Source organism: Pinus tabuliformis, chromosome 3_1, assembly GCF_031772625.1.
Source record: "Pinus tabuliformis cultivar Carrire ecotype Pingquan chromosome 3_1, CPIR1, whole genome shotgun sequence".
NCBI classification, from domain to species: Eukaryota; Viridiplantae; Streptophyta; class Pinopsida; order Pinales; family Pinaceae; genus Pinus; species Pinus tabuliformis.
In genome coordinates, this window is record NC_142301.1 from 501,492,921 (window position 1) to 501,565,009 (window position 72,089).

General features: G+C 38.1%; 1 protein-coding gene across 1 annotated transcript; it reads right to left on the minus strand.

The window, feature by feature from the left end:
* Nucleotides 1–20,604: 20,604 nt before the first annotated feature.
* Nucleotides 20,605–49,844, minus strand: LOC149188001 (protein TIC 20-I, chloroplastic-like). Its single transcript, XM_089411535.1, has 3 exons — nt 49,508–49,844; nt 22,109–22,353; nt 20,605–21,597 (listed from the first exon to the last, which is right to left on the minus strand). The coding sequence occupies exons 2-3, from the start codon at nt 22,305–22,307 to the stop codon at nt 20,948–20,950; spliced, it is 849 nt and encodes a 282-aa protein (XP_089267661.1). The 5' UTR covers nt 22,308–22,353; nt 49,508–49,844; the 3' UTR covers nt 20,605–20,947.
* Nucleotides 49,845–72,089: the final 22,245 nt, after the last annotated feature.

The window sequence follows — 72,089 nt, forward strand, 5'->3', positions numbered from 1 at the left end:
CCATACTAGTAATGCTGAAGACTCAATCAGAGTTTGGATAGGAGCACTATGGCAAATGCAAATAACAGCTAAACTGGATAATAGTGCTATATTCGGCTTAGCAAAGAAAAGAATGACTAGAATGGTTTATGACTGGTGGATATCTCCACCACAAATAGAAAGGGAGGAAGTAGTTAAAGTAGGACTAGCAGTTTTTGAACCACTGTTAAGAACATAGTTCTGCATTGAGCCAGAGGATACAAAGAAAGCAGCGATGGTTGACCTGGCTAGAATGCAACTAACAGATGCTAAACAACTAGAAGAATTTTCTAGAGAATATTTCAAATTAGTAATCAAAACAGAATTATCCAATGATATTATGACTAAGGTTACTTTTCTATCCAAATTACCTCATAACATAGGAGACCTAGTTATGAAAGATCTGGAAGAAAAAGGAAAAAATCTAGAAGCTATATATTGGATAGATCTGATACACCATTGCAACCAGAAATTGAAATATTTGTGTTGGCACAAAAATGCTCAAGAAAATACTACTAAACCTTCTCAAGAATGTTGCAAAGAAGTACTTCCATGGATGCCATTAAAGGAAAGAAATAGAAAGAAAAGGTACGGGAAGTATAAAATCAAAAGAGTGTCAAATCCAAAAAGACCATTTCAAAAATACAAATACCTAAAGAAAAGAAATGGTCCAGTTAAAAAAGGATGTTGTTTTATTTGTAAAAAAAAGGACATTTTGCTGCTAAATGTCTTAAAAACACATCTTCTAAACTGAAAAAAAAAATAATAATAATAATAATAATATATATAAAAAAATAAAATAAAATAAATAAATAAAATAATAAAATAAAATAAAATAAATAAATAAATAAAATAATCATGGAAATGGATGATTTTATTGAAGATTGGTCTATTGTAGATAGTGATGAAGAATGTTCAGAAGCATATATTCTGTCAGAAGATGATCTAGATGAAAATGAAATTGAAGTCTGCCAGAAAATGAATAGATTTGAATCATATTGTTCTGACTGCGATATAGAGGTAGAGTCAGAAAGTTTCAGTGATTTTCCAACAAAATAAGATGAATCAGAAGAAGTAACAGAGGAGGAATCGGAGCAATATTCAGAACAATAGATAGATCCAAAAGGCAAAAAGAAAGAAATAGATATATATTCTAAAGCTCCTAGGTTCTACACAATCCCAAAAAATATTGGTAGTTCTACTTATATAAAAAATCCTCAATATGATGCAGCAGCAGAAGCAAATCTAATGAAGAAAATCATTAGGTCACATGAACTATTGTATATTCCAGTAGAAATACAGGTAGGAAAAGTTTGGATGGAAGTTGATGCTTTTATAGATTCGGGTGGTTCAAATAATCTGGCTAGACCAAGTTTGTTTAAAAACAGTTGGAAACTACTTCAGAATATTATCCATTCTAAAACTATAGGAGGAAATGTACAGCTAACTCATTATGTAGATGATGTTCCAATGAAAGTGGGGGGGGAGTATTATTAAAATATCAGCGATTCAATATCATGATCCTTCTAGGAGTCTGATACTAGAGATGCCTTTCATAAAGTCAGTATTCCCAATGACTATAGCTGAAGACAAGATAATCTGCAATATCAAGAAAAAAGAAATATGTGAAAATAGGCTCTCTTTAGCAGATTGGAATGTGAAAAACAAAAAACAGAAAATGCAAAAACCAAAAAATGATAGCAACAATTGGCAACAGGTACTTAAAGCTTATGATGAAAAAGAAAAACTACAACATCTGAATAAAGCAGCAAGAAAATAAAACTGGTCCGCGAAACATAAGGAGATTCAAGAAAAATTACTTAAGCTTTGCTCAAGTAATCCTCAAGAGTTCTGGGATAAGTCCAATCTAGTAGAGGAAATAGAAACACTCCATGGGCAGATTAATTCCCTGTACACCTCAAGATGAACAAGAGATAAAGGCATAGGTAAAGGAAATTCTAAATCTAGATTTAATTGAAAAATCAAAATCTCAATATTCTTGTTCAGCTTTTATTTTAAGAAATCATGCAGAGGTGGTAAGAGGCAAAGCAAGGATGGTCATCAATTACACGCCGCTAAATGCAATCACTAAAGATTTCAAATATCTGTTACCAAGACAAGAAGTCATCAAGCAAAAACTCCAGAAGTCAAAGATCTTCTCAAAATTTGACATGAAGAGCGAGTATTATCAAGTACAAATCAAACCAGAGGATAGGCATAAAACAACATTTACATGCCCAGCTGGATTCTATCAACGGAAGGTTGTATCATTTGGGTTAAAAAATGCACCTGCATTCTTTCAAAGAAGAATGGACAGTATATTTGGTAGGTATGATTTTATTATTGTTTATATAGATGACATATTAATACATAGCGAGAATATAGAAGAACACATAATGTAGTATATATTTATCAAAGAATTAGAAGCACATGGAATAGTTCTATCTGACAAAAAGATAGAAATGTTTAAAGAAAGCATAGAATTTCTAGGAATCATAGTTGAGGATGGACAAATCCAGATGCAGCCACACATTTTTCAGAAAATAACAGAATTTCCAGATGAGCTACAAGATAAAAATCAAATTCAAAGGTTCTTGGGAATCCTGAATTATGTACACAAATATATTCCTAAGCTATCTCTAAAAACAGAACCAATAAGAAAACATCTGAATGGGGGATGGAGTAGTTCAGCCACTGTGACAGTGAAAAATCTAAAGGAAGAAGCACAACATTTGCCAAAGTTAAAACCACCAGGAGATGGACAGTTAATACTACAAACAGACGCTTAAGATGAATTTTGGGGAGCTGCTCTTCTAGAAAAAGATGCTAAAGGAGAAGAACAACTTTGTGCATACAAGTCAGGTGAATTCTCTCCTCACCAGAAAAACTATTTTATAGCTGAAAAGGAAACATTGGCCATATTCAATGGCATTCAAAAATTTGAATTATATTTGGCGCCTGTAAAGTTTTAATTAGAACAGACTGTAAAAATTTCCAGCTTTTCTTAAATGCTAAGATTGGTAGACAAATGGCTCGAGGAAGGTTACTTTCCTGGCAAATTTGGTTTCAGCAATATGAATTTGAAATACATTGGATACCAGGAAATTCAAATTGGTTAGCAAATGTGCTAACAAGGGAAATCAAAATGTTCAAATTTCAGTCAACACCATTTGTATTAGCTATACCAGGAAGAAAAGACAGCAAGCAAACACTAGCACAAAGACTTCATCAACTAGAATATCAAGTTCCAGAAATAGCAGAAGAAATAAAAAAATTGGTATCATTCCGACTTAAAAGAAATGAATGGATAAACAAAATCAGAGGGTATAAAACCAAGAACATCAGTGTTATACTAGGTTTAAATGAAGAACTTTGCAAAGTTTACCCTTGTGAAGGAATGAAGGTCAAAATTCTATTTAGAGCATTAACTGATTTATGGTCTGTTACATGGACATATGATATGATCAAAGTATTGAAGACTTTAAATTTTTATCAGCTGGTGGGATGCATAGATTTTGGGATAGGAATATTTAATATAGCAAAATTCTGCAACATGGATCATATCCCTATTCAAGTCGATATACCCGGATGGATTAGGTCTATGAGAATACCACACATATGGGAAGAACTTAATAGAGCCTTCTCACAAAATCATGATAGCAATTATGATGCAAATGATTTCCAATGAATAATATTATTGAATCGCATGCAGATTGGATAATTAAAGATGGGGTATGTCAAAAGAAAAGAGAAATCAGAATATCTCAAAGTATTGAAAGATCTTTAAAATACTTGAGATTAGAATCCACACCATGGGAAACGATTGTTCCAACAGAAGATTTAATGTTTAACCCTTTTGATCAGATGTGGGAGAAAGCAGGGAATACTGCAACCATCTTCAAATTAGTCCAAAACAAAAATTGATACAAGAGTTTTTAGAATGGTTTAAATATTTTCCAGAAAAATATGTGGTCCACAAAAAGGCCATAATCTATGAAGCAAAGAAGATCATTGTAAAAGATAGAGTCGTTAGATTGATTATTAATGTAAGGTCTCTTATTACTTTAGTTATCTGTTTAGGAAACTGGACAGAGGATGTATTGTGTATAGTAACATTAATTTTAGCATCAAGATCGTGCAGCAATGTCCAGTTCGATTTCCAATGGCTTCAAGATGAAGAAATCAACATTCTTTGTATGCAATGAATACAAAATTCCAGACAAAGAAATTGATTTTTACGATCTAATAGGAATAGAACTTGCAGTTAATCATGTCAGACATCCAGCAGTAGATAAAAGTTGGATACAAACGTATGAAGTTGACAGTTTGGCACATGCAAATGCACTCTATAAAGGAGAAAGATATAAAAGGATTGCCGAATCTAAACAATGGGAGGAAGGATAAACTTCAAGATCTGCAAAATCAGAATCTAAAGAAAACGTTGATAATAATTGGTATGAAGATGCTCAGCCAGACCCGGTACTAGGACCAATAACTGAAGAGGCACAGATATTACTCAGGCAATTCGGATACGACCCCAATAACATAGAAGCTATTGAAGAAGCTTTAGAACTACAAAAGGCTATGGATGAACACATGACTTGTACCCACTGTAATATGGACCCATGTGTTTGCGATGACAGAGAATAAAAGTATTGTCTTTAATAAAAGTAAAAGATTGAGTACACACTGCCAAGATATGATTCCCGGTAAGACCCCCAATTATTGTACAAATAAATATTCCTTCTGTAAAAGAAAGATTGAGTAGACACTGCCAGGATATGATTCCCGGTAATACCCTCAATTATTGTACAAATAAATATTCCTTCTGTAAAAGAAAGATTGAGTAGACACTACTCGGGTACGATTCCCGGCAAGACCCTCAATCATTCTTAGATATTTTAGATTCTTAGGTTTAGTTTGAAATCCGAAGAGGCATAGAAAGCCTATAAATAATTGTAATTCAGAGGAGCAATACTAAATTAGAATCCAAAAGATAAATAGCATGCATTGTGAACCTCAGAAATCTACATATCTTGCATGAATAGAGTCGGTTATGAACCTTGGGAATCAATATATTCTCTACCAAAGCATTGATACATCTAGAATTGTGTGTATCAGCATTAGCATACTTATCGTTGGTCACTACGGAATTCCGCTAATCCTTATTATCATCTTAATGTCTGTTAATTCTATAGTTTGGCAAGTTGTATATACGTTTGAGGTCAAGTTTAAAATTTTCAAGGTCTGGTTTCCTATTGGTTTACATATTTTTAAATCATATATTGTTAATTTTTGGTATGTCCTTAAGAGCAATTTACTTCAATTTCTTTATTAGCCCAATATCAATATCCAGTTTAGCAATCACATCAGCATGATAGTAAAATGCAGATAGAACACAAACATAAACAGTAGAAGACAAGCCAAGACAAGAGGACACAATATGTGGCACCAGTCAGGGACAAACCCCAATGCGGGGAAAACCTTGATGAATTCTTCATATATTCTTCAATAGTTCAGCAAAGAGATGGTACAAATTTACAAATCTAATCATTTATGACAGCAGCAGAAAATCCCTAAACGGAAAAGTCAACATTGGTCAAACAGGGAAGAATTCTTCCTCTAAGCAGCTTGGTCAAACCCAGTCAACTTCGGCCTCCAACCACAAACCCAAACAGTGCAAAACAGTCTAAAAACCTCAGTCAAAGTCTGGTCAACTGAAGTCAAAGTGCAGCCAGCAACTAGGGCAGTCAACGTTGGTCAAACTAGAGGTCATATAACCTCGGTTTCTGTGCCGAAATCTGCACCCTGCCAAGGAGAAGAAGCCTCACCCAAAGCGCAGTCAAAGGGAGGTCAACACAGCCCAAAAAACAGCCTTCTGAAATTCGGTCAACACAGGTCAACGCAATCAAACAGCGAAACAGAAAATGTCCTTATTCCTTTGCACGTGTGAGATATTGTTGCCCAGATTAGCGTACCCAAGCAAGTGAGGAGACAGAGATGTGATGAGATGAGATGATGAAATAATGCCTTGAGGTCTCCTCTTTTTATATGTGACGTTGATGATGAACTAGGGGTAAAAATGTATGTTTTGTTTGCTAGCCGACCTTGACAATTTGTCAATAATACAAATAAATTCATATCTTCATTTTTACGTCAAAAACGGATGATCTTTAGATCAATCCTACACCTCTCGGAGAGAGGAATCCAAGAAAAATATCACCTGTCATAAATAAGGTGACCCATATGGAGTTTGGCCCTAGTTGCCAATTTTAACACTCCCTCTCAACTAGGAAGAACTCCCATCTACGGAACGGTACTATCTCTGCCATCAATGCACTGCTTTGTTGAGCTATGAAGAAGAAGAAGTGATCGAGAATGTATCATACCATTCTCTACTGACCTGAAATCAATCCCAGATAAAAGAGAGGGTCTCATGCCACTCTCATTGACCCGAAGTCAGTTCCAATTGATCCCAGATCAATATCGATCATCCTAGCATGGGGAGTACGATAGTACACGATGCGTCCATCGATAGTACTATGGTCCCTATCCTCATTTCCCTACTCATTGGCCAAATGAGAGGTACTTCCCATGAGTCCTAGACTACATGGGTAGGATGTCTCAGTAGGAGAAGGATGAACCACTCATCCTGCCTACATGTCGTCATGGGGTATCACAGGGGAAGGCTGAACCACTCACCCTATGGTTGCTCATCGCTCCAAGAAGTACGCCAAGCCCCCGGAGCTCCCAGAGCTCAATGTCCATATCATACAAAACCCTCATAAGATGGTCTCATCACGACTCCTAGTCATTCTCGAAAAGTCAAGAATTTGACCTTTCCCAGGGGTTTTGTCAAAATACCTGCTCATCAGTCCCAATGTGATGGAGCCTTATTGCTCCTTGTTGTACCATATCCCAAATAAAGTGGTGCCTGATATCAATGTGCTTGGAGGGATCATGAAATACGGGATTCTCTGATAATCGAATCCCACTCTGGTTGTCTCAGAGGATCACGGTGGTATCCAGCACATGTCCAAACAACACACTGAAGAGCTTCCTCAACCAAACAACTTCACAGGGGGCCATACTCGCAGCTATGTATTCGACCTCAGCAGTGCTCAAGGCAATCGACTTTTGCTTCTTGCTCATCTAAGATATCGAAGCAGAACCCAAAGAGAAGCAACACCTAGAAGTGCTCTTGCGATCCACCATACTGTTAGCCCAATCAGCATCAGAATAACCATGCAGCCTCACATCTCAGGCAGTGTATCTCAGTCAATGAGTGATTGTGCCCCGAAGATATCTCAGAAGATTCTTGGCACCAATCCAATGTATGTGATGAGGCTCAACCATGTATTGGCTCAACGTATTAACTACAAAACATATATCCGGACAGGAATTCACCAAGAACATCATCGCTCCTATGAGTTGACGATACTCAGAAGCATTTCCCAATTCAAATCCGGCAGCACTACCACCTAACTTCTTGAAGTTAAGTTCCATCGGGGTAGTCCCAGGCTTGCAGTCCACCATCCCAAATATTTCCAATATCTTCACAACATATTTTCCTTGAGATAGGAAAATTTCTCCTGGCTTTTGCCAGACCTCCAACCCTAGGACATAGTGCATTAGTCCTAGGTCCTTCATCTAAAATTCAAAAGCCAACTCCCTCTTACATATGTGAATGAGAGGGTTTGCACTTGTCAAAAAGATGTCGTCCCTCAAGTTGTTCCACATAGACTTCCTCTTTGATCGAACCATGCAAGAAATTAGTCTTGACATCCATCTAATGTAGGTTCCATCCTTGCAAGGCAGCAAGGGCTATCATCAAGCAGATGGTGGTGTATCATGCAACAGGTGAAAATATCTCATCGTAATCTACGCCTTGCTTTTGAGAGAAGCCTCGAGCAAGAAAGCGAGCCTTGAACATTTATGCACTTCCATCAGCTCCATGCTTAATTTTGTAGAGCCACTTAGAGGTGACAACTGATTTGTCCTGGGGTCTAAGGACCACATCCCAGACATCATTCTTCATAATAGATTCAGACTCTTCATTCATAGCATCCTTCCATACTTGTTGCTTCACGCCTTCTTCAAATGATGAAGGTTCACTTTGAATGATAGTGTTGATGATGGTCAAGTATCCTTGATACTTGTTTGGCTTCTTACTCTCAAGGAAAGTCCCCCTTGGTGCAATACGTCTCTCAGCGTCTTCGAGAGTCTCACTAAGCCATGAGGGTCTCCTCTTGGAGGAGGAGGGCTCTTGGGGAGGAGGATCAATAGGATCCATAAGTTCATCAACATCCGGCATCGTCTCGTCCTCTTTTTCACCCTATTTTCCGGTGTCAGCTTCTTTGTCCTTCCTTGGGATAGGAAGGTTGTTGATCTTGTTGAGGGCCATATCTTCCTCAAAGGTGACATCGTGACTTATCTCAAATTCCCTTTGACTAGCCACATAAATTATATAGCCCTTACAATTTTCACTATAGCCCACAAAGATTCCTTTCTTCCCAGATGCACCCAATTTGCTTCTTTTCTCTTTCGGCACAGGAAAATATATAGGACTTCCAAAAATTCTAAATTGAGAGACATCGGGTTTCTTACCAGTGAACATTTCTTTGGGAATCTTGGAGTCCAACGCTTGATGAGGGCATCAGTTTTGAACATACACAACGATATTCGCAGCTTCAACCCATAGAAACTTCAGAAGCCCTTGATCATGAAGCATGGCACGAACAACTTCCACAATAGTACGATTCTTCCTTTCAGCCACACCATTCTGCTCGGGAGTGTATGGTGTTGTGGTCTCCCTCTTAATGTCAGCTTCTCTACAATAATCATGGAATTCATTTGATTCGTACTCAGTCCCATTATCAGTCCTCAATATCTTGATTCTCTTCTCGGATTGGTTTTCGATCATGGCTTTGAAGTGACGGAACCAGGTGAAGACTTCATCCTTCTTTTTCAAGAAGTAGATCCAAGTCTTGCGAGAATAATCATTTGTAAAGGTGAGATAATATAAGTATCCTCCCAAAGAGTTTACGAGCATCATACTAGATATGTCGAAGTGGATCAACTACGATATATCTGTGGTCTTGCTATTACTAGAGGGGAATGGTCCCCTTGTAAGTTTTCCTTTGGCACATCCCGGACATAAACCTTCATGCTCTACTTTGAACTTGGGCATACCTGTCACCATCTATCTCACATCGGGTAGAGCATTATAATGAAGGTGGGAAAACCGTCGGTCACTAAGTGGAAGGATTTCAAAACTCCCATAACATCCCATTCTACCCTATCAAGTATGTGGAAGCCCAACGGATCCAATGGCATTACTTCAGGCAAAAGCATGGGCAAAGTGTACAAGAGTACACTGCCAAATTTAGGAAGATGGAAATTATGCTAGGTATCTCCCCAAAGAACTCAGATGTACTCCTCAAGTATCTGGGGGGTCTACACAACCATCTGTTGAAGCAAGTGATGTTATTCAAACCCAAAACAATAGATGAGGCCTCTTTGTAGGCACAATACTTGAAGAACATCACCCTAAAGAAAGGGAAATCAAGTGGGTCAAAGCAGAAGGACCACTAGGAGGCTTACAAGGAAGGGAAGAAGATGTGGAAAGGGAGGGGGAAGACAAAAAGACAGCAGCCACAACACACCAATGCAAAGATCCCAACAACCATTGCAATCACTGTAACATTAATGGTCAGACTGAGGAGAAGCCTTGGAAGTTGCATCATAAGCTCAACCCGAAAAACCAAAAGAAAGATGCTAAGAAAAATCTCATCGCCACAAAGTAGACTAATCGGGTGGAAAGCAACTCGGACGTGGATGAGAAGATTGTTTGTACATAAATGCAGCAGGGGGTGAATCTGAGTAACCTTTAGCAACATGAAGAGAACGAAATGACCAAACTACTCCATATAAAGATACAAGTCAAGAAGACAAAAATTGATGCTCTATTCGACTCATGATCACAAAGACAAAGCTTTCTATAGAAGTGTAGTTCTATGCAAAATGAAATGGACTTGTCCAACAAATCATGGTAAGAGGCCTTTCTACAATCCTAGATTAAGTTTTTGCAAGGTGGCCAAGAATAGGCTATGAGAGAGAAGATGAGATGATTGGTATCTACAAGCCTCATGCCACAGGGTTACAAAAGACAATGGGAAGCAACAACCAAGGCATAGGTTGCATTAGACAATAGCTTATTGGAATTGGAATATCAATTAACAAAAGGATGGAGTTGAAAACACAAGGAAAAATATTAGTCCAGAGGAACGATTGAGTTCCTATAGTTCAAGGAGAAACTAGTCAACAAAAGACACTTTATATGCAAAGGACAACAACCAAGGGAGTTGTCCATGTTAATAATGTCAATTCACCTCCACCAAAGAGAAAGAATTAATCATGTGGAAGCTATGACTAAATTAAACCCATTGTGAGAGATGGGATGTTGCACCCTCTTATAGCCACATAGTATGCTAGGTGGAAAAACAACGCAATATCTATTTGTCAACGAACCACGGTGAAGCAAGTGGAAGACAAACATCTTTATGGAGAACTCTTGAACCCAAGGAAGCAATGCAGATAGCTTGGAGCTTGAATGGTAGAGAATGTATTCCAAGAACGCAACTCTTTATCTCTATGAAGAATTTAGGCATGCCATTTGGCACAAATTATTTGTAGTAAGCAATCCAGAGAGAAAAAAAGCCTTGTTCAAAAAGGGAAGAAAACATATCTTGAGTACCTTCAAAATGTGTGTTTTTCTAATCGCAAAATAATTTACGGTCTGTTTCAGTAGCCATATAGTGTTTGGCCATGGGCCCTTTCCATCAATGTTCCATGAGGACACACCCCCTACATTTCCAATGCTTCATGGGTGAGAGGCACCTAGAGAAACATTTCACCATGTCCCCCTTTGGAGGAAACTCGAGGCAATGCATGGGTAAACATTTCCCAAAATGCAAGTGTTTCCCAAAATGAGGGGGCTCTAGGCACACAACCCCTCCCCCTGCAGCCAACAAAGTGGGGGGCGGGGGGGGCGCGCACGCCCTCCCACCAGATTTTTTGTCCAACCACCCTTTAAGATAGAACAAGAATAGGGGATAGAGAATTGAGGAGTTTGTGTATTGTATCAAGATGTTTGTGAGTGGTTTCAAGTGCTTTGGACTTCATAAGGAGTAGTGTGATTAGAACCGGACCGGACCAGACTTAACTGGCCAATCCGACCATTTTTTATGGAGAATCAGTCTGAATCGTGTCATAGACGAGAAAAGGTTGGTTTGGTACCGAATTGGCCAATTCTCGTATGAAATTGGACAATTTGATACCGAATCTACATTTTTTCACCAAACCAACTGGTTTCAAACAATGCAACCAAGGACTCTTTGAATGCAATTTAATAATAATCAATAAAGAACAATAATTTATGAGTGGGGAAGCCTACTATTTGACCATATTTCCCTACTAATGATATGGAATTAATGATACTTCTACTTAAATTTTTAACATTGCCATTAATTGACTCAAGATGTTTGAGAGTGGTTCCAACCTCACTGGATTTCATATGGAGAAGGTAGAATTTTATATCCCACTCAAAAATCAACAGACTTTGTAGAAAGTCCACGAAAATTCTAATATGCTTGAATGAACAAATCTAAAACTAACTTGTAACCCAAGACATGGAATTTTCTCTACTTAATTTGCAATGGAATAGGAAGTCCATCTTAAAGAATGTAACTAGGTTCGGTCTTCATAATTGTACTTGAGTCATAATGAACTATATTTATCAAAAGAAAGAAAAAGGAAATTTTATTATTAAATAAATTGACTTATTAAAGCATGGTTTTCATACTCGGGTCAATTATTTTTAGGTCAAGGTCTCCATTGTAGACCTCTAGGGTTTATGTCAAGTGTCTGTGTCCATGTCATATTGTAAAGAACCCTTCTTGGGATTATTTGTAAAAGAAGAAAAATATTTTATTGTAAATTAAGTCAATTAGGCCTCCTCCACCAAGTCGACCTCAAAGAAGAACAAGTCAGCCTCAAACAAGGTAATTCGACCTCACAAGAAACCTATATATTGGAGCAACTCGACCTCATTTGTCTCACACTCTCATCAAGTTCGATTTGCAGTATACCGATTGCAGAAAAGAGTGTGAAGTTGCAGGAGAAGGAGGAGAGAAGCTAGAAGAAGAAAATCAAGTTTTTGGGCTACCTTTCTCTCACATGTGCGAAGATATTGAGTTAAAGCTAGGACCAAAATTTTGTCTCTATTGCAAGATCGAAGTTCTGCAGCAGGGGGTCGAAATTTCTGCCGCAGTTGCAGTACCTGGGATTGAAGTTTCTAAAATGTTGTTGGGCTAAAGTTGTTGAACAAGAAGAGAAGATTGAAGATTGTTGCATTATATTATAAGGATGACTTAGTGGAGGAGAAAAGTTTGTTGGTCTAGGGTCTTGGTCCATCTCCATTTGAATTATTGAAGGAAGAGTTCTTAACTGGGTTTTCCCCTATATAGGGTTTTTCCCTGGTTGTCCGCCTACATCTGGTGTCCTTGATCTTCATATTTTGGTTTTGATGAAACAAAGATAAAATAAGAACACGAGAAATTTAATAAGAAGATAAGAATATCACAAGTAATTATCAACGTAAGAAAATCTTTCTACCTTTCTAATTTTCTAACATGGTTCAAAGCCAGGGTGAAGGAGGAGAAAAAAGGCAGCCTGAAGATCTAAGGAGAATGAGTCTTAAGAAGTTGAATAAAGATCATCAAGAAAAGGGATCAAATAAAAGGGATAATCCTACTATCTACAAGAACCATGTCTAACTCATTGAAGGGAGAAAACAAACTAGAAGGAGCCTCCAACTACAAGGCATGGAAAAAGAGGATAGATCTCATCCTCGAGAAGAATAAAGTTTTGGATCTAATCAAAGGAAAAGTAAAGAAGCCTACAAATGAATCAAGTGAAGCAAAGAGAGCAAAGTTTAGAGAAACATAAATATTAGTCATGAGCCTAATAGTGGATGGAATAAAGGACAACCTCATTCCATATATATCTGACATAGATTTCGCTCAGTAAGTGTATGAAGCCCTACCCAAATTATTCACAATCAAGAATGTTGGTCAAATTGCAAGCCTCGAGAATGAATTAAGAACTATGAAGATGAAAAAATATGATCTTGTGGCATCCTTCTTTGTAAAGATAGCTAGAATCATAGATGAACTCTAGGCTATAGATGAAATAGTACTAGAAAAGGAGCATGTGATCACTGACCTTCTAGAACTACCAACATCATGGAGTGCCTTTGCATCAAGAATCAACAGTTGGAAGGATACTCCTACATTAGAACAATTATGGAATGCATGTAGTCAAGACGAAGCCAAAATATCGTTAATAAGCAACAAGGAGAATGAAGAGAACATCTCAAATGCCTATTCCGCTCATCACAAGAATAAAGGAACCTTCAAGAAGTTCAAAGGGCCCAGGAAGAAAATAGACCTATCCAAGATTGAATGTTACAATTGTCACAAAATGGGTCATTATAGAAACAATTGTCCTAAGAATCCAAGGAATAAAAGGAGAGATAGGGATCAAGCAAATATTGTCGACGAAGAATCACCCAAGAAGAAAAAGACTGAAGAATCGAAAATCAAGGATTTACACTACTAAGTCCTCTCTCTCTCTCTTATCTCTCTTAGTCTTCTATTCTAAATTGCTTTCCTTTATGTTTTGATTTCTAGTACTTGTAGGTATAACATAGTTTGGTAGAACATTTTTGAATTGTTTTGGTAAAATTATAGGTATCCCTCAAGATTGGATTAAGAGGGAGCCCTCACCATTTTCCTAAATATAAGTATCTTACTACTTGTATTATCTTTTTATGTTTGATTTCCCTCTCTTATCAAAATATGTTTGTATTATATGCTAATAACCTTTCTTTTTATAATTTCCTTGATTAGGAAAGCTTATTGCTTGCTCCATGGTTATGGAGGAGACCTCACAAGATAAAGCATGGTTGAAGTTATGTTGCAAAAGAATCTCTTCGAGAATTGATGTCCTACAAGGTTTGTTAAGAAACAACTCAAAGGCAAGTATTAGACCATAAGCTTTGTTCTAAAGGTATATTCATTTCTTTTAAAATCTACTTTACATTTCCAGCATCATTATGTCTAGGGTTTTGAATCACAAAGATTCTTGTTAGGGTTATTAATAATTATTATCTTTTTGTGTTTGGTTTCCCTCTCTTTTCAAAATATCTCTGTATTATACGCTAATAACATTTCTTTTTATATTTTCCTTGTTCAGGAAAGCTTGTTGAATGCTCAAGGGTTATGGAGGAGACCTCACAAGTTAAAGCGTGGGTTATGGAGGAGACCTCACAAGATAAAGCATGGTTGAAGTTATGTTGCAAAAGAAGCTCTTCAAGAATTGATGTCCTACAAGGTTTGTTAAGAAACAACTTAAAGGTATGTCTTAGACCATAAGCCTTGTTCTAAAGGTATATTCATTTCTTTTAAAATCTACTTCATATTTCTAGCATCGTTATGTCTAGGGTTTTGAATCACAAAGATTCTTGTTAGGGTGATTAATCATTAATTTAAATCTACCCTCAATAAATCATCATTATGGAACCCTAAAAGGTTCACCGTAAAACCCTAACCTAAGGGTATGTCGATATGGAAACCCTAGTCTACTTAGGGTTATTGATGCAATCTTGAAAATACTATTCTTTTGATGTTTAGGGTTTTAGTACTATTATAGAAACCCTAGTCCTTTAGGGTTTGATGTGTCATGCATTGAAATCCTATACCTTAAGGGTTTTGGTAAATTATAGTTTATGAGAAAAACCCTTATAATATCTATCGTAAGCTCCTAGGAATGAAATCCTAGGTGTATATTTGTATGTCTAATCAAAACCCTAGCCTGATCAAAATTGTTGTATATCTAAATTTAATATTTGTGTTGGGTTTGCCTAGTAAATATTGATATACTTGTGCATGATTATGAAATCCTAGATATGTTAACCTAATTGTTGATTCTCATAGTTTGTAAATTCTAGGGTTTGTAACAAAGCCCTAGTAGAAGTTGGGTTTGCCTAGTAAACATTGATATACTTGTGCATGATTATGAAATCCTAGATTGCTAACCTAATTGTTGATTCTCATAGTTTGTAACTTCTAGGGTTTGTAAAAAATCCCTAGTAGCAGTTTGATATTCTAGGATATGATGATATTGTTTCCAATATTTGATAAAGTCTAGGGTTTACAACAAACCCTAGTAGGAGTCAATCATATTGTTGAAACCTTAGATTGTGCTATGATTGGTTTTGATTATTGATAGCTAAGGCTTGGTATCTCAAAGACGGATTCTAGGGTTTGCAATATATCATAGTAGAGTCTATCATATCTCGGAAAGTAATCTTGAGACCCTAGATATAATGAGATTGATATCTTGATTGAATAACTTTAAGTTTTAATGATGTGATCTAGGGTTTGTAACAAAACCCTAGCAAGAAGTTGAAGTATAGGAGTGTATCTGTTGTTGATTATGAACCTAATTAAGTTTAGGTATTTGATGTTTAAAGTCTAATGTTTCCATTATTGTACGATTATGATATACTATTTGGTTATACTTGCTATTAAAGTTTTGCAAGTACACAATCTTCAAGATAATGAAGATGTGCGTATAAGCATGATGAGAAAGTTATAAGGATGATAATGAAGATGACCTTGATGAAAGGTTGAAGCTTCTCCGATATTATAGAAGAGGAAAATAGTTGATCTCCCTATGTTAAGAGGGAGCTTGGATAAAAGAAAGGACATATCTTCCCAGTTGAGAGAGAGGGCATATCATGACAATCATGGTGGACACCTTGAAGTAGAAATCAAAGAATGAATGCACTATAAAGTATTGAGGATGTCTTGGTATTGCTGAAGAAATTAAAGAAGAAAAGCTTCTGACTAGTTGCATATGAATAACTTGATATAAGTGGCATCAAGATTATTGAAGACCCCAAATGCTTGTGTTTACTTATGTGTATGTTTGAAAGTTTTTCACTGATTGGGGTTGTGTCTGTACTGGTAAATCTCTCCTCAAAAAAGGTCGAAGTTTTGTAAGCATGTTTGGACTAGTAATTTAGTCTATCTATAAACATATTTGATGTTCATGATCTAATTGATCGAGAGAGATTTGATGTTACCAATTTAAATAATCGGGAGTGTTGAGGCATCTTGTGTAATACAAAATGCCTAGGAGGACATTTGCATGTGTCTGATGTCTAGATCCTGAAATAGGGAGGGTGTCGTTGGTCATAGAGCTCTGACCTTGGATACACTCCTAGATCCCTAGGTTCATGGTTAGTAAGTAATCCTAATGATACCTATAATGGTTGAAACCTTCAGTCCATCTTAGTCCCACCCGGATAGATTACCCTAGTCAAGAATCTAGTCTGTGGCACTGAGTGTGCCAGAACTCTTCGAAGTTCATTTTGAGATCTTCCATGTACCTCTATAGATATACATAATTATGAATACCTCCCTAGTTAAGAGGGAGTGTTGAAGAATGTAACTAGGTTCAGTCTTCATAATTGTACTTGAGTCATCATGAAATATATTTATCAAAAGAAAGAAAAATGAAATTTTATTATTAAACAAATTGACTTATTAAAGCATGGGTTTCATGGTTGGGTCAATTGTTTTAGGTCAAGGTCTTCATTGGAGACCTCTAGGGTTTATTTCAAGTGTCCTTGTTCCTGTCATATTGTAAAGAACCCTTCTTGGGAATTATTTGTCAAAGAAGAAAAATTATTTATTGTAAATTAGGTCAATTAGGCCTCATCCACCAAGTTGGCCTCAAACTGGGTAATTCGACCTCACAAGAAGCCTATATATTGGAGCAACTCAACCTCATTTGTCTCACACTCTCATCAAGTTTGATTTGCAGTAAATTGCAGTAAACTGGTTGCAGAAAGACTGTAAAGTTGCAGGAGAAGGAGAGAAGATGGAAAAGGAAAATCGAGTTTTTGGGCTACCTTTCTCTCACACGTGCGAAGATATTGAGCTAAAGCTAGGACCAAAATTCTATCTCTATTGTAGGATCGAAGTTCTGAAGCTGGGGATCGAAATTTTTGTAGTAGTTGCAGCAACTAGGATCGAAGTTTCTGAAATGTTGTTGCGCTGAAGCTGTTGAACGAGAAGAGAAGATTGAAGATTGTTGCATCATATTAGAAGGTTGACTTGGTGGAGGAGGAAAGTATGTTGGTCTAGGGTCTTGGTCCATCTCAATTTGAATTACTGAAGGAAGAGTTCTTGACTGGGTTTTCCCCTCTATAGGGTTTTTCCTTGGTTGTCCGCCTACCTCTAGTGACCCTAATTTTCATGTTTTGGTTTTGATACTTTCTTGATGAAGCACAGATAAAAGAACACAAGAAAGTTAATAAGAAGATAAGAATATCACAAATAATTATCAACATAAGAAAATATTTTGCCTTTCTGATTTTCCAACAGTCCATAGTTTTAAAACCAGGTCGGTCTGAATCGGATTCGTCCTGATCGACTGAGCCAAACACCTACCCAGGCCGGCTCGGTAGAAAAAACGGTCTGACGACCAATCCGTTACCGAACCAAACACCAACTCGACTGAGCCCGTATAAAACCAGTCGAGCAAGTCCACGGCGGAAAAACACGGCAACTCAGACTTGAAACTAAAAAAAAACAAAGCATCTACCCCTTTCCCAAGCCCATAAAAGTGACCCAACCCCCTCACATTTCCTCACAGCTATCTCATTGCATTCATTTCGTTTGTGTGAGCATTTGTGAGGATTTTGTGAAGAATGGAGTTTGTTTTTGGAGCAGCAATGAAGAGGTTCTTGGGCAATCATTGGAGCAACATTTTGGAGCAGCATTGAGGAGTTGGTTTTTGGAGCAGCATTGAAGAAGTTAGATGTATTTGTTTTTCACTTCTCAAATTTGCCCTTGCCTTTTTTTTTTTTGCAAATCTAGAAATTGAAAAGTAATTTTTCTAAAAGAAATGAACATTGAAAAGTTGTTTTTTTTTCTTTTCATTTTCAGACTTTTGTCCTTTCATTTCCAATTCCAAATATCAGAAAATGGTTACTAGAATGAAAGATGTTGCTTGGGCATATGCTGAGATGATTGATAATCAAATGCATTGCAAATTTTGTCATAAAATAATTGTGGTGGAGGGGGCATTCAAAGGTTGAAACAACACTTGGCTGCTATTAGAGGATGTGTAGCACTAGCAAAACAGATTGGGGAAATTAGGAAGGAGTTGCTAGAAAATTTTGAATCAATTAAAACATAAACAAAAAAATAAGAAAGAAATTACTAAAAAAAAAACAACAACAACAACCAACCAACAAAATCTCAACTACAGTAACTTCAATTCAGAAAAATATTATTGACATTCATCCGAAAACATCAACATCTTTTTCTGTGACCGTACTAATTATGGTCATGAAGAGATCATCAATGCTTCTTCCCCAGTCAAACAAGATCTTCTTCAACTCCTCCCAAGTTTGACTTCTACCAACATTTGTTACCACAACAGAAGAATGCGTTGATATTGGACAATATGCATTCTTGTCGGCTTGGAAAAGAACAGTAAGTGAAATGAGACTACATTTCTTACCACAACAGAAGAATGTGTTGATATTGGACAATATGCATTCTTGTCGGCTTGGAAAAGAACAGTAAGTGAAATGAGACTATAGACTGGCAGGCCTGTAATTTTCCAAATGTTTTTGCTCCAGATTGAGCCACAAACTTTAAAACCTACTTTAAAAAGAACAAAAAAATCTGATATTTTTGGCTGAAACAGATCGAAATCTGGGCCTTCATTTTGCTTCTGAACATCAGAGTTACAACAACAAAAAAATCGTAAATGGAAATGGAATCATGTTGGTTTATAGCTTGAGTAGTGCTAGATGAGCGGCATTGTAAAGTTGTCGCAAAAACATTAGGAAATATTATACTTATGAATATTATAGAAACATTTATATTCAATCAAATGCCCAGAATCCATGGTCACTGAGACAAAGTTATAGAGATTTTTACATTTAAGGAGTGCTCTGTGAGCTAACTAAATGCCAAATATACAGAAAGGCATGTCATCTCTCAGAGCATCACCCTGAAGTACAGCTTAGTCATAAGAGACTTCAAATACAAATAATATTATATATCAGACTGAAGAACAAGCACACGGATTGCATTCCCTGGATAATAGATATTTATTGTATGCTGGGTTGAGCTTGGGTTGCAGAACAAAAAAAAATGGGAATTCATCACAACTAGCTCCTTATCAAGCATTCCATATGACTATATCTAATAATAATCCCTAAAGGGACTAGACAGGAGATTAGCCCCACTCTGGCCATGGGGAGTTTATGTAAAAAGAAAACACAAAAATATACATTCATTCTACGATTTGTGGACCAGAAGATTCTGATATATCTAGCTTCCTGCGTAGATCTTCCATGACAACATCCAAAGGCTCCGAGGATCTGTTCTGAATCATCTGGATCAAACGCTCAAATACTTCAGCATCACACATAACAAAGATACGTCCCTCAGGATGCTTGTACCCAGATTCATGGTGGGTTTTTTTCCAGAAGGAAACAGAAAAGGTATCTCCATCAGAAAAGGTTTCCGATTTTCTGTGTTGATTTGACACAGCATGAATATTTCTTCTTTGGAAGTCACTTCAAGGTGTAGAATATGTACACTTCTATATAATAATCATTCAAATTGCTACATAGACATAATCCTACATACAATAGAGTAAAGGTAGAGTGAGTAAAGGTAGAGTATGTACACTTCCATATAATAATCATTCAAATTGCTACATAGACATAATCCATTGTACCACAAACAAACAGGTCTCAGGTTTCATACAGGTCAGACCTTACATTAAATTATTATTTTTATTATTACTATTATTATAGATAGCTGCAGGTGCATATTCTTTTTATCAGGTCTCAGGTTTCATACAGGTCAACTATGACCTTACATTAAATTATTTTTTTATTATTACTATTATTATAGATCATTGCAGGTGCATATTCTTTTTATCATATTGATGCTGATTTTTTTGTTCTATTTCCATACAAGACAGAAATTCAGAACTTCAAACGAGGATCGATGTGAATGCAACGGGCTTCCTCTTATCTCTCTCTGGTTTTTCAAAAGTCTCCTGCGTAGTAAAGGGAACAATAATGAATCTACTGGCTGAGCATCAGCAAAATGTTGGAATCAAAGGGATGTCCCATAACCTACATTAGCCAAAGTTACTGAATTTTACAATTCTATTGCTCATAACCATATTCCGTGCCCATAGTTAATAAGTCACAATCATTTCAATTTCTATTCAAAATATAACGTATATTAATAACATCAATCAACTTGGGCACTGTACTTAAAAAATAGAGTCCAAAAAAAGGGAAACAAATTGAAGCAACCCAATCATTGTTGTCTGCACGGCACCAAAAGGCTGCTTAATTGTCCCACCAAACCTTAACCATGTTTTCCAACTTACATTGACTAACACCACTGCACCGAGTTAAGTAACTCATTTAAGAATCAATTTTTTGATAAAGCATACATCATTACTTTACTGCAAGTTGAGCCAAAGGCAACAGGAGTGAACCTCCCGCAACAGTCATAATAAACTGATCATGGGCCAACCCAATTAAAAAACATAAGCATCCTGGAATGTAAATAAACAACATCTCTGACTTGCTCACCTAGATTACAACATAAAACATAAACATTTAACTGTTTCGATGCTTCTGATCTTAAAAGTTTCACTGGTATCTCTACATGCAACGCTTGATAATCCTGTGGCATTTCTGATGCCTTTGCATAAAGGCTTGCGAATGACTTCTTGTCATCAGAGACTTAAATCAGTAAGGAATTTGCATGTAAGATGCATCTGCTATGAATGGCACATCAGCATACATACCTTTCAAAGCACACCGCATGCATTCTATAACAGTGAAGAGAAATGCAAAGGCAACAAAAAGCCAATAATGCATTCCGATCTTTCCCCAAAAAATTCCTTTCGGCAAAAATTTAACAAAAATTGTTCCATTTATTGACAAAGTGATTTCTAACAACATCGCAGTGATGGTGTGAAATCTGAAAAAATGAGGCCATTTATTATTCCTCACAATTCCTAGGTATGCTACGAAAAAGTAGGCATAAAAGAACCACTGAGGCAGTTTGAAAAGGGCCCGAAAAAAAGGATACGTCAAATTTTCAAATTCCTCCAAAAATGGATGAATATTATATACTGTTTCTGCGTTAAGCCAAGTCTCATGCAAAGGCATGAGATAAGGGAGACATGCCAGAGTTCTCCACCACCATTTTGGTTTCTTCGTCATTGGAGGGTATCCTTTGTATTCAGGCACATCATCAGCAGCTGCTCTTGGACTCACTGTTCTTCCATTACGTCTCCCATTATGTGTCACAATAGTAGGTAAATGAATTCTAAAACTTCCATAGTCTCCTGTGAAGAAGGGTGTAGAAGCAGATGAGCATGCACGTTCACACCCTGAAGAATTAAGGCCATCCAAAACAAAATAAGCTTCCTGAAGTCCAGCCAGAACTAAGCATAATGACATAACCAGCAAAACACCCACTTGGAGAACTCAATGAAACATCCCAAAACGGTACTTTTGAAATTTAGGGGGGGCAATTGACATTATATTATAGCCATTATCTAGGTAACATGTATTCTGAGATTTATTCACTTCAAAGTGTGAACTAAGCACATGGTCAGAACTCTCTTCTTTCCGCCCAGGAAAAGACGGTAGAGCTTTTGGTACACCATTCATCTAACTTGACAAAGATGTTATTCTGATTGACCTGTATCCTGGACTATATTTGGACAACAGCATGTTTATACATATTGAGGTGAGGATCGATGAAAAAAATTATGACATGAACCATTAACCTTAAATCAGCCATTCAAGAAAGTGGTAAATCAAGACTCGAATAATGAACACTACAAATATTTTTTGAATACCAAACAATAAGACCTTCCATTCAAACATATTCCTCACCTTTGGTAGTACAAGGCCCAACTTGTAATATTTCACTCGCTTTGTACATATTCCTCTTTGAAGGGTATGAGCATGCCAAAGGCGTACAGTGAACAAATCGAAATGGGACTGCCCTTGCTTTTCGTGCATCATGTTCATAAATCCTCGGTCTAGGGTGTCCACTATATATGGACAAACCATGCAGTCCACTTTCTGCCATTATCAAGTAGCTTTCCAATATTGGGAGAACAAAATCTCTAAGAAACCTGATTTTTCAAAGCAAGACGTGGAAATGTAAGAAAGCAAGACAAAGAAAATTACTAAAACAATTTGCAAAGGCATCATCATTCAATCATGAACTAGAATTTCCAAAAATAAGCTAGGGAAACAGTGGTTCATGGAAAACTTGACAAGTAAAAAGATCAAGATATTGAGATTTGACAATGGAGGAGAATACACCTCAAAGGAGCTTGTTGCTTTCTGGAAGAAGGCTGGGGTTAAGGGGGAGCTAATCATTCCCTATAATCCACAACCAAATGGTGTAGCAGAACGAATGAACAAATCCATTGAAGAATCTATCAAGGCCATGATGCAAGATTTGGACTTGTCCTTGTTCTTATGGGGCAAAGCATCACAGACAGTTGTGTACATTCAAAATCAAAGTCTTCAATGAGTTTTGGAAACCTTCTCCAAAAGGAAGCCATAGGTTGGGCACATGAGAATATTTGGTTGTCCTGTATATATTCATGTTCCTAAGGATAAGAGGAACAAGCTTGAGCCTTTAGGAAGGAAAGGCATATTTGTTGGATACAGTGAATCTTCAAAAGCCTACAAAATTTACATTCTAGAATAGCGACAAATTGAGGTTAGTCGAGATGTCACCTTCGATGAGAAAGTGAATCTTCAAAAGCCTACAAAATTTACATTCCAAAATAGCGTCAAATTGAGATTAGTCGAGATATCACCTTCGTTGAGAAAGTGGCATATTGGAGGTCTAAGGAAGTCTCCATAGATTCCTTGGAAAAAGTAAAACATGAAGCCTCAAGGGAGGAGCACTTGAGTTCTATAGAATGTACCGGAAGGCCAGAAGGGCCTCAAGGTCCAACAGAACCAGTCATAATTCCAAAGATCAAGAAGAGACCAGCATGGCTTAGGTCCACATTAGAAGAGGCGGAAAGACATGCAGCTCCTAATGGCACATCTAGAAGTTCTCCAGCTATGTAGCTCTCATGACAAAACTTATTGATGAAGAACCTTCCACATACGAAGAAGCAGCTAGCCAACAAATGTGGAAGGAAGCGATGAATGAAAAGTACCAACCGATCTTGAAGAATGATGTCTGGGAAATTCTGCCAAGGCTTGAAGGGAAGTCAATGGCGACTTCCAAGTGGATCTACAAGATAAAGCACGATGTAGATGGTGGTATTGACAAATACAAGGCGAGTACCAATCGATCATGAAGAATGATGTCTGGGAAATTCTGCCAAGGGCTGAAGGGAAGTCAGTGGCAACTTCCAAGTGGATCTACAAGATAAAGCACGATGTAGATGGTGGTATTGACAAATACAAGGCGAGTTCGTGGCTAGAGGATTCTCCCAAGACAAGGGAGAAGACTATGATGAGACTTTTGCTCCAGTTGCCAAGTACACCTCCATTAGATCAATCCTTTCACTTAATGCTTCCATGGGATGAGAATTACACTAGATGGATGTGAAGACCGCTTTCCTCAATGGTGTGATTGAGCAAGAGGTGTACATAGAGCAACCTCAAGGATTTGAATTATATGGAAAAGAGTCTCATGTTTGCAGGTTGAAAAGGGCCTTGTATGGACTCAAGCAAGCTCCAAGAGCTTGGTATGCTCATATCGACAATTATCTGATGAAACTGGTGTTGATTTTTGGTAGCATCGGATGTGCTCCAGCCATGAAAATTGGTGTAGAGGCTAAGGTACATAAGATCTCCAAGACCCAAAAATCGTTTGAGGAAATTCCACCCGAATCGAGAGATATTAAAATAATTAATATCTTTAATGGGGTTCCTAAGTCTAAACTTCGTAAAATTAAAATATTAATGTGTATTAATATAAAATGGGTGAGAAAGTTTTAAATGACAAGGATCGAGCCAAATCTAATCTTAGCCGTTGATTAGGGACTTAATCTCGGCCGTTGTATCGTCAACAAAAAAAGTATAAGAAGAGGCTTGAGGGTCAGTTGAAAATACACCAAGTTGATCAAAAATTCGATTTTTCTAGGGCAGGGTTTGCTAAGAAATCGAGTTAGTGATCTGTTGCAACGAGGGGCAGTTCGGCAAAAGACCGAGTGCATATCAAAGAGGCAGAGAAAGTGTCAGAGAGACAGGGCAGAGCGAAGGAAGGTTGACGCAAAGGCAGCCAGGACGGACGCAGACGCTGAGGAGGACAGCGCAAAAGACACAAAGGGCCAATAGGCTGACACAGAGGCAACAGAGGCTAGCAAAGTTAGCGCTTAGCTGAAGAGCAACGTTGAGGATCTTTCATGGGGAAAAATGAGAGTTGAGAGGTTGACGCAGAACAGAAGAGGGTGGCGTAATCCCTTGAGGGTGACGCAGTTCCAAAGAGAAGCTTGGAGTAGCTTTCATTGTCTAGCTACGGAACTGTCGAAGTCGCTGTGGGATCAATCATCCGGTTGCTGATCAACAGAATATCTGTCTCCGAGTAGAGGTACTTCTGCCAAGGAAAATCTCTGAAGGGTGAGCCATTTCTGGCACCCTAGTTGTATTCAGGAAAGTGCATAATAATAATAAAACCCTCATATCTATTGCACCAGTTTTCCCACATTGGGTTTTTCAGGGGACGATTGTCCAAAAATAACGGTGTCCCTTGTGTGAGTGTCTCCGTTATTTCAGTCGTTGATCTGCATATGTGTTAAGGTTGCATTTGTGTGTATTTCGGTATTTATATTTATAAATAACTTGTTAATGGAAAGAACAAGTAGGAGATAATAAACCCAATGTGGAAAAAGTCGAAGTCGGGATTAATTCGGCAAGGGTCCAAAAGTTGAAAAACTCGTCAAAGTCGGGAGTTTTTTGAAAAAGTCGGCAAAGTTAAAAAAACACAAAATTATTCATTTTTTTTATTTTTTTTAACATCTAGAGTATCCACAACATCAAATAAATGCATTTCTACGTAAACATGTAAAGTAAGCTAATATATAATATGTAAATGAAGTCTAGTGCTACATCACATATCAAAATAGTGAATCAACTCTTGAATTTTGAGCCCTGTCTGAGTCTCAACTCTCAAGAGTCAAAATATCAACAAAAAATATAATAAATGTATATCATGAGTCATCTAAAAGTCATCAATTAATCAGTCACTGAGATCCTCTTCCCCTTTTAATTTTTGTTTCCGCTAATTGTATTAAGAAATAAGTCATGCATTTATTTAGTAGATTGTAATCTGCTTGGGTAATAAGGTGTCACGTGGTAGGTCCAATGAAAATTAACAGTGAGTATCACAGTAGATGTGAAAATTAATGCTTGGTGACTCCAAGCTGCTTATTTTCTGAGAAAACAATAGATGTGAGATTACTAACCTAGCCTTGGCATCTATTATTCAAAAATTCTTGGAGGTAAAATCCATTTCTGATACATAACCTTTCCCCACATTTACAAGGAGTTCACCACTAAAGAAGATTCCCTTTCAAAACATGCTCTCATTGCAGGAAGGATCTTTGCTGTCACAAGATTTCACAAGTACTTTGTTCTTGTCTGAAAAATGGGTTCTTTTTTGAGGCACTGGTTTTGTTTTTTTGGACAGGTTGTTGTTATTTGACCTTCATGACCTCCTCTTTGTTGTTTTTTCTGGAAGCATTCAACAACTGTAACAATGTTTTTGATGGTGTGGGGTTCTTTCTACGGAAGACTGTTGTATGCCTATCCTTTTGGTACTTTTGTAATCTTTTGAAGGGGCAGTGGTTGTTAGAGTCTGGATCACTGAAACCCTGGAGGCTTAGCCAATGTATACTTTGCTTTCTAACTAGAAATATGAAGTATAAAGATTTGTTTTTCTTTGAAAAACAAAAACATATCTTAACCTCAAAACAAATAGATTACAAATGAGACTACTATGCTCACAAGAAGTATGACAAACAATACAATGCAATAACTTGAAAATGCATGGATGGAAGCTTCAATTTACAGTTTTTTCACCTTTGCGGCCTCTTTATCCGCGGCCTGGGAAGGGAGGCAGACTTTTTGGTTTAATCAGGAGTATAAGGAAAAAATCGCAATTTTTTCCTTTGTGAAAAAGTCGCCAAAAAGTCAAGGGATTAAATCGTTTAGTTCAAAAAATCGCGTTTTTAGGATTAAATCCGGATTTTTTGCAGACTTTTTCCACACTGAATAAACCAGATAATGTAATAGGAATCTCTGATGTGTCAGACTTAGAAATTTCAACATGGTATTAGAGCATTGCAGATCACAGGAGGACTGAAGGCACCAGGTGAAATCTAAAATTTGTAGTAGCAGTTGTCCCAAGAGACAGCGTTGTTCCAGAGCAGAAGCAACAAGAGAAGAAGTGACGTAGAGCCTGCGTCATCATTTCGAGCCAGGAGGAGGGCCAGCGCAGAGGCAGAGAGGGGCAGATCAGACCTACGCAGTGCCCGGTCATCTTTCTCAGCCAGGAAGGATCGACGTTGTGGCCAAGAGGAGCAGATTCAACCTTTGCCGGGATTGCGCAGAGCCTGAAGGGCTCAGTTTCTTCAGTTGTCGGGGCTTGGGGAGCTGTGGGCAGATTGTGATTTGAGGAGCTGGTGGGACGTTGTTTCTGTTGAAGCAGAACAGTGTCTAAGGAGACGGAACCAAGGTAGAGGGAATCACTACCTTGACGGATTTCTAGCCAAGGAATCCAGATCCATGTTGCAGCGGCAAAGGAGGATTGGAGAGGAGTAGTTCGATAGTTGGCCAGAGGATTTCCAAGAGGGAAATCAAGACTTAGAGGAAGATTTCCAGGAGGGGAGCCGAGACTCAGAGGGAGTCCAAAAGAGAAGCTGAAATGGCAATGAACGGATTAAGGGATTGGGACAGGTTGGATAGGGCTTCCAACTTTGTCATCTGGAAGGCCGGGATCCTAGCAATCCTTGACAGACATCACATCAAGGACTTAGCCTTCAAAACCGTAGCTATCCCAGTTGACCCGAATGCTAATTAGTATGAGGAGGCCGAGGCGAAGGCAAAATGCTTGATCCTAGACGGGGTCAAAGATCATGTCATACCACATTTTGCTAAGAAGAATACATCAAGGGAAATGTGGGAAGCATTAACCACCTTATACCAAGGCTCTTCTGTGCAAAGGAAGATGTTATTAGAGAATCAACTACAGTCATATCAGATGCAGAAGGAAGAACAAATAGATTTGTTCCTTCTAAGGAGATTCGCAACTAGCTTACTTCCGTGGGGTCTACACCAGATCCAAAGTTTATGGTCAGCACTGCCCTGAATGCAATCTTCGAGGAGTGGGAGACATTTGTCCAAAGTATTTTGGGCAAGGCTACTCTTCCCAATTGGGAGGAAATGTGGATAGCTCTTCGCTAGGAAGAGATCAGGAAGATGACCAAGGCGCGGAGTAGTGGCAAGGGAGGTCGAATCAAGAAAGAGGAGGATGCGACTCTAGCATCTGCAGAACAACAAGGGAAGAGAAAGAAGGACATTTCCAAGGTTAAGCGCTTCCATTGTGGGGAGCTGGGACATTATGCATCCCAGTGTCCCAGGAAGAAAAACAAGGGAGAGGCTTCTAATTCAAAGGCAGCTCCAGCTTAAGGCACAGAAAGAGGTCCAGATTTATGACGATTGCGCCATGAGTGCTCATACGCCTCTAGAGAAGAGGTGGAGTGATATCAAGTTGTAGTCAAGAGGACTACATACTAGGGGTAAGATCCTTGACGTGCCCAAACTCTTGGATCACATCAGGCTACGAGAGCCCTTAACGATAGTAGCATGATGACAGATGTCGAGTGGAGCAAAGTGTAGTGGAGCAGTAAGGCAATGCTTGGGTGCAGATTTCTGAGGTAGCGCAGTAGAGGTTGTAGCAGTGCGAGAGGCACAGAGGTGTATGCAACAACGCAATGGCAGCAGAAGGAACACAAGATAGCAACAGAGGCAGCTTTAGCATCACGAGGCTTCCAAACTGACTCGGATGTCAGTATTTGGGAGAAGTCAGTTACTTACTTCTCGGTAACTGAGTTGCAGTGCAGCATTTAGCAATGGCAGTGCTAGGGGCAGCATTGGCAGCATGTTGAGATGGAGCTGCAGTACAGATGTAGCAGTGGTAGTGGCAGTGGCAGTGTCATGGGCAACAGTACAGAGGATGTGAGGCAGCAAGCCAAGCATCAGCACAGGTACCGATGCAAAGGATCAGGGTGATGTTTCAGTGGTGGAGCATTACTAGAGCACATTCCTCGCTAAGAGGGAGTGTTGATTTGTGGTAGCATCGAATGTGCTCTAGCCATGAAAATTGGTGGAGAGGCTAAGGCACATAAGATATCCAAGACCCAGAAATCATTTGTGGAAATTCTAGCGGGATGGAGACATATTAAAATAGTTAATATTTTTAATGGGGTTCCTAAGTCTAAACTTAGGAAAAATAAAATATTAATGTGTATTAATATAAAATGGGTGAGAAAGTTGTAAATGACAAGGATCAAGCCAAATCTAATCTTAGCCATTGATTAGGGACTTAATCTCGGCCGTTGAATCGTCAACAGAAAAAAGTATAAGAGGAGGCTTGAGGGTCAGTTGGAGATACACCAAGTTGATCAAGAATTCGATTTTTTGGGGCAGGGTTTGCTGACAAATCGAGTTAGTGATCTGTTGCAACGAGGGGCAGTTCGGTAGAAGGTTGAGAATACATATCAGAGAGGCAGAGAAAGTGTCGGAGAGACAGCGCAGAGCCTAGGAAGGTTGATGCAGAGGCAGCCAGGACTGATGTAGAGGCTGAGGAGGTCAGCGCAGAAGACACAGAGGGCCAAGAGGCTGATGCAAAGGGCCAAGAGGCTAACACAAAGGCAGCAGAGGCTGCGCAAAGGCTAGGAGGCCAGCACAGAAGACACATAGGGCCAAGAGGCTGACATAAAGGCAGCAAATGCTATGCAGAGGCTAGAAGAGCTGACGCTGGGCTGAAGAGGCGACGTTGAGGAACTTTCGTGGGCCAAACTGGGAGTTGAGAGGCTGACGCAGAACAGAAGAGGGTGACGTAGTCCCTAGAGGGCGACACAGTTCCAAAGAGAAGCTTGGGGCAGCTTTCGCTGTCCAGCTAAGGAACTATCGAAGTTGTTGTGGGATCAATCATCCGATTGTTGATCAGCCAGAATATCTGTCTTCGAGGAGAGGTACTTCTGCCAAGGAAAATCTCTGAAGGGTGAGCCATTTCTGGCACCCTAGTTGTATTCAAAAAACTGCATAATAATAAAACCCTCATATCTCTTGCACCGGTTTTCCTGCATTGGGTTTTTCCAAGGGCGATTGTCCAAAAATAATGGTGTCCCTTGCATGATTGTCTCAGTTATTTCAGTTGTTGATCTGCATATGTGTTAAGGCTGCATTTGTGTTTATTTCAATATTTATATTTATAAATAACTTATTAATGGAAAGAACAAGTAGGAGATAATAAACCAGATAATGCAGTAGGGATTTCTGATGTGTCAGACTTAGAAATTTCAATAGGATTAACAAAAGTGAAGCCAATTCAAACCTTCACTTTCAAATTGTGAAGAATGCACCTGCAATCTTATTATGATATGTTGACGATTTATTTCTGACAAGTGCCATGCCTCTTATTATTCAGTGCAAGACGCAGTTGGGTTCTGAGTTCGATATGAAGGGTCTTGGGTTGATGCACTATTACTTGGGACCCGAAGTATGGCAGAAACTTGGTGAAGTCTTCCTTAGTCAAGGAAAGTATGTGATAGAGATCCTTCAGAGATTCGGTATGATGGATTGCAAATCCATGACGACTCCTATGCTGACTAACTTGAAAAAGTTTAGAGGCTCTGACTCCAAGCTGGTAGATCCATCTATGTACAAGCGGTTGATTGGTATGTTGATGTAGGTTTGACATTTGCTTTGTTGTAAACACCTTGAGACAGTTCCAAGTAGAACCGAGACACGAGCATTGGATTGCAGCAAAGCACATCTTGAGATATTTGCATGGTATAGTGAACTATGGCTTGAGGTATGATGCAAACAAGGATGTATGGCTTGCAAAGACATATTAACGAACTAGCCAACAGTTTATGATCAACCTAGTTAAAACTAAGGTTTAGATCTTCAATGCATTAAAGCACTCTCTTACAAATCTACATTTCTACTACCAAGGGGCAGAGATTGAGATCACCACAAATTGTACTTGGGAGTAAAATTCAAGAGGCCTCATTTTGGTTTGCAGCAAGCCCTCCAGCCTTGGCTTAGTAAAGGGTGTGGTTCCCTATCCCCCATTGAGAGACAGTACTTCTAGGAGCAATTTCAGGACATCTTGACCAAACTCTAACTCATGGAGGCAATTATCAAACCCACAATTTTCTATGGCTCCAAGATTTGGGGACCGAACTTGTTGCAAACAAACTAGACTAGACTAGAGAGAGTTCAAACCTTACTTCCTAGCCACATCATTCAATGTAAGCAGGCAGTTCCACGGGCCATCATTCAACTAGAGTTTGGTGTCCATACTTTCCACCTCAAAGCCATTTTCTACTTGGTCTCTTTATTACATAAAGTTTGATCGCTTGAAGACTCTAACATTGGGCGAGAGAGGTATCACTACCTTGCAATTTGCTCCTTGGAGGCTCTTGCCTCAAATCCTTCCCTAGGTGGGGCACAAGGTTGGTTCTTAGACACGTCTCAGCTTCTTCAAACAATTACTATTTGCACAAAGCATCTTTCCCCATTGAAATTCTCCCTTGATGCACCATGCCATCTCTTATTGACTAGATGGGTACTGAACTAGGCTATCAAAGAGGATATCTAGAAATTGTACATTCAGGACACTTGAACCTCACCCCCGACAAGCCTAAGCTAGAATATGTCTTTCTACTTGGAACACTTTTTGGAGTTGCATGATGGCATGATCGTCTACCACCTCGTGTACACACAAACATCGGATGCACTCACTGAGGATCCCTTTGGGAAAGCTCCAGGTCAACTCCCATTGACTCCAGATAGAGACAAAACACCATTGAACACAATCTAATAGGATCTGCTAAGTGTAGCACCTTAAGGAGCCAAAGACATGTACGTACCTCATTTTCCAATGTCCCCTATATTATGAGATTAGAGGACGCCATCACTACCCCTATAGGGGCTTGGGAGGCTCCTTCCCTACTTTCTTCTAGTAGCAAGAATACAGATGTTGAGCCCTCTTCATCAGGGAAATTTTCAGCCACAAATCTCAACTCATACACGTTATACCTCACCCTACGATAACCAAACCAAATACCACATACTTCCCTATTGATCCATCAGACCAAAGCAACAAACGACAAGAAAAGTTCCAAAGCACACCAAACAACAACATGGTAAGACCCCAAGTTTCTCCTCAACCTCCCCCTCTCGGAGACCACCCAATATTACTAAGACCGATTTGAAGGTGCCAAAATGTACATCAATCCACACATTCTCCGAGCAATAGGGAGATTAGCTCTAGACAGATTCAGTCATTCAGAGTATAGAGCACATCCCAATGTTCCACCAAGGTTCCGGGACGAGGGGGCGAGGGAGCGAGGGGGCGCAGGAGCGGCCTATGCAAAAGCTCCCTACCATTTTTTAGGAAACGTGGGGGAGCGTCAGGGTCTTAAAAATTTATAAATATAAAATATAATTTATTAATTGAGTCCACTATGACAATTTGGTTTGAATTGAAAAGTTGCAAAGCATGATCATTGATATGAATTCCTGGAGCAAAAAAGCAATGAATTTGAAAATTTACACAATCCTTCTTAGAAGAAAACTTAAACAAAGAGAGAACTGTCCTTCTTAGAAGAAATCTTAAACATAGAGAGAACTCAGAACTATAGTGGATTATGTATAATGATTTTGATTTTTGAGAAACTGGACTTCTAAGTTCTCGACATATTAGTTAGGCAGACCGTATATTTTCAACTGATAATATTAATATATGAATAGCCTATTTGGCAATGCTTCCATAGGACTAGCCCATAGGTCTGATATACCTTCACAATTATGTTTTAGATACTGCTAACCTAGAGAAAAAGTCTAAAAGAAATCATTTTTGGAACTTGGACTAAACGGAACCTGGATGCTTTTTCCACAGGTAAAGACCATAGGCCTAATATAGTAATAGGCTGACTGTCTATTGTTTATTCAGTACCCAGGTAACCATTGCGACAGCCATAACCTTGTGCCATAGATTTTTCCATCAGCATTCTCATGCAAAAAATGATAGACATGTAAGTGGAAGTTACTTTCTTCTTTTCATGTTGTTAGACTGCTTAGTTAGTTTCCATTTTACAGATCCTGCTGGTTTCTTTCTTTGAGCGAATGTATATTTTGAACCCTTTAAGTTCTCGTGGGATCAAAATTAGATGTCAGGGCAGAATTTTGAGAAATCATATAGGAAAGTAGTTGGGTGGCTGGTGGAATATTAACATTCTGTATTTTAATCAGGTCTTATTATATCAACAATATTATATTTCAGTCAGGTCTCATCAACACAATGCATGGTAGTCAAGGAGGCAGTCTTTTAAGTTTTTACAAGTCGGATTTTTCACCCATACTTGTGGTTAATTGGTTCCTGGAAACAAAATAGTCAGATCCACTTTTCAAAACATGTGACAGTAGGCTCTTTTCCTAAACCTACTATCACCATGAACGGGGAGAGCCCATATTGAACCGATTCAAGGTCTTGGTTTTCCTAGCTTGCACTTTCAACAAATTGTATTAATTCACTGACTTTTTGTATACAATTCCTAATACAATCAATAATGATACAGGCACTATTTATTAAAATCCGAACAATGAAATCCAACGCTGTGAGTGGAGCGCTCAGCGAACTTGCAAAGGCTGTGAGTGTGTTGTTCATGGTTCAGGGTGCCGTTTTTATAACATGAAACTATGATTTTCCAAAACCCTAAATGTTAATTAACTCTTAATTAAAGATTAAGTTCAGCGTTTAGTTAATTAAAATGGTTTTTAATGCATTAAAGGTGTGCCACATCCCCCCTCGTCCCCCCAGGTCCCCTCTCGCCCCCCCTCGTCCCCTCTCGTCCCCCCACGCCCCCCCATGTCCCCCTTTTCAGAAACGCCCCCTCAGGGAAGGGAAACGTTTCCCTGGCACGTCCCCCTGAGTTTCCTCCATTTTGGGAGCGTGGGGAAACGTCCCCTACTCGTCCCCAAGTCCCTGGAGTGCGGGGGAGCGACGAAACTAGACCCCTAGGGGGGGGGGGGGGGCAAGTCCCCGTGGAACACTGGCACATCCCACCAATCAGAGTACCTTCCAGATCTAGTGTAGCCACCAAAGATCTATCTGAAGTTTCCTTCTTTTAACATTGGATGTTAGGAGTATGCAATGAGGCTCCTCAATGGTTCCAATAGACACTGACAACGAACCAATGCCCAATTCACCCCCCACCCCAAGCCATTAGATTCACGAGACCTTGACATTATCAACCCCATTGTCCGACCTCCCTCTCTCATCTCTCTCTCTTACCAAGTTCTTGTGTTGGGTTATCGACCTTCCGGCTTAAACAAACTTGCTTAGTGTTTTATATCAGTGTACCTTCGCCACAATTTTATACATAAATGTAGGGTTCTTTCATTGTATTATTTTTGGCATTTTCTAGGAGCTGCGCTAGCACTCCCACATTGTATTCATACTAGTTGTACTCTTCAATCCCATTGACCTACTTTTATGGTCATTTGTTGGACAAAAATAAAATTATCTTATCTTATCTTATCTTATACATCCATTGTGCATAAAATCTTATGCCTTGTCTCAGAGAGGAGAGGACTAAATCCTTGTACTAAGTAAAAGCTTAACCACTTCTAAACTAGTTTGGTTGTGGAGCACTGGAGCTCCCTTAAGTGAGTCCCTTCCCTTCTTTTCTTGTAATATTTGGTTTTCCAAATCATGGATATTATAGAGCATGTCAGTTGGGCCACCTATAGTCCCTTCATTTATTAGAATAGATTCTTAGATTGCAATACATTACCTCCACGGCCCAAGCAATACAGCATTGTATCCCCTTTCATCCATCACCCTTAAAACAACTTAATCTTTATCATTTCTCTTTTGTTTCATGTTGCTAAGTTCTCTTTACTTATATTCCATACTACACGAAGTAAGCCTAGTAATACATAAGGAGGCCCCTTTTGACTTAGATCCATCCTTAGTCTGAAGTGTAGAAGAGTGCCGGTTAGGTGATAGTGGCCAACCTCTTAGTTCACAACTCTTCACTCACGTGCTTGGACTTTACATTTTGGGTGACAGATTGTGTGGTAACACATAGCAAAGGTGCCTAATGTTCAAAGCCATTTCATTACGAGACTTCATCCGCTCTATTCATGAGTATTGGAAACATATTCGTTGGCAGCACTTAATCCCCATTGTATATATAGTTTGTCATTTCATATCCTTTTTTATTGAAAATTCCTCATATTCATTCCTCCCCCCATTTCTCTATCTAATTTTGTTTTTTTGTTTCAATGCAACTTAGAGAGGAACACATGGTATATAATATAATGGTAAATCTAGCAAGGAATAGGAGAATTCAAAGCTACAATTCTTGTCTATGCATGATGACAAAAGAAACACTCATACAAAGGTTTTGGAAAGAGTAACCAAAGTATGCCTTTTTTAAGCTATTGTCTACTCTATGTATTCCTCTTCATACTATAATAATGTTGTTTTCTTTCAAGCAAAAACAATAATATTAAGATGTAACTATCTAATGAAGAGGCATAATGACAATACAAATATCAATCAACCTATTGTGAAAATCGGTGTTCATGTATCCAAGCATGTAATTTAACCAATCCATGTATGAATGAACTTATTATTTGGTCTCCCAAGTTCCACTTTTGATTAGCATGCCTTCATCAACTCTGTCAAATAAGATTCATAATCTTTAATTAGCCATGCACACTATTTAAGTGCTAACATTCAATTTGTGATCCGAATTGGATCAATATATTATTTGCCATCCATCTTGATTCTTTTAGAGTGGAAAATTTAGAGGGATTAGCTTGCAAGGTCATTTTAACTGATAGTCCCCATTTGCAAAATTTCAAGTGAAAAACATCAGGAGCCATTTTTAGGTCTTAAATGACCACTTTTTTCAATCCTCGCCTTACTATGGACCTAGATTAAACAATCTACACATCGATACCTTTCTAACAGCACAAGAATCGCCTAAATTGGAGCTCATGTGAGAAAAGTCATGTCTCTCGAAAGTTGACCTATCGAAATTGACCACCATAATTCTAGAGGATGTCACAACAGCCCCTATTACTCATGGAAAAGGGGCTAGTCACATGAGCACTATGAAGAAGACTCTAAAAGGGTCAAGTTGTAATGTTGAATGGGTCAAATTTAACCCCTAGTTGGCTGTCGAGTTGTGTTATAACCGGGCCATTAGAAACAAAAGGGGTTCCATTCTATTTGAGTGTATTTTGTTCCACAAATGATTATAGTAGTTGAGGGTTGATAGAGAGAGAGAAAATGGAGAGGATTTGTGTTTTGTATTAGCCCACAGGCCACAAGTCTCACTTTTTTGTACTTGCATCCATTTCCATTCAGAGAAAGGGAGAGCAGCGCAGCCTCACCTTCTAATTGCGTTTTCTCCCAAAAGGGTTTCCAAAGTCATATCTTATGTTATTAACGTTGTGAGTGATTGTATTTTTGTGTATTTTCTATTTTCTGCGTTTTCTATATCATGTGCACAAAAACGGTAACTTAATAAATACAAAAGTCCAAGGAAAGTAACCCTCTCAGTATTAAGTATAATTTTATCAAATCTGTTGTGACAAACTACTCAATGGAATATCCATGACAGTTTATGAATCATATTGGTATCAAAGCAAGTTTCTTTGGGTATATTGTGGGGAGGTGCAAGGGAACCAAATCGGTTAAGCTGAATGTCATCAAACCCTAGCCATGGCTAACAAATCTATTAATAACCCTCAAAATCCCGCATAAGAAAGGTCTGTGCAGTTGGAAACACAAGTCACAAATATAAATCATACTATGAGCCTCCTCATGGTGGCCCTAACCAATAAGCTTGAGCTATTCAGACAAGATGGAGGTTCTAAAGCAAAGGTCAAATAAGAGCAGAGATCAAGGGATTGAGAAGAACTAGAGAGGGAGTCTAAGAAAAAACTCGAAAATGGTCAATCTATTTGAGTAATGTGAACCATTCACAATCCCTATTCAAGATGGGAGTGAAGGTCGACATCAAGCCATATCAAAGTGAAATTGACACTTTGAAGTTAAATCACTGGTTGCAGCAGTTACAAGTTAATTTCAGTGGTCTTCATATAGAGGAAGAACATAAAATTTTGTTTTCACATCTAAAATTAGAGGGCCATGCCTTAATCTAGTGGAGAAGCCACACAAAAACCCTAAGGTTGGAGAGAGATCCTCGAGTGACTAAATGGAAGGATTTCAAAACTCCCATAACATCCCAATTCTACCCTATCAAGTATGTGGAAGCCCAATGGATCCAATGCAATTACTTCAGGCAGAAGCATGGGCAAAGTGTACAAGAGTACACTGCCAAATTTAGGAAAATGGAAATTATGCTAGGTATCTCCCCAAAGAACTCAAATGTACTCCTCAAGTATCTGGGGGGTCTACATAGCCATCTATTGAAGCAAGTGATGTTATTTAAACCCAAAACAATGGATGAGGCCTCTTTGTAGGCACAATACTTGAAGAACATCACCCTAAAGAAAGGGAAATCAAGTGGGTCAAAGCAGAAGGAGCACTAGGAAGCTTACAAGGAAGGGAAGAAGAAGTGGAAAGGGAGGAGGAAGGCAAAAAGACAGCAACCACATCACACCAATGCGCACTGCAATCACTGTAACATTAATGGTCAGACTGAGGAGAAGCCTTGGAAGTTGCATCGTGAGCTCAACCCGAAAAACCAAAAGAAAGATGCTAAGAAAAATCTCATGGCTACAAAGTACACTAATTAGGTGGAAAGCAACTCAGACGTGGATGAGAAGATTGTTTGTACATCAATGCAGAAGGGGGTGAATCTAAGTAACCTTCAGCAACAGGAAGAGAACAAAATGACCAAACTACTCCATATAAAGATACAAGTCAAGAAGACAAAAATTGGTGCTCTATTTGACTCATGATCACAAAGACAAAGCTTTCTATAGAAGTGTAGTTCTATGCAAAGTGAAATGGACTTGTCCAACAAATCATGGTAAGAGGCCTTTCTACAATCCTAGACTAAGTTTTTGCAAGGTGGCCAAGAATAGACTATGAGAGAGAAGATGAGATGATTGGTATCTACAAGCCTCATGCCACAGGGTTACAAAAGACAATGGGAAGCAACAACCAAGGCATAGATTGCATTAGACAATAGCTTATTGGAATTGGAATATCAATTAACAAAAGGATGGAGTTGAAAACACAAGGAAAAATATTAGTCCAGAGGAAGGATTGAGTTTCCTATAGTTCAAGGAGCAACTAGTCAACAAAAGACACTTTATATGCAAAGGACAGCAACCAAGGGAGTTGTCCATGTTAATAATGTCAATTCACCTCCACCAAAGAGAAAGAATTAATCATGTGGAAGCTATGAATAAATTAAACCCATCATGAGAGATGGGATGTTGCACCCTCTTATAGCCACATAGTATGCTAGGTGGACAAACAACGCAATATCTATTTGTCAACGAACCACGATGAAGAAAGTGGAAGACAAACATCTTTATGGAGAACTCTTGAGCCCAAGGAAGCAATGCAGATAGCTTGGAGCTTGAAGGGTAGAGAACGTATTCCAAGAACGCAACTCTTTATCTCTATGAAGAATTTAGGCATGCGATATGGCACAAATTATTTGTAGTAAGCAATCCAAAGAGAAAAAAAGCCTTGTTCAAAAAGGGAAGAAAATATATCATGAGAAAGTAAAATCTTCTGGGGATCAAAATCTCTATGAATGGGAAGGTATGATCTAAATGGATCCAATAAGACAATGAAGTATATCTACAACTATCTTATGACATCTTGGGCTTGCTTCTACAAATCTTCCCTCTCTTGTAACTAGTAAGGTTCCCTCTATTCAAGATCAAATCTAATTTAAGTCTAAAAACAATGTTACAAATACTTTCACAAAATCTTGGATTAAAAATCCTTTGAAGTATCTTGGATAAAATTACCCTTGCAAGGTCTTTGAAGTAGACTTGAAAGCCTTTGAAAAATGCCTTCGAAGAGGACTTTATACAAATTATAATTCAATTCTTGAAGAAGCCTTTAGCAAGTTCATAATGCAAAGGAAGCTTGTAATGTGAAGAAAGTACATGGCCCTACACTCTGCTTTAGTTTGGAATGTGAAGGAGGGAAGAGGGTAGAGTACAAAGCACTCACCTCACCTTCACCTCGCCTCAGATGGTCCCACATTTTGCATTGTATATTCATGCAAAGCAAGAATGACAGCATGGTGAGAGGCAAAGACCTCACGTTCCCCTTACCCTACATCTCTGCATGGCACATGACTTTGCATCTTCGCATGGACTCACACTTTGCATCCCCACACAACCACATGCCCAATTCTCTTGATAACCAAGTTCACCTTCACAAGTGAAATGGCCAAAAAATCAAATCATCCATCATGTGGAAGTGGATGATTACATGAAAGCTAGAAGAAAAACAATCATTAGGCAAAGCAGGCTATTTGAAGTTCTTTTTCTTGCAATACAAGGTGGAGGAGGAGTCGAGAGTTATTGGGGTTCCAATCAAAGATAAATAAAGGAAGATGCATTGGTCTTCGAAATGGTAGGCATTTGCTCAATCCCATATCCATTTTGAGTTGGCACGTGTCCAAGAGAATAAAAGAATTCAAACCAACCATCAATTAGAAGTCAATTGGAGAATTTTACTAGTGCAAATCAAGTGGACATGTGACTATGCTAATAAACATGGCATTGAAATCATTCTATCCTTTCGTTTAAATCCATTCAGCAATAATCAATTCGGTAGAACAATATTGAATAGGATGGTATGGAGAGTTGTTCTTCTACCTTTGCAAGAAATACTATGGTCTATCTCTCATACCATTGAGTACCTTCAAAATGTGTGTTTTTCTAATTGAAAAATAATTTACGGTCCGTTTCAGTAGCCATCTAGTGTTTGGCCATGGGCCCTTTCCATCAACGTTCCATGAGGACACCCCCTACATTTCCAACGCTTCATGGGTGAGAGGCACCTAGAGAAACATTTCACCATGTCCCCCTTTGGAGGAAACTCAGGGCAACGCATGGGTAAACATTTCCCCAAAATGCAAGATGTGTTTCCCCAAACGAGGGGGCTCTAGGCACACAACCCCTACCCCCGCAACCAACAGGGGGGGGGGCGTTGGATCCCCGCACGCCCTCCCACCAGATTTTTTGTCCAACCACCCTTTAAGATAGAACAAGGATAGGGAATAGAGAATTGAGGAGTTTGTGTATTGTATCAAGATGTTTGTGACTGGTTTCAAGCGCTTTGGACTTCATAAGGAGTAGTGTTATTAGAACCGGACCGGACCAGACTTAACTGGCCGATCCGACCATTTTTTAGGGAGAATTAGTCTGAATCGTGTCATAGACGAAAAAAGGTTTGTTTGGTACCAAATCGACCAATTCTCGTATGAAATTGAACAATTTGATACGAAATCGACCTTTTTTCACCAAATCAATTGGTTTCAAACAATGCTACCAAGGACTCTTTGAATGCAATTTAATAATAATCAATAAAGAACAATAATTTATGAGTGGGGAAGCCTACTATTTGACCATATTTCCCTACTAATGATATGCAATTAATGATACTTCTACTTAAATTTTTAACATTGCCATTAATTGACTCAAGATGTTTGAGAGTGGTTCCAACCTCACTGGATTTCATATGGAGAAGGTAGAATTTTATATCCCCACTCAAAATCAGACAGACTTTGTAGAAAGTCCACGAAAATTCTAATATGCTTGAATGAACAAATCTGAAACTAACTTGTAACCCAAGACATGGAATTTTCTCTACTTAATTTGCAGTGGAATAGGAAGTCCATCTTGAAGAATGTAACTAGGTTCGATCTTCATAATTGTACTTGAGTCATAATGAAATATATTTATCAAAAGAAAGAAAAAGGAAATTTTATTATTAGATAAATTGACTTATTAAAGCATGGTTTTCATACTCAGGTCAATTATTTTTAGGACAAGGTCTCCATTGTAGACCTCTAGGGTTTATGTCAAGTGTCCTTGTCCATGTCATATTGTAAAGAACTCTTCTTGGGATTATTTGTAAAAGAAGAAAAATATTTTATTGTAAATTAAGTCAATTAGGCCTCCTCCACCAAGTCGACCTCAAAGAAGGACAAGTCGGCCTCAAACAAGGTAATTCGACCTCACAAGAAACCTATATATTAGAGCAACTCGACCTCATTTGTCTCACACTCTCATCAAGTTCGATTTGCAGTAAATTGCGGTATACCGATTGCAGAAAAGAGTGTGAAGTTGTAGAAGGAGGAGAGAAGCTGGAAGAAGAAAATCGAGTTTTTGGGTTACCTCTCTCACACGTGCGAAGATATTGAGTTAAAGCTAGGACCAAAATTTTGTCTCTATTGCAAGATTGAAGTTCTGCAACAGGGGGTCGAAATTTTTGTGGTAGTTGCAATACCTGGGATCGAAGTTTCTGAAATGTTGTTGGGCTAAAGTTGTTGAACAAGAAGAGAAGATTGATGATTGTTGCATTATATTAGAAGGATGACTTAGTGGAGGAGGAAAGTTTGTTGGTCTAGGGTCTTGGTCCATCTCAATTTGAATTATTGAAGGAAGAGTTCTTGACTGGGTTTTCCCCTATATAGGGGTTTTTCCCTGGTTGTCCGCCTACATCTGGTGTCCCTGATCTTTATGTTTTGGTTTTGATAATTGCTTGATGAAACAAAGATAAAAGAAGAACACGAGAAAGTTATTAAGAAGATAAGAATATCACAAGTAATTATCAGCGTAAGAAAATCTTTCTGCCTTTCGGATTTTCCAACATGGTTCAAAGCCAAGGTGAAGGAGGAGAAAAAAGGCAGCCTAAAGATCTAAGGAGAATAAGGAGTCTTAAGAAGTTGAATAAGGATCATCGAGAAAAGGGATCAAATAAAAGGGATAATCCTACTATCTACAAGAACCATGTCTAACTCATTGAAGGGAGAAAACAAACTAGAAGGAGCCTCCAACTACAGGGCATGGAAAAAGAGGATAGATCTCATCCTCGAGAAGAATAAAGTTTTGGATCTAATCAAAGGAAAAGTAAAGAAGCCTACAAATGAATCAAGTGAAGCAGAGAAAGCAAAGTTTAGAGAAACAGAAATATTAGTCATGAGCCTAATAGTGGATGGAATAAAGGCCAACCTCATTCCATATATATCTGACATTGATTTCGCTCAGTAAGTGTATCAGTTCCTATCCAAATTATTCACAATCAAGAACATTGGTCAAATTGCAAGCCTCGAGAATGAATTAAGAACTATGAAGATGAAAAAATATGATATTATGGCATCCTTCTTTGTAAAGATAGCTAGAATCATAGATGAACTCTAGGCTATAGATGAAATTGTACTAGAAAAGGAGCACGTGATCACTGACCTTCTAAAACTACCAACATCATGGAGTGCCTTTGCATCAAGAATCAACAGTTGGAAGGATACTCCTACATTAGAACAATTATGGAATGCATGTAATCAAGACGAAGCCAGAATATCGTTAATAAGCAACAAGGAGAATGAAGAGAACATCTCAAATGCCTATTCTGCTCATCACAATAATAAAGGAACCTTCAAGAAGTTCAAAGGGCCCAGGAAGAAAATAGACCTATCCAAGATTGAATGTTACAACTGTCACACAATGGCTCATTATAGAAACAATTGTCCTAAGAATCCAAGGAATAGAAGGAGAGATAGGGATCAAGAAAATATTGTCAATGAAGAATCACCAAAGAAGAAAAAGACTAAAGAATCGAAAATCAAGGATTTACTCTACTAAGTCCTCTCTCTCTCTTATCTCTCTTAGTCTTCTATTCTAAATTGTTTTCCTTTATGTTTTGATTTCTAGTACTTGTAGGTCTAACATACTTTGGTAGAACATTTTTGAATTGTTTTCATAAAATTATAGGTATCCCTCAAGATTGGATTAAGAGGGAGCCCTCACCATTTTACTAAATATAAGTATCTTACTCCTTGTATTATATTTTTATGTTTGGGTTCTCTCTCTTATCAAAATATGTTTGTATTATATGCTAATAACCTTTCTTTTTATAATTTCCTTGTTTAGGAAAGCTTGTTGTTTGCTCAATGGTTATGGAGGAGATCTCACAAGATAAAGCATGGGTTATGGAGGAGACCTCACAAGATAAAGCATGTTTGAAGTTATGTTGCAAAAGAAGCTCTTCAAGAATTGATGTCCTACAAGGTTTGTTAAGAAACAACTCAAAGGTATGTCTAAGACCATAAGCTTTGTTCTAAAGGTATATTCATTTCTTTTAAAATCTACTTTACATTTCCAGCATCGTTATGTCTAGGGTTTTGAATCACAAATATTCTTGTTAGGGTTATTAATAATTATTATCTTTTTGTGTTTGGTTTCCCTCTCTTTTCAAAATATTTATGTATTATACGCTAATAACATTTCTTTTTATATTTTCCTTGTTTAGGAAAGCTTGTTGAATTCCGAACTCGCTCCCGAATCGTGCTCCAGGCCGGAGCGGCTCGGGAGCGCGCTCCCTAAAAAAAATTTACGCTCCCTGCCCTGTTCGGGAGCGTTTCGCGGAGCGATCGCTCCGGGAGGGTTTCGACGGGCGCTGGGAGCGATCCGACGGGAAAAATTTCCGCAGATGCCAAAAAAATCAAATTTAAAAAAAAAAAAAAAAATATATATATATATATATATATATATATAGATAGATATAAATAAATAAATATAAAATATAAAAAATAAAAATAAAAAAGTTTTAAAAGCCCAATGGGTCTAAAAAAATTCCATTGTGACTTCATTGAGCAAGACTTTGGACCAAGAACAAGAGCAAAGGAGTGAGGAGCAAGTGCTGAGGAGCGAGGAGCAAGTGCCGAGGAGCGAGGAGCAAGCCTGCAAAGGTAAGTAACTTAGTAATTTAGTTAGTTTAGTTAGTTAGGTAGTGATTTAGTTAATTTAATTTAGTTTATTGAGTTTAAAAATCATAAATTTAAATTAAATTAATAAATTAAATTAATTAATCCCAATAAATTAAATTAATTTGCAGATTCAAGAATCAAAACCCTACAAACATCAAACACCATGGACCTGGCTATATTTCTTGGCATTTTCCTCTTCCTGGTCCCTTTTATGGTTATTATGGTGCTGGAGAGTAGGAAACGGAGGGCCAAACTGAAGAGGGGGATGAAGAAGCTGGAGAAAGTCAAATTGGTGAAAACCTCAGTGAGGAGGAGTTGGAGGAGGGTGAACATGACCCTCAAAAAACTAAACAAGACCAAACTCCATTGTGGAAATATGTTAACAGGGCTGAAACAGGGAGAGGGGGTGGAACCACTAAATTTCATTGCCCCCATTGCAACACTGATTACACAGGTTCATACACCCGTGCTAGAAGACACCTCTGCGGAAAAGGCCATGGGATGGAGACAAAGAAATAGGAATCAAAACTTGTACAGCGGTGTCAGCGGCGGATAGAGCCAAATACATAAGGGAAGAGGAGGAAGCACAACACAGATCAAAAAAATCAAGGGGTTTCTTTGAACCAAGCTCACAATCACAAAGAACTCCTTCAGCATCCTCCCAAGGCAGTGGATATGGAGGTACAGGGTCATCATCTTTAAGGCGTAGAACCATATCAGATTTCCTTGATGAGGGGTGTAGGAATGATGTGGATTCAAAGGTTTACAGGTTTCTCTATGCATGTGGGATACTATTCAATGTTCTTCGCTCACCTTATTGGCACAAAATGGTTTCTGCCATAAATGATGCCCCTAAAGGATACAAGAGCCCTGGGTATGACAAGGCAAGAATCGTTGGCTTTGATCATGAAAAAGCAAAAATATCACATTCTTTGAATAGAATGACAAGTTCTTGGACTGACCATGGGGTGTCCATTGTATCTGATGGATGGACAAATGTAAAAGGCAAGCCATTGATAAGTGTTCTTGCTGTGTCTGTTAGTGGTCCCATCTTTCTAGCTGCACATGATTACTCAGACAAGTTCAAGACGGCCATCAACATTGCAGAAGCATTACTTGAAACAATTGAGCGTATTGGCCCATACAATGTCATCCAAGTCATCACTGATAATGCTCCTAATTGTAAGGCAGCGGGAGCAATTATTGAGGATAAATACCCCAACATATTTTGGTTTGGATGTTTGGTTCACACATTGAACCTTCTGTTGCATGATATTTTCAAGAACAAAAATGAACAATACCAATGGATTGGTGATTTGTACAAGAAAGGCAAACAAATGATAAAATTTATTACAAATCATAGCAATACCCATGGCCTTTTCCGCAGTCACTCGAGATTGGAGTTGTTGAAGATTGCGAAAACCAGATTTGGTAGCTTTTACCTCACCTTCAGGCGCCTTTTGAAGGTAGGAGAGGCATTAGCTAGCATGGTATCAAGTCCACATTGGCATGTATTAAAGGAAAGGGCTACAAATGTAGCTGACATGGCAGGTTTTGAAATGGTGGAGGAGGCTGCTCTTGATGGGCAGTTTTGGACAACTGTGAGGCAGGTATTGGATTTCACCAAGCCAATTTATCACATGATTCAGTTTGCAGATACAGACAAACCAGTGATTGGCGAGGTGTATGAGCAAATGGATACCATGTTGGGGGAAATAAAAGACATTGTTCATAATAGATCCCAACTTGTACAAACTGATTCATGATTGTGTGTGTGAACGGTGGAATACGCTTAATCTTCCACTACATTGCTTGGCGTATATCCTTACGCCAAAATACTACTCTACATCTTGATTGGGCCAACCTGCAGCAGGGGGTGGGGTTAGGACCAAACCCCATTTAGATCCAGAGGTAACTAAAGGATATTTGGAAGCATTAGAAAAGTTGGTACCTGACAGGGAGGAATGTGCAGCTGTGCGCCTTGAAATAGGCAGATACTTCAGTGGCACTAGTTTGTATGGTAACTTCCATGCAATGGACGACAAAGATAGATTTGATACTCTCACATGGTGGGAAACATATGGCGGGCATGGACTTTTGCCAAAATTGGCAAAAAAAGTTCTTTCACAGGTTGTAAATACTTCTTCTACAGAGAGGTGTTGGAGCACCTACAGCTACATACATAATGTGAAAAGAAACAGACTCAATGAAAACCGAGCAGAAAGCCTGGTTTATGTGCACTACAACTTGAGGTTGTTGAGTCATTACTGTGATCGGGCTTATGAGGATCTCACATATAAAATTTGGGACAATCACCTAGAGGATGACAATTTGGAGGATGACGTTGTACATATTGAAGAACTGGAAGAGGAACTTGTAAGGGATGAAGATGAAGCAGCTGCAGCAACCATGCCACCTCCACCTCCACCTCCACCATCCAGTAGCAGTGCTCGAGGTCCAAGTCTTGTTCCTTTGTTGTCGCCACCTCCATCTACACCCTCACGTGGAGGTTCTAGTTCTGGTCGTCGGTCTGTCCAGGAGACTCCTAGAAGACCACCACGAACTGCTTATACTCCTGGAGACTCTCGTGGCAAGGGCCACATGTAGATTCTGATTTACAGTTTACTTGTCTTTTTTAGTTTCTATTAGACTTTAGTTCTCATAACTATTGAGTTTTGAGTCCTTGACTCTTGACTCTTTACTCTTTCATATCATAATGATATTTTTTGTAAACAATATATCACTGTGACAATGAAAATTTGAAGTTTGAAGTTGGGCCTTGGCAATTATAACTCATTGGTAATGATGTGAATTATGAATATGATGCTTCGTGAAAGACTAAAGTTGTTTCATTTCATTTCATTATTCATGTTTCATTTTATAAATTTATAACATTTCATATCATGTTAACAGTTAGAAGTTAGGATTTAGAAATATCTTAGATGTTACTTCTTGTAATGGTTAAACTTAGCTTACAAGTACAACTTTGGTGATCAAGGATGATAAATGTTATTGAATTTTCAATTTTGAAAGCTTGAAGTTGAAACTTTAAGATTGAATTTGATGAATCATGATTCATGAGACTCAATACGTTGCAGTTGTAATATGTATTTTACTAACTTGTGGACATGGTTGATGACGATTATAATTTCTAGATGATTGATGTGATATGGTTCAATGATCAATCTATGTTTTTTTATGTTTTTTATGTCTAATTCATCATTCTACATGTTTTTGTTGACATATATGTATCAAAAATTAAAAAATATAAAAAAATATATATATTTTTAAAAAATTCGCTCCTGAATTCGCTCCCAAACCGGGAGCTTCTGAAAATGGTCGCTCCCGCTCCCGCTCCCAAGCAACATGGTTTTTTCTCAATGTTGACATTTTCATTTAGCATTGGCCATATGCAAATATAAGTTTACATCATTGTAACATGGTCAATTGTTGCTCTATGATTATAACTAGTGTTTTCAAAATTATTTATCAACATTGCAAAAATCATGTACAGTGATAAACTGGAAAAGTTTCAAGAAATAAAAAATGGGGAAAATTATAAAAAATCAACTAAATGCAGAAAAACATATTTTGTTTGAATAGTTGATTAATCGTCGATTCCAATAACAAAGCTACTTGTAAGCCCAAGAGTAGGTGATCTAATTGATTGTCATCTCTAACCCAGGGCTATCAATTTGAACCATTCCAACTGCATTTCGAAAACACATAAAAGAGGTTGGTTAGAGCTCATGTGCATGCGCAAGGGTGAATTGCAAGGCTACAAGAAACCACATCCATTGTCTTTAACCCAAAACAATATTCAATTGCTGACATAACTTTATAATTTGTGTTGTCTCACACCTATATATCTATTAAAATGCCTTTAACAGACTCCAAAGCTGACACAATATTGCCGCGAAAAGTGAACCAAGCAGTGCAAGCATGCCATTGTTAATGTTGTTGCAAGCAACAAGTCAAGTCAGTGAAATCATGTCACGGTTAATTGTGCCGTGAGGCACACCAAATCAATGAATGCAAGAGATTGTTAATTGTCTCGAAAGGCAAGCCAGGTCAATGAAAGAAAGGCATTGTTACAACCCTCAACGGGGTTCAATTCCTCATATATCATGTGGCCTTCTGGAATTGGCAAGCCTCCTTGAGGATCATTGTTTTGCTATTGAACCATCATCTAAAATGTCAGACTAAACAGCATCCCACCACTTGATAGGGCCATAGATATTAAAGGCTTAGGTAAATTTTGGAAGTAGCGACAATACTCACAAAGCCATTGATATATTGAAAAAATAATGAATGTATTCTGTCCTCAAATACACACTCCAAGCAAATGAGATCATGGTTCAAAGGTGAACATGGTAATACATTAGAACACCCACAAAGGTTCAAATCTACGAGAGTCATGGATAAGTGACTAAGACCAAGCACAAATATAAACTTCAAGATGATGGGATCTTGGTTCGAGGAGGAAAATGATAACATGTCAAACTAACCACCAAGGTTCAACTCTGCCAGCGACATGAATAAGTGACTAAGGCCAGGCACAAGTTCTAGGCAAATTTGACACGACTAGATCACAACTTAAGGACCAATTCACATGTGCAAGTAAAATGCTTGTGGTGCCCAATCTTTAGGCTATATGTGATAATTCTTCTAAAAGTTTGGCCATGTTTATCATTGTGTTGCCCATTACACTCCACTAAAAACCTTTCCAAATTAATTCCATTAAAACCCTAACAAGCTATAACTCTCACTAGTTTCTAAATTCTAAAAAGGGTTGGGGAAGAAATGAGCAGGCCTCCATGGATGGCATGAATAAGAGATTGAGGCCAAGCACAAGCTCTAGGCAACTTTGATGCAAATGGATCAAAACTCCAGGACCGTTACACCCGTCCAAGCAAAACGCTTGTGGCGCCCAATCTCTTGGGCCAGATGCCATGATTTTTCGAGGTGTCAAACCATGTGATCAATGTGTTTCCCGTTCCACTCCACAAAGAAGCTTTCGACATTAAATCCATCAAAACCTATAGGCCATATCTCCCGCTGGTTTCAAAAAGGGTTGGGGAAGAAATATCCAAGCCTCCATGGATGGCATGAATAAGTGGAGTCCAGCCACAAGTTATGGGTAATTTGAAGCAAATGGATCGCAGCTCCAGGACCATTTCCCCCGTGCAAACAAAATGCTTGTGGTGCCCAATATCTTTTGGCCAGATGCGATGATTCTTCTAGGAGTTGGGCCAGTTACAATTCACGCAGAACCTTTCCACATTAATTCCATTAAAACCATAACAGGTTACATCTCTCGCTAGTATCAAAAAAGGATTGAGGAAGAAATATCCAGACCTCCTTGGATCGAAAGAATAAGTGACTAAGGCCAAGCACAAGTTCTAGGTAAATTTGATGCAAATAGGTCGCAAATCAAGGACTGTTTTGCCAGCGCAAGCAAAATGCTTGTGTTGCCCAATCTCTTGTGCCAGAGGGGATGATTCTTTGGGAGTTGGGCCATATTTATTAATGTGTATCCCACTACACTCCAAGAAGAATCTTTCCACAATATTTCCATTGAAACTCCAAGATGTCTCCCGCTGGTTTCAGAAAAGGGTTGGGGTAGAAATATCCAGGCCTCCACGGACGGCATGAAGCACAAGTTCTGTGTAAATTTGATGCAAACAGGTTGCAACTCAAGGGCCGTTTCGCTCGTGCAATCAAAATGCTTGTGGTGCCCAATCTCTTGGGACAGATGCCGCGATTATTCTAAGAATTGGACCTTGTTTATCAATGTGTTGCCCATTACACCGCACGAAGAACATTCCCACACTTATTTCATTAACACCCTAACAGGCTATATCTACCGCTGATTTCCAAATAGGATTGAGGATGAATTATCCAGGCATACATATGTAGTAAACACAAACTCTTTACCACAAAAACATAACCTCTGAAAAGGTAAAAACAGAAGAGAACCAGAAATGTAGCAGAAATTCAGCTAAATAACAAGAAAGGTTGCAAAAAGCAAAAATAAAAATCAGAGGAAGAAAACAAGTATAAGTGATACCTGGACTGCGGTGAAAATAGCGGATCGCAAACGGAACTCCACCGGCATGTATTGCTTATATCAACGTCAAACTGAACATGTTCAATGATGAGGCTAAGTAGATCGACTTTACGTCAATATAGAATGGCTTATGCTAGAACCTTCCGACTTCTGGCCAACTGGGAATATGATACTGTGGACACAATTCAACAATTCTCCTCTCTGCATCGCAGTTATTTTAGTCTGAACCAATTAGGCAAATTAGGGTCACCCAAGATACGGACTTAGCCTGAGCTCTTTATTTGTATTTTTGGGAAAGTGCGCCTGAGCTCACTCCGCGGCTATCCTCATAGACCTTCTTATTGCTGATGTGACATATTTATTTATGTTCTGGCATTGCTCGACCAAGCTTGTACATAATTTTAATCGTTTGTTTTTATTTATTTTTGAACAAACTGAACTTTGTAGGATGAATCATAAATCACATCTCTCATAAAAGATACAAAGGAATAAGTTATCTTTAATCCCATTTATTATATGATTTAATAATTATCTCTAATTATGATTTAATAATAATTATCTTATTTTATAATTATTTAAGATGTGATTTAAGTCTATATTTATAACTTTAGATGTATTAAGTGTACAGAAAAATTGTGTAAAAAATGTGTACAAGATGGTAAGAAATTTGCACCTCACTAAATTTGATAGGTCTAGTAAATGTAGAATTATGAATCTAAATTGATTTTTTTAGATTTTAATATTTTAAAATAAAAATATTTATATTAATTATATTTTAATTTATTTTTAAAATTATTTTTAAAAAAATAGAATCTTATTATTTCAAAACTAAGATAAATTAAAAAACCATAATAAAATATATTTTAGGAAGAAACTAAGAAATCATTTAAAAAGATTTATAAAAAGGTATTATATATTATTATTTTATAGTATTTATATATTTTGAAGTGATGATTTTAATGTGCAAATATATTTATTAAATAAAATTAGTATAAACTTATGTAATTTAGGATTTATCAAGGGTTGAAAGGGAACAAATCTATTTTCACTTTAAAAGAGGTTTGCATCTCAAGAGATTTGATTCATCCCCACTCTTAATAGATCTAAAGTTAATATGGATCTATGTGGATTTAATTTCCCCCTTTAAATTGGCTATATTCCACATGAATAATAAGGGTCAATAACATGGGTATGGAGCAGTTGGCTATATTCCACATGAATAACATGGGTTTGGAGCTCAAAAACCATGGGTAATAATTTATAAAAATTAATAAAAATAATAATTTATTTTTACTTTTTATTTGTTTTATTTGGACAAAGTGAAAATGTTTATCAGACTTTACATTACATTACAACATGAGCACAAAAATAAATCTCTATTTTAGATAGAAAAGAATATGTTTTTTTTCTAGAGAATCTCTAATTTCGATGATATGGAGTTGGTATGTGCATACAACCAACCTAGATCCATCTTAACTCTGAATCTACCAAGAGCTAAGAGGGACCAAATCTCTTTTCACTCTAAAAGAGGTTTGCATCTCAATATATTTGATCCATTTCTACTCTTGATATAGTAGAATTAAGATGGATCTAAGCTAGTTTAATTATTAATTTTATGTTTTTTACTTTATTTTTATGTAATTTTACCAAGTCAAAATGTTGAATAAGACTCTCGATCGGGATGAGGAATAGGGTAGTTGAGGATGGCAGGAGCGATCATTATAAGGGAAGGACAGTCGGAAGTGACCACAGGAATGAGGCCGCCCTCCCAACCAAAACAATGAGTAATAGGCCAGCACATGTTTCAAGAAACCGGAGTGGGGAAGGTGGAATGAGAATGATTAGCAATAGTGGCGGCAGTAATGGCAAAGCGAGAAGGGTGGCGAAGAGGCATTATATGAAGGTGGCGGAGGGTAAAGGAAAGCAGACGAGTCGGAGGAGGAGTTGAACGAGGCGCAGCTAGGAGGAGCCATCAGGGAGGTCTGCGTTTTCGGGTATGTGCAACCTGCGATCTTTGTCTTCTTAATATCTATCACTATAGGTAGAATGGATAAGTTTCATTATTGCGAAGACCCTGTTGATGAAAAGGGCCTGAGTGAGCTAGGTCGTCCCTCCATAATGCACTGTGAGGGTCTTCGGGGTTTGTCTCAGGTTGGGAATCCTGAGGAAATATGCAGCCGGGAGCATAGTTTGAGGATTAATGTGGAGAACCAAGGCGAGAACTCCATGGTAAGAATAGAAGGGTGGTCTGGCAGTGGGGACTCAAAGATTATGCCCTTAGCCCACCATATGATCCGCATGATAGAGGGCCTAATACATCTTATGTACCCGGGGAATGATTATCAGTGCCAGTTTCAAACAAACGAAGGGGATTGTTGTAGAAGTAGAGGAACAACCAAAGGGAAATTGGTAAGCGAAGACAACGAGAAGAACCTCAAAAAACTGACACCTGTGATTGATGATTGTTTACAGGAGAGGGTAGGAGAAAGGATGGCGCAGTCGGGTCGTGGAAGAGGTTGTGGAGGCAGAGGCCGTCCAAGACAAGGGAACTCGAGAGGCAGGCCCACAGAAACCCCAAGAAATCAATGCAGAGGGAGAAGGTCCACCCTGACAGCGGTTCAGGAGGCGGCACGAGCTTACCAAGAAGGAACAGATGAGGATATCTGACGTATCATCCAAAATATGGAATCCATTGTGCTGGAAGAACAGTCGGAACCAGAGTCAAAAGAATGGGCAGAAATAATTAGTGACCCAGGAAATACGAGGGGAAGGAAGACATTGTACAAGCAGTCTCTGCATATTTATTGGGTCCTAAAACGCCTCATGGCAAAGGCATTAGAACAAGTAGCGAAGGAAATGGCGTAAATAGCCAACGGGACGCCAAATTTACAGAAGGAAATGAAAAAATTCCAGGTAATCATGATCAAACAAAACAAAAAATTGGAGGAGATGTCTCAGCTACTGTCCAAGATGGTTGGCACGCACCCATGCCAAGAGGAACAAATGGATATCCCCATGGAAATGGACCCGAATACTGGAACCAGAAAGGAATGAGTTTCTTGAGGCTCTGCTGTGGTTTTTTGATATTCTCCTTTTTACAGTTTTATGCAAATCAGTAGCTTAATAGGTAGCTTCAGTTGTATAGTGCATATAGCCAGTATGGAAAGACTTGTCAAATTTTGTTTTTGGAATGCTTACAGCAAACTCAGGTGGCCAACAAACCTGGTTTCCCTTCGGGGCAGGGTGAGGCTACCAAAACGTTGTATCTGGTCTCCTTGTTTAGCATAAATAGAAAAGAATGGTACTACCTCCACTTACAAAAAAAAAAATGTTGAATAATACATTACATTACAACATCTCTACTATAATGGATTAGAGAGAGCGCAATCACTGTTATTATTTTTTTACTTTTTTTTACTTTTTTAATTAAGCTAACACCGGCCTAGATCAATCTTAATTGTGGATCTAAAAAGCACCGAAGAAGAGAGAGATGAAAGCCTGCTTTGCAAAAGTTCATTTTTTGTGGAGTATTTTTGCACAGGTTGAAGGGCCATGACTTAATTGGTTTATTGGTTGTATTGTATTGGGTTTGGTTATGGATTGTGAGTCTAAGGGCGGCAACTTAACTATCAGTATTATTATTGGGTTGTGGTAACAAATTGTTTGGAGTTCACTCGAATCGAACTAAAATTGTTGTAAACTGAAGTTTTGTATATTGAATTTCTATAAATAAACAAAGTGTTGGTGAAACATGTGGGAGTTCCCTCTTCCATTCTATTGTGTTGTTTTGTGTATGTTTATACTAGTTTTATATTGTGAAATAAAATAGAATTGGGTAACCAAAGTTATTTAGATAATTGAAGTAATTTGTAGTTGAAGTTTGAAGTGGTTATTATGCTTAAGATTGATTGAATACTAATTTGGCAAGTATAAGGTATCAATCTCGCTACATAATGCATAGGCTAGAGGTGTAGTATAGGCGTTAGCAAACTCAAGTTGGTTTCGCCATTAAGGAGAAACCACATTGGTGCCACACGCCTCAGGGGACATGGGCAGCTTATAGCTCGAAGGTGCGCCTTAGGGGTGTGACATAAACAGACTAGTAGTTTAAATATGATTTAACCAAAGTGGTCGTTGCTTCAATCTTTCACACCATGGCTTGTATTTAATTTTAATTTGCAAATACGATGAAGCATTAATGAAAGTTAGATGCATGCAAAATACACTAGTATTTTAACACTAATCTTCTGTTAAAAAATTGAGGGTTTAATTCACCTCCCTCATTAAACAAAAATTGTTCAAAAAACACAAACCCTAATGCTCAGGCACATTTTTCTTCTTCATATTACCTGTAGCGATTGGGATGACAATGCTAATTTTTTCCACAAGCGTCTCAATCGTGCCTACATCCTGCACCAGCGCAAAATTTAAATTAGCAAATGCATAATGTTATCATGTAGTCGCGGTTATAGATTGAAGAAGCTTAATGTGCTTAGACATAATGCACCAAGAACAACCAATGTTCTAGATGCTCGATCGTTTTATAGGTTAAAATGCGGAGAAGTTGTAAACACTTAGCCATGGATAAAGTAGTAAAAATTTATCGAATAATGCATAGAGAAACTGGAAAATATGTTGGAAAGAACAAAAGTACCCATGGGAAAAACCATGGGTTGTCAAAACCTTGAGTCCAAAAACCATGGGTAAATTATTATTTTTTATTTTGTATTTTGTATTTTTATTTTTATGAAATTTGACCAAGTCAAAATGTTTACAGGACAGGATAGAAAAAAAACATTAAAACATCTCTTCTATACTGAGTTGGAGAACGCCTCTCGACACAATTAGTTTATTTTGTGTTTTCTTAGTTATTGTGTAATAATTTTATTTGTGAATTTAGTTGTAAAGGATTAAATGCAAGTGAGAAATAATCATATACAAAAGTACATAAAAGATTTACCTTACAAAGTACAAAGTGGAAAATTGCACATAAATGGATTATTAAGCCCTTTATTGAATTGTAGTGAATTAAAATTATGAAAGTGAGATGTCCTTTCTTCAATCTTTCACGAGCAAAGTTCAAATTGATCCTCTTATTCTAAGGACCAGTCATCAAGAAACAACCAATAGTGCTTTGTCGCTTTTTTACTTGACTCGAAGGGCAACGGTGTGCTAGGAAGGAAAGGGATGACGCTCAAAAGGTAAGGGTGAATCCGTTTGTCCTCATCGGGAAAGGTTTTATTTATCTTTCATTAAGGAGGGTTTGAGAGCTTAAGCGTTACTACAAGCCTTATCTATTCTAGTTAAAGTGAGGATTTGGGCTTTTCTCCTAATATAATTGTGATGCTTTTACGGCGAAGAAAAGAGCGTTTCTGCAAATACAACTGTGTTGGTGTTATGGAAGGGTGTGTAAACACACTCAACCAAAGGGAGGGAAAATAGGCTCACTAATAAGCAAATTGTGATGGTCAACTACGACGATTTTATCAAGGGGAAAATCATGTTTCTCGTACATCGGTTGTCAAAATATTCTACTATGCATCACCCTGTCCCGATCGCTTACTCAATAATATGAGGAATTGGTCGCTTCCATTACTTCAGTTGTCAAATCCCAATATTCCCCGTCCCATATGTTCTTTTTTTTTTCAAGAGCTCACCAGTCGAATTTTGGAGTTCCTCAAGCCCCCCTTATTCTAAGCTTAAGTACCCCCCTGCCCACCTGGGTATGATCCTTTTGCTCGAGCCCAGTTGTTGATCAAGGACCAACGACTCTATACCAACCAATCATATAAGCCTATCATCCCTAAAGAAAATCCATCCCAATGTTTCCCCTCACTTTCCTTCTTTCTTCCATTTCTCTCAACCCCAACCCAATAGGGATAATAAATTTAGAATATCATTTCACACCACCCAGATCCATCCATCACTCACTAGTAGGACATAAATATTGATTGGTATCGGCGCCCTTGTCCTAAGCCAAACCTATCTTTCAGGTGCTCTTATAGAGCTTCCACATTGCACTAGAATCGAAGATTTTTTTTTAATGTTTTTACGCTTCCTGATATTCACAAGAATCAAGGAAGAGTCAAGATAATTAGTAAAAAGGAGTCTCCCAATGGAGCATCATGTCACAATGAGACTTGAACTGGGGTGGGGAGGTTATCATTAAACCCCCCAACCATTTGGAATATCAATGTTCAATACCTCCTATTTTATGTTCCCAATATTTGGTACCTAGCTCTTAACTCCATTGTGACAGTTAGCGTGATATTTTGAAACTCTACTACTCCATTGTTCTAAGTGCAAACACAATGAATGATTGAACCCCTTGAGGCTCATGGAGTACATTATTTATCTTACTTTTGTTGTTCTTTCACTACCAACATTTTGGATTCCAATAAAACTCCAATTGTTAACCAAGAACCAATTATATTAACCTCTATAATTTCCCATCAGTCCACCCTTCTTACTTTAATCCTGGTCTTTTTTATGTGTAGGGTCACATGGATTCTATGTAGGATCTAGGTGTCTATGGGTCAATGACTCCAATTGGTTGTGGTGGATGCTTCAGTTACATTAGGTGTGGACTCACTTATTGAAAAGTAGCATGTCGACGTATTCATTAATGGTTTTGTTGTCAATGACATTATTTGTTGACCACATTCTTTACCAAGCATCACCTTGTCAATGATCCCTTTGTGAATCACTCCTTTATCAACAACCCTCCTATCAATGATTTATCCTGTTAAGCATTCCCTTGTTGGTCACCCCCTTGTTGGGTAGGAGTTTGAAGAATAAAGATGGCCATATTCCTTTTAATCCACTCCATTTCTTAACTTCATTGATCCATTTTGAATCACACCTCGTTGATCAAGAGATTTTGGTTCACCAGAAACTTGCTGACAAGGAAGATGAGGGAATAATATAGGGATCTAGACCTTGTTTTGCGGTAACAATCCCCGTCTAATTCTTTGAGTGCATTTGATTTGAAACCTTCCATTTACAATAATACTCGATATTAATCTTCCTTGTATAACATGGAACTCATGAACAAATCAAGTTATCCATATTAACCACCAAAATAATTCTTATATATAGAAGTAGACTCAGCCTAAAATCATTATCATATACTTTCTCAATGATTTTAAATCATCCATACCTCAATGGTTTCAACTTTTTGGTTTCCTCTTACAATTTTCCTTTGCTAAGAAGGCATTGAATCTTATCTTAAACACATACTCTACAACCAATGCTATGTTGGTCATGTCAAAGCTTGTAATTCTTCTTACTTCCATCCCACTACTCTTTCATTTTGAGATGGTTTTGGTTTATCTTAATAATGAACTCATTTGCTCTAGGTGCTTCCTCATGCACTTCCCACCAATTACCCTCTTGTTTCATATGAACAACATCATAGGGTGATAATGGAAAATAATTGAAACCAACTTTAAAGGCAAATATTTTGTTGGAAGAATCTAATACCCTAGCATAAGAGCGACATATGTATGTAGTTAGTCATCCCAAAATGTTGAGAACTTGTAGTTATACACTCTCAAAGACTAAACCAAAGTTATGTTAACAATTTTAGTTTACCTATCAATCTAGTGATGACATGTTGTTGAACCTTTCAATGTTACCTCCACTCCCTTCTAGATAGCCCAAAAACATTGAATATTAATAAAAAAACATTTAAGTAAGGCAATCCAAAATGGAGCCATACATTTGAAAAGAACAACCCAACTACTTCATGTATTTTAGCAAACCTCTTACAATATATTGATCCAAATTGGATCAATATATTATTTATCACTCATAATGGTGCTTTCAAAGTGGAAAACGTGGAGGAATCAACACACAACCATTTTTATTAGTAGGTCTCAATTTGGCAAATTGTGGTTTGAAACCTTCTATAAGTCGTTTGAGGCATTAAATGATGTCATTTTGTGGGGTAAACTTTGTTTCTTAAATGTGACACCTCATGGCACTATTCTACACACATATATTTCCAATGACTCGATAATTGCCTCAATTAAAGTCTGTATGCAAAGGTTATGCAACCCTAAAGTTGACCTTCATGTTTTAACCATAGTGATTCAAGAAGATGCCATGTCGGCCCTTGTTATTCACGGAAAATGGGTTGGGCAAGTAATCATGATGAAGAAGACTCTAAAAGAGACAATATCACATGATCATGATGAAGAAGACTATAGAAGAGACAATATCACGTGATTGTGATGAAGAAGACTCTAGAAGAGAATATTGTAACTCAAATTAAGAGTTGAAGGAGTCAAACTTAACCATTGGTAGGCTATCGGGTTATGTAATAATAAGGCCACTATGAGGAAAGGGGGTTCCATTATATTCGAGTGCATTTTGTTCCATAAATGAATAAAGTTGCTAAAAGCGGATAGAGAAATAGAGAGGGTTGTGTAATGCAGTAGCACACAAGCTAGATGTATCAATCCTTTTTACTTGCATAAATTTTTATACAAAGAAAGAGAGAGAATAATAGCCTCACCTTCCAGCTACATATCACGTGTTCTTGTGGTTGTGAGTGATTGCGTTTGTGTATGCTCTCTATTTTTTGTATTTTATATGTTGCATGCACAATCATAGCACAATAATTAATGAATCCATAAATCTAAGGAAAACTTAGTCCTTATAGTGTAGATTTTGGATTTTTACATATATTTTAGTAAATATGTTGTGACAAACTGTCTAGTGGAATATGCATGGTAGTTTAAGGATCATATTAATATCAAAGTTAGGTTTCTTTGGGTATGTTGTGAGTACTTGTAAGAGATCTAGATTGGTTAAGTGAAAAGTCATAGAACCATAGCCATGGCCAATGAATTTTTTAATAACCCTCAAGATCCCTCAAAGGAGAGGTTTACATCACAAGCTAGAGATATAAACCATAACATGATCCTCCTCATGGTGACCTTGACTAACAAGCTCCACTATTTGAAGAAAATAGGGATTCTAACCTAAAGGCCATATTCATAGTCCTTGTTCAAGATGAAAGTGAAGGTCAACATCAAGCCATATGAAGGTGATATTGACACTTTGAATTTAAATAAATGGTTGTAGCAGTTAGAAGTTTATTTTAGTGTTCACTGTATGGAGGAAGAAGAAAAAATCATTTTTTCAATTGAAATTAGAGAGTCATGCATTGACTTGGTGGGAAAGCCATATGGAAACCTTGAGGTTGGAGGGAGATCCTTCAATGACTAAGTGGGAATATTTACAAACTCTCATATCATAATTTTACCCTATCACCTATGTAGAGGATAAGTGGAATGAGCGGCAAAACTTCAGGCAGAGACAAGCACAAAGTGTGTAGGGGTACAACACATAATTTAGGAAGATGACCATAATGTTGGATAACTCCCCAAAGAACCAAGACGTACTCCTTAAGTATTTAGGGGGTCTATACAACAATATTGGAAAGCAAGTGATGTTGTTTAAACCCATAAAAATGGATGACACTTGTGTATAAGCACATTGCATGGAGATCATAGGCTATAAGAAAGGGTGGGTCAAAGTAGAAGGAGAACCATGAAGATTCCAAGGGAGGAAGAAGAAGTGGAAAGGGGGAAAAGACAAAATAACAATAGTCACAACACACTAGTGCAAAGATCCTACCAACTAATATAATCATTGTAACATTAATGGTCATATAGAGGAGAAGTGTTATAAGTTGCATCTAGAGCTCTACTCGAAGAATAGAAAGAAAAATGTTAATAAGAAAAACCTCATGGCCATTTATTTGAAGAACCAAGTGGAAAATAACTTGGACATGGATGAGAAAATTGTCTCTACATCATTGTAGAAGGGGGTGAATCTAAGTAGCCTTTATAAATAGGAAGATATTGAAATGACCAAACTCTTCCATACAAAGATATAAGTCATGAAGACAAAATTGATGCTCTATTCAACCACTATTCAACTTAGGGTCACAAGAGAATATCATAGTAGTAGATTTGGTCAAGAAACTGTCACTTTAACTCATGACCATCCCAGCCCATATCCATTAGGATGGGTGAACGAGGAGGAAAAGATAAAGATAACCAAATAATGCATAATCAAATTTGCTACTAGTGTTGATCCTACTAATGAAGTGGAGTTGGATTTAGTCCTACTTGATGTATGTGGAGTTGTATTTTGGATTCCCTATGTGTACATACATGATTCAATATTCATTTAGAGAGCCAAATAATACCACCTCATCAAGGATAGGAAATCCTTCATCATCAACGCACACAAGGGTAAGTCAAAGATCTCATTGGTAAGTGCTAACCAGGCTAAGAAATTGATTAATTATAGCAAGAAGTATGTTTTTAAGAAAAAACTAGCTTGTAGAATATTCCATTAGAGCTAAGTCATCCCTAGAGGGGTGTACTAATGAACAAAACAAACAGTTGGAATAGTTACTATAAACATACAAGGGTGTTTTCCATGAGCATAAAGGGCTAAAACCTAAGAGGAAAGTGGAGCATGATAACTAGATATTGTTGTACTCTCGATTGTAAAACATTAAGTTGTATAGGTAGTCCATTATAGAGGCAAATGATGTGAAGAAGCTATTGCAGTAGCTACTGGAATATGGTGTTATTCATCCAAGTAACTCGCCATTTGGGTCACCCATTATAATTATGCCTAAGAAGGATGGTACTTGGCATATGTGCATTGATTACAGGGCATTACAAAAATTATACTCAAGAATAGTTATCCATTGGCCAAGATAGATGATATGTTGGATAGTTATAACAAGCCAAATACTTCACCAAGCTAGACTTAAAGTAAAAAATCATCAGGTTTGAGTCAGAGAAGAGGATATTGATAACACCACCTTCAAAACTAGATAGGGTTTGTATGAGTGGTTATTTATGTCATTTGGCCTATGCAATGCACTACATATGTTTATGAGGTCAATGAATGATATATTAGACCCTTTTATATGTTCATTTGTTATTGTTCATTTGGATGATACATTGGTATATAGTGCTAGCTAGGAGGAGCACATCTAACATTTGATGTAGATGATAAAGACATTAAATAAGTACCAACTATTGGCAAATATCAAGAAGTGTGAGTTTGCATAACAGTCTTTGGTTTGTATGGGGTATGTGATAAATGCAGGAGAGGTGGAGATAGATCTTGCCAAAATGGAGGCCAAAATGAAATGGTCGGTGCCTACTAATTTTTTTGAGGTCATGAGTTTCATTAGCGCAACATAGTACCTGAAGATACTCATGTCACCCATTTTTAGCAATACCAACACCACTCCATGCCATAATAGAGAGTGATAAGAGTTTACCGTGAGGAAAGGGTTAGAAAAAGGCCTTTGAGGATTTAAAGGAGAAGATTAATCAATAACCAGTTCTCGAATTATCAAACTTGTATCGTCCCTTCAAAGTGGAGACAAATGTGAGTGGGTATGTTATGGGAGCAATCTTGTTGTAGGGAGGGAGGCTTGTAAACTACCATTTTAAAGTATTTCATGGGGAATTTCTCTACTACCCTACCCACGAAAGGAGCTTCTATGTCATGGTGCAAGCTATGAAGAAGTGGAAACACTATCTAATTGAAAACGATGTAGTAATCCACACTAATCACCAACCATTGTAATACTTGTAAGGTACAACAGACCAAGAATTACAAATGGATGGGGTTTCTACAATAGTTTCATTTAGTGATAAAACATGATAAGGGTGGCACAAACAAGTTGGCCAACGTGCTTTCAAGGCCACCCACATCAAAGATCACATATTTGGGAACTCTTAATGCACATGGAGTCTTTCACCCATGATGCATATATAAAAGCATATACGGAGGATGAGAACTTCAAGGAGGTGTTTCAACAACTACAAATCTAGAGTCATGTGCATGACAATGACAACACAATTGATTACCATCTCCATAATGGTTACTTTACATGTTATATACGTTATGTGTTCCCAAAGGTTAGAAACTTTAGATGATCGAAGAAGCTTACACCTCCAAGGTTGTAAGGCACTTTGATGTAGTGAAGACAATGGAAAATTTGCAAAGCTATGCATATTAGCCTAGGATGCATGAGGAGGCAACTAGGTTCATAAAAGGATGCATGATTTTTTGTACCAACAAATATAGTAAGAAGAAACAGGTTCTATACCATCCCTTACCTATACCCATATATCCTTTGTGAACCATTTCCATGGACTTTGCGGGAGGTTTACCCAACATCTAGGAAGTGACATGACTACATGTATGTGGTAGTTGATAGGTTCATCAAGATGTGTGATACGATTCCCTATAAAAAGTTCATCAATGGGCGAGAAGTAGAGAACTTGATATTTGGATAGGTTTGGGTGCACTTTGGGATACCAAGGAGCATCATTTTAGACAAGGACACAAGAATATTCAATGCATTTTGGACTACAATATGGGAGAATATGGACACAAAGTTGAAGAGTTCTACAACATTCTATCCACAATCAAATGGGAAAACAAAAATAACCAATAAGAATTTGGTGTAGCTTTTGAGCAGTTATAATCTGTTGTCACTTTTTCTAGCACTTGTAGCAGTGGTGCTTTAGGAGATATAGAAAGCTTCCTAGAGACAACCTTTGGGTTGATTGTAAACCAGTGCTTAGGGCATCTTATTTAGAGGAGTGCATGGAAGATTATTTGTGAGGGGGTGTTTACAACACTCCAATTGTCACGTAATTAAAAAAGAATAAAGGGGGCTTGGTTCAATAGTTTGTCATCTAGGTAAACTCAAGTGAATACATGGATCCAAATGTGTAGGGGGTAAATCGGCACAACCTCAAAGAGAAATGTCTTGTTATGGTGGCCGACACACAACAATGAACACCTTAAAAATGAAGTTGTAGTAAAATGAAGATGAAGAAAGAAAAGAAGGAAATAGATGCGTAGGGTTGTAAACAAGACAGAATCCTAAGCAACAATGTTCCAGTAGGAGGATGGAAGGAAAAAGAGATGGAATGACAGAAACAGTGGTGCACTTATTAAGGTCCCAAAATCTATACATCATGAGTACACTTATCACTAAACAATGTAAGTAAATTTGTGCTTATACAGGCACTGCAGGTTAATCGAATAACACAAGTAAATCTATAATTACTACAGGTATTGTAGGCTATTGAATAACACAAGTAAATTTGTAATTACCACAAGTATTATTCTCTATTTAGCAACAAAATATACAACCATGAAAGCATGAGACCGAAAAAATCATTACACAATTTCAGTAGAAGAGGAAAACATATATGAAAATGAGATTTACTGAGGGAAAAACATACTACGCATTACTCTGATTGGAATCACCAAATAGTTTCATTAATCCAATATGAGTCCAACATACCAGTCCATTTACATTCAACCAGATATCGCTCAAGTCCCTCATGAACAGGCAAGTAGAACCAAAAGTGGAATTCCAGAATTCAAACCCTTAGGTGTAGAATTCTAGAACCTCAATTAATGTTTCTTCCCCCTATTTATAAGAAGAGGGGGAGCTTGGAATACAGTTACAAAAATATATGAGCCAGAGCTCAAGCTTTCTAATCAACTAGATGTCTCGGCGTGCAAGAGCTCTACTGGCCCAAATGATTACAATCAGGATTTGATCCCTTTCTTGAAATACAACAATTGCAGAATAAAATAAAAAGGGAAAATTGAATGATGAGGGGTGGAAAATATCTCCATGCCATTTCTATTATGGCCTCTCCTCAGGCCACGTCTCTGCCTCAATGTGCCTCTCTTGTTGCTTGGTCGGTTTCCGTCGCTTTCACCTTAACCACCTAAATACCAGCTTTGGAGCTGGTAGCTGATTAAATATGGTGGCCTTGGTGGTGTCGCGGAATCATGACTGCCAACTCATCCATCTCTTTAGACTTCCTTGTATTACACTATCAGAGCCTGATAGGCCCAGTAGTGCTGCCACAGTGCAATATCGGGGAAAGTCCCCTTAACTTCCTATATCATGTTATCGAAGCCCAACACGCCTTATAGTGTTGCCACACTACAATATCAGAGAATTCCTGTATCACAAATGTCATAGTGGCGTGACATTCAAATCAGTCGATTTCTAATATCTCTTTGTGCTTAGCCTCAACCTCGTGCCTTTGGTTCTTTGAGTTCCCATTGATCGTGGGCCCACCCTTATATCGGAGCTCCCTTATCGGCGATTTCAATCGAGGATTTAACTTGGAGCTGCGACATTTCAATTTCGTCAATCGTTCATAGCCCTTTAATGCTTAACCCTTGGTTCCTCAACCCTTTATGCGACCGCGAGCCAGCCCCCTTATTAGAGCCCCTTTATCACATGATGGCAATCAAAGTTTTAACTTGGACGTGACAACATGCCTCATCCTGCGATTTGTGATTATCGATGTGACGTCATCCAATGCCACGTGTCACCCTGTTTTGGCCCCTTATGACCCCTCAAAATGTCGAATCTACATGCCATGCGTCCTTTATATTACCACGTCATGATGATGTCAGCTACCTCTTGTCTCTATCGGATCCAATAGTGTTCTGCTATGTGGCCCCACTGGAGGAGAGAAAAGGGCCCGCCTGCCCTTGGTTTTGCACTGAATTTCTTTGTTAAATGATTTTCAGCCTTCCCCGGTGATTTACACTATCATATCTCAACTCGTGATATTGCAATATTTTAATGTTGTCACCCCTTCAACGCGTCGATTCACTGATTTGTGATATGCTCTCGCACCTCTAATTGCCTCATCGCTGCCAAGACCTTTGATCGTTGATTCGCCCCAGACCTCTAACATTTGCGGTCGCTGATATCGGAAATCACTGATTGCAAGTTTGCTCTGTCCTCCCCTACTTGCTGCTTTGAAAATCTCCAATTTTGATTTGCGATGAGCTTTACCTTTGGTCCTTTTCTCTTTATTTTCTGACTTTCAAAGGGAAACTTCAATCTGCTCTAACTTTTGATCCATAAGTCCATTTATGGACTTCCACATACCGTCGGAAAGCTTATTATGATCACTATCCAACAGTGAGGGTCCAATTTAGCTTTGAGAGATTTTGTGGCTTCGGATATGGCTTCAAACTTCACTACTACTCTTTTGCACTCTAGGCAACTAAAAACACATTTTGCAGTGAGTGACAACAATGGCTCCAACTAGGGATAATGCCTTGCTGGCAAGGTATTGAGAACCTGCAGACCATCACCATTGGGCATGGAGTTAAAAATATAATGACTTATATAACCAGAAAATCTCCATGAAACTTTATTCGTGGAGAGTCCTTTCCTCATCAAACTAAAATGTAGAAAAATAAATTCTACCAACTGGAAAGTAAATGCTCAACTAGTGAGATTATTTTTATACACTCCTACTTATGTACAGGTTTCAATTCACCTAAGTGAGTTCAACCCTCCAATGGAGCTAGGCCAGCATTTGGGTGCTGGACCTAATGCCTCCCTGTTGCTAAAATTTAAAAATTAAAACAAGCATGCACCAAGAAAAATCTTCAAACAAAAAACCTGGTATATGCTCTAGAAACAACCTCTACTGCTGACTTAATAATGTCATCATGCAGTCAACCACAGGGTCATAGAACTGACAAGGAAATTTGCAGCTACCTTATTTTCATGAAAAGTTCGCTGACCAATATCTTCTTGGTCAAGGCAACCACAAACACTGTTCGACTCCTCAACTTTAGAATTTTCAAGAAAAACTTATTGCTGATATTTTGCTACCCATTTGTCAATGGGCCAACCCTCTTGGAAATTTGAAATAGATTCTTTGTTGCCTGAATTGTAAGACCCATATATTGGAGAATTTACGGAGAGTTCCTAACAGGAATGTTTTTGCAACAGGCAGTCATAGACTCTACTTTTTCCTTCAACTTTGGGCTTTTCTTGAAAAATTTGTTGTTGGAAGCCTTCTCCCCACTTGTTTGTAAATAGATCCCTTTGATAATCCACGACCATCTCATCCTCCTGAGAATCATATGAATCATAAATCAGAGGAGGTCCTTGAACTTGTTCTCCGGGTGAAGGATGTGAATCATAAACTGAAGCCTCCTCTTTCTGTGCATCTTCCCATGACTGGGATTGTTATAGTTCTACATCGCTTGACTTCCCATCAGAGTCATAGTCATCATAAGAAGGCGGATCATCAAATTCCGCTGAATAAGATCTCTGAGGGTTTATTTGTAGCTTGATGATGTTTCCTTCTTTGGTTTCTTAATCATTGGGCATTGCTTCTCGATGTGAGTAGATATCTTCTTGAAATGGAGTCTCACAAACATCTTCAGCAGGGTCATTAACCTCAAGAATATTTTCAACTTCAAAATGTGCGCAGCAATCTTCAAATAGAGCATTTTGTGGATATAATCTTTTGCAATAATGACTGAATACTATATGAAAACATTTTAAGGAAGATATGTTGCCACGAGGTATTGTTTTATACCAAACTCTAGCATCCTCACCTAAAGAATACATGAACAATTTCATTTGTACATATTCAAGAAAAATACCCTATTGTTCCATGAATTCATGAAAATATTTGAGGTGTTGGTCAGTCCTTCTATCTGTGTATCCACTGAATCTAGACAAATAGGTATTCCATTCATGAAATGAAGGGACATGATTGGGATAACCAACAATAGAAGAAAAATCTAGTGGAGCAAATTTGTTGGCTTAGAATTCAGGGATGGCTATTTCAAAAACATTCCTAGACGAGTGATCTCAGGTTCAAAGGTACAAAATGTTTTCAACTACTTTAGCATCAGAGTGAGTATGAGGCTGCTTGAAAACCAGGGCAATCAAATAGAGACATGGACAGTGGAGTTGTTGAAACATTTACCATAAAATTGAAATAGTTGAGTTGCCAAGGTGAGAGATATTCAACCCACACTTCCCTTGCTCACCTAATAGAGGGAATGTGAAACTTTGTCATACCCAAGGGAAAAATATTCTAATCCGTTCCCCAGCAACAACGCCAGAAATATGTTGTCACTTTTTCTAGCACTTATAGCAGCAGTGCTTTAGGAGATATAAAAAGCTTCCTAGAGACATCCTCTGGGTTGATTGTAGACCAGTGCCTAGGCCATCTTAGATAAAGGAGTGCATGGAAGATTATATGTGAGGGGGTTTTTGCAACACTCCAATTGTCACACAATTAAAAAAGAATAAAGGGGGCTTGGTTCAATACTATGTCATCCAGGTAAAATAAATCCAATAAATGGATCCAAATGTGTAGGGAGTAAATCGGGACAACCTCAAAGAGAAATGTATTTTTATTGTGGTCGACACAAAACAATGAACAACTTAAAAATGAATTTGTGGTAAAATGAAGAGGAAGAAAGAAAAGAAGGAAATAGATGCATGGGTCTGTAAACAAGACAAAATCCTAAGCAATAATGTTCCAGCAGAAGGATGGAAGGCAGAAGAGATGGAATGACAGAAACAATGGAGCGTTAATTAAGTTCCCAAAATCTATACATCATGAGTACACTTATAACTAAACAACATAAGTAAATCTGTGCTCATACAGGTACTGAAGGTTAATCTAATAACACAAGTAAATATGTAATTACTACAGGTACTCTAGGCTATTGAATAACACAAGTAAATATGTAATTACCACGGGTATTGTTCTATATTTAGCAGCAAAATATACAGCCATGGAAGCATGAGACCAATAACTTCATTACACAATTTCAGTAGAAGAGGAAAACATATATGAAAATGAGATTTATAGAGGGGAAAACATACTGTGCATTCTCTGATTAGAATCACCAAATAGTTTCATTAATACAATATGAGTCCAACATACCATTCCATTTACATTCATCGAGATATCACTCAAGTCCCTCATGAAAAGGCAAGTAGAACCAAAAGAGGAATCACAAAATTCAGACCCTTGGGTGTAGAATTCTCGAACCTCAATTAAGTGTTTCTTCCCCTATTTATAAGAAGAGGGGGAGCTTGGAATAAAGTTACAAAAATATCTCAGCCAGAGCTCCAGCTGTATAATCGGCTAACTGTCTTGGCGTGCGAGATCTTTGCTAGCCCAAATGATTACAATCAGGATTTGATCCCTTTCTTGAAATACAAGAATTGCATAATAAAATAAAAAGGAAAAATTGAATGATGAGGGGCGGAAAATATCTCCACGCCATTTCTATTATGGCCTCTACTCAGGCCACGTCTCTACCTTAATGTGCCTCTCTTGCTGCTCAGTTGGTTTCCGTCGCTTTCACCTTAACCACCTAAATTCTTACCTCTAGAGCTGGTAGCTGATTAACTATGGTGGCCTTGGTGGTGTCATGAAATCACGACTGTCAAATCATCCATCTCTTTAGACTTCCATGTATTACACTATCAGAGCCTGATAGGCCCAATAGTGTCGCCATAGTGCAATATCGGAGAAGTCCCCTTAACTTCCTATATCATGCTATCGAAGCCCAACACACCTTGTAGTGTCGCCATAGTGCAATATCGGAGAAGTCTCGTATCACAAACTTCATAGTGGTGTGGCATTCAAATCATTCAATTATCGATAACTCTCTGTGCTTAACCTCAAACCTACGCCCTTGGTTCTTTGAGTTCCCATTGATCGTGGGCCAACCCTTATATCAGAGCTCCCTTATCGGCGATTTCCAATTGTGGATTTAACTTGGAGTTGTGACATTTCAATTTTGCCAATCGTCGATAGCCCTTTAGTGCTTAGCCCTTGGTTCCTTGGCCCTTTATGCGATCGCGGGCTAGCCCCCTTATTAGAGCCCCCTTATCGCATGATTGCAATTAGAGTTTTAACTTAGACGTGACAACATGCCTCATCCTACGATTTGCTATTGCCGATGTGACGTCATCCACTACCACGTGTCACCTTCTGAGTGGAGACACGTTTCACCCTATTTTGGCCCCTCATGACCCCTCAAAATGTTGAATCTACATGCCACGTGTCCTCCATACTACCACGTCATGATGACGTCAATTGCCCCGTGTCTTTATTGAATCCAATAGTGTTCTACCAGTGGCCCCACTGGAGGAGAGAGAAAGGGCCTGCCTGCCCTTGGTTTTTTGCTGAATTTCTTTGTTAAATGCTTTTCAGCCTTCCCCAATGATTTACACTATCATATCTCAACTCGCGATATCACAATATTTTAGTGTTGTCACCTCGTCGATGTGCCGATTCGTTGATTTGCGATATTCTCTCGGACCTCTGATTGCCTCATCACTGCCAGGACCTCTGATCTCCAATTCACCCCAGACCTCTAACATTTGCGGTCGCGGATATCGACGATTGCTAATCGTAAATTTTCTTTGTCCTCCCCTACTTGTTGCTTTGAAAAACTCTTATTGCGATTTGCGATGAGCATACCCTTGGTCTTTTTCTCTTTGCTTTCTGGCTTTCAAAGTGTAGCTTCAATCTGCTCTAACTTCTGATCCATAAATCCATTTTTGAACTTCCACATACTGCTGGAAATCTTATTCTGAACACTATCCAGTGGAGAGGGTTCGATTTAGCTTTGAGAGCTTCTGTGGTTTGGGAGATGGCTTCAAACTTCACTTCTCTTTTGCACTCTGGGCAACTGAAAACACATTTTGCAGTGAGTAACAACACAATCAAAAGCACCCTAAGACTTGGGATGAAAATATAGTATATATGCAATACTCTTATAATAGAGTAATCCACACTTTTCTCGGTAAGTCCCCATTTGAAAGTTGTTGTGGATATCAACCACCTCCACCTTTGGATATTGCATATGGATAGTAAGGAGGAGTGAGGGAGGATGTTACATGGGATTTCCTTAAGGACAGCAAATTTTGTTGAGAAGATCAAGAAGATCCATCTATAGGTATATAAGAGACCACAAAAATCACAACAAACATACAAAACTAGGCATGATTAACACACAATATATAATTTATTTAAGTTGGCAGATAGGGTCATTACAATTGAACAAAGAGAGGCTACAGGGTCCTGGTGAGAAAATAAAGGCACTCTGATATGATCCCTTTGAGATACTGGAAAAGGTGGGAAATAACACCTATAGACTCAGTTTACACCCATATATGTGTAGTTACTCAGTGGTGAATGTAGTGTATCTATAACTTTGTGAGCCTTCCGTCTTAGATTAGGAAGAGGAACAAATCCTCCCTCCTATAGAGGATCTGGCACCAGATGTTAAGGTAGAGTTGATAAACAATATACTTTTGTAGAAGGGTTCTAGAACTACAAGACAATGGAAACGTGACCGTTAGCAAATTGTGTTGAAAGGAAAGGTTAAATGTACACTAGGAAGAAGATAGAGGAAATTTTTCCTCACCTCATTCAGTAGAAATATTTCAAGGACCAACATCCTCCCAAAATGGGGATGTATAATTCAAATTGGATAATTATACCATTTTCATCCATGTTGATGCTTCTATATTGGAAAAAGTGGAGGAATCAACTCATAGGACCATTTTTATTTGTTGGTCCTAGTTTTGAAAATTGGGGTATGAAGCCTTCTACAAATTGTTTGAGGAATTAATTGGAATTTTATCGGGGTAAAACTTTGTTTCTTATGTATGATGACCCATAGCACTATTCTACACACAAATTTTCAATGGCACAAGAATCACCTCAATTGGAGTTTGTAGCAAAAGTTATGCCACCGAGAAGTTGACTTTCCTATTTTTACCACCATGATTCAAGAGGATGTCAAGTCAATCCCCATTATTTATGGAAAAGGGGCTAGCCATGTGATCATGATTAAGACTCTAAAAGAGTCGATATTGTAACTCTAGTTTAGATTTAAAGGAGTCATACTTAACCACTAGAGGGTTAGGGGGTGTGTTAAAACTGAACCACTGGAAGGAAAAGGGATTCCATCCTCTTCAAGTGCATTTTTTTCCATAGATAAGCAAACTAGTTGAGAGTGGATAAAGAAAAATAAAATGGAGAAGGTTTGTGCATTGTAGTAGCCCATGGGCCATAGGTCTCCCTCCTTTGTACTTGCATCCATTTCCATTCATAGAAAGAGAGAGTAGAGCAGCCTCACACTCCAATTGGACTTTCTCCCGAAAGGGTTTCCCACGTCATATATTGAGTTCCTATGGCTGTTATTTCATATTTTTCATGCATAAGTATAATACAATAATTAACGAACCTAGAAATCTAAGGAAAACATAACCCTGATATCGCAGATTTTTTACTTTCACATATAATTTAGTATCTGACCTATTGTGATAAATTGTCCAGTGGAATATGCACGATAGTTTATGAATTGGGTATAGGAACACATATCTTGTCGAAATAATACAAAACAATAAACAAATAATGTAGTCTTACCTAGTGAATGACAATCATCCAACAAAATCCATGGAGATGCTCTCTCATAATTTGTTAAGCATAAATAAAGGTATATAGAATCCAATTTTCATATTGCTTGTTAAGTTGCTAGTACTACAAAGAATCCATATGTGTATAATCTTGGAAACTTGCTCTTGTATTTTCATTAATAAACATACCTCTACAAGCTTATTTCTATTTTCTAATGCCAAAATGTTTAGTGATTCTTGCAATTTTTTATCCAGGTGGATATTGGTGACCACTCACCTATTCCACCTAGAACTCAATTCAGTTTCATTTGTTTCCTTGTTTATTTCAACATTTACTATTTGTAACAGTTTTTCGGGTCCCGAACTTCCCAAGCAGTTTTGACCCCCTAAACGACGTTTTTTGAGGTCCACTGTGAGCTTATAGCCTTAGGAAAGGCTTGTGGCAAAACTTGTAGTACTCGGAGAGACCTTTCCAACAAGGTATCATATGCGCCAAACGAAGATAATATGACCAAGTTATAACCCCGGGAAGTTGGCTGCCCAACTAACCCCAACAAGGCCCACAAACTCTTGGAGTTACATCTCCTAGGATTAGGGTTTTCTCATGTTTTTCAATAATAAATATGCCCTTGAGCCTCATTGTAACACTCAAAGGCATGTAGCCGCCACATCTCTTCTCATAGATAAGCTACCATCACCTGAGCTAATCTTATTTCCATTTTGTTTGTAAGCATATTTAAGTATTTGATATTAATGAAATGAAGTGTTATTTCTACTACATCTTTGTATTTATCGTTATATCTATAATTTGTTGTGTTCTTGTTTAAATTCGGATCAGTGGTATCAGAGCAGTCTGCTATTTCTTTGTTTTTCTTTGCATGTCCCCAACGAGGTCGAGATATAAGGAGTTAGGGCTTGAACTGGTCGAACCTTTGCAAGACTAGCCTCGCAAATCCCGATGGCCTCCCATGGCTGAAGAAAAGAAAGACAAGGGGCAGGAGATCCTTTCAAAATCTTGCTTGAAGAAGCCCTCAAGTGACATAGGAATGCGATGATGGACAACTTTTCCCAGATCCTTCAGCGGCTACCCAAGGGCAACACATCTACTTCCAGCAGCTACTCTGGAAGCGCCACACCCTTTAAGGTACAAGTTAACTTTGACATTCCCATATTTGAAGGTCATATAGATGTGGATGCCATAGATAAATGGTTAAATATGCTAGAAGGATATTTTTTTGTTCATGATTTTTCCATCTAGGAAAATATTACTTT

Coding starts and splice junctions, on each gene's coding strand:
- LOC149188001 (XM_089411535.1), bottom strand. CDS start 22,307: ATGGCAGAAAGTGGACTGCATGGTTTGTCCATATATAGTGGACACCCT. Junction 21,598..22,108: donor TGGGCCTTGTACTACCAAAG/GTGAGGAATATG, acceptor TTAATTCTTCAG/GGTGTGAACGTGCATGCTCA.